At 42.6% G+C, this 72,089-nt stretch overlaps 1 protein-coding gene, 1 non-coding gene and 1 pseudogene across 5 annotated transcripts in view; all 3 read right to left on the bottom strand.

Annotated features, from left to right (window-relative positions):
- Window positions 1-16,994: 16,994 nt before the first annotated feature.
- On the bottom strand, window positions 16,995-17,932 carry LOC138991173 (bisphosphoglycerate mutase pseudogene; annotated as a pseudogene).
- A 9,281-nt stretch (window positions 17,933-27,213) lies between these two features.
- On the bottom strand, window positions 27,214-27,285 carry TRNAC-GCA (transfer RNA cysteine (anticodon GCA)). Its single transcript has one exon. It is a non-coding gene; the product is annotated as a tRNA-Cys (tRNA).
- A 20,331-nt stretch (window positions 27,286-47,616) lies between these two features.
- PROX1 (prospero homeobox 1) overlaps window positions 47,617-72,089 on the bottom strand; it is a 53,781-nt gene continuing 29,308 nt past the window's right edge. For 3 of the 4 annotated variants that reach the window (XM_070384770.1, XM_070384771.1, XM_070384772.1), the window contains exon 5: window positions 47,617-51,797. In XM_070384770.1, coding sequence (XP_070240871.1) covers window positions 51,609-51,797 — 189 coding nt within the window. In that variant the 3' untranslated portion in view covers window positions 47,617-51,608. The remainder of the gene's footprint in view (window positions 51,798-72,089) is intronic. The other variant, XM_070384773.1, reaches the window with a different exon arrangement.

The raw sequence follows: 72,089 nt of genomic DNA, 5'->3' as shown, positions 1-72,089 counted from the left end.
CTGTTCATGCCCTGTTTATAAATCCAGGCTATGGGACCTCAGCCTTCTGAACACAAATCTCTCAGGCAGATGTAGCATGACAGATAAGCGGTGTGACTCTTAGTCATTCTGTACATGAGCACATGGTCTTATTAAGAGGACAGATAAACAAAGTCACTTATGCCTCCACGTGTGCCTTATGCTCAGTCTTGTCTCACTCTTGACTCCACGGACTGTAGCCCACCAGGCTCCTCTGTCCATGGGATTTTCCAGGCAAGAATACTGGAATGGGTTGCCATTTCCTTCTCCAGGGGATCTTCCCCACCCAGGGATTTAACCATGTCTCCTGTGTCTCCTGCATTGCAGGTGGATTCTTTACCCACTGAGCCATCAGGGAAGCCCCAGAAGGGATGCACCTGGGGAGCATTAAACCTCTAGATAGCTTTTTGACTTTACAGTTGGAAAGGGCAGAGGGATCCTTTCTGGAATATTCCCAAGTATTTATTTGAACTTGTGCCCCCTCTTCTTGCACCATTTGCCTCAGTGATCCAGACCTCAGCCTTGATGCTGCAAAGCTCTGCCCATTGGGAGAGCTGGATTCTCAGCGTGGCCCGTCTAGCTCCATCTCACAGTTCTTACTCTCTTTCTCTCTCAAGAACACAGTGCCTAATTTTTTACCTCCGTTGGCACAACTTCCCAATATTCTCTTCCCCCACTGGCTTAGGGCTTGGTCTGGAGCCACTCGACTCACTTTCCACCCCCTTGATTCTCATCTTATTATCAGATTTTCTCCCCTTCTCTTGAACGGGAGGCTTGGGGGAAGGGATTGTTTTGGCTGGAATTTGACAAGGCACAGGTGGTTTTACCAGCTGCAAGTTCTTTAGTTCTTGTTGGCTGCCCACCAACTCTTGGTCTTTTCACAGTTCTTTCAGGGGTGGCGGCGGCGGAGGAGGGGCAGGAAGGGACAGTAGGTCCTTGATGTTGTTGTTCCCCATCAGCAGCTGTCTCAGGTTGGCTTTGAGTCCAGGGCGGTCCTTCAGGAAGAGCTGTTTTGTTTTTCTCCCCCCGGCCCCAGAATTTCCCCCCCCTGGAAATTGGAGAGACCTAAAGGGCACAGCCATAAAAATGGTAGCTCACCCTGCGTCTCGGCTGTGTCCCTGCAGAGGCCGAGGGCCACGAGCTCTCCCTTGCACACGTCCTGGCTGCCGTCGTGCCTGGCTTCCGGGCACAGATCGCTGTCAGTTTCAGCCTCAGAAATCCAGGCTTGGACTCGGTTACTCACATCTCCTCTCCCTGGCTGGTTGGAGTGCAATGACACCAGCATCATCTCCCAAAATAGACGAAAATAACCCTCAGCTCCATTGCTCACATGCCTCTTTTTGAGGAAAGAAAAAAGGAACTTAAAACTTAAAAGCATTTTCCCTTCCTCCTTTTCCTTTCCAAGCATCTTTTTGATAGCGACAATAAAACCCTTGAATGTGCCGGTTGACCTCCGGTGCCACCCCCGTTCACTGTTCTCTTCTCAGCCTTTTTTATTTTGAAAACATTCATTGACCCCTTTCCTTAGTAAGGTTTCAGGCCCCTGCTCACGTTTCCTCAGACTTTCCTTCCCGCGAGCCTCTGCTGCAAAAGCTTGGTTCTGCACTCTCCTTGATGTGTGTGGGCGCTCGCCTCCCCCATTAAGCTGAGCCCCCGTGAAGGGGGACGCTAAAATGGCCCTTTATTGGTTAATTCCTCTCCCTCTTCTTTCCTCTGATCCTTCTGCTTCGTTTCTCCTGCCCTCCTCCTCCTCCTTGATCGCCTCATCCATCAGATAAACACTGCGATCTTCATGTTGGCCCTTGCTGATTCAAACTTAGGACTGCCTCGAAAACCCTCCAGGGATGCGGGGCTGAAGTCCAGTGTGGCCCTGTCAGTACTTCCAGGGTCTCTGGCGTCTCACGCCCCTGCCCCTTCACAGCTGCACAAAGTGCTCATTCCTCTCCCAGCCCCTGACTAAATCACCTGCTCGTCTCCTGGGACTCTGACCCCACCCCTCCTACTCTCACCTCTGTGGTCCCCACGTGCTGTCTTCATCTGTTACCTGATGATTCTGTGTCCTTCCCAGTCCCGACTTGGAAAAGGAAGCTCTGGGAGACATATCCTGCTGTGTGTGTGCACGGAGTCGGGCTCTCCCAGCCTAGCTCACTGGTTCCTGCAGAGTAGAAGCCCATTAGCTGTTTAATAAAGCTTTGTTGATATTCCACCTTTTTCTGTTTGCTTTGCACACAGAGCATTACTTTGAAACCCAAATAGCCTGGAATGAGGTGCGGAAAGATATTAAGGTGGAAGTGTGGGGGTGTGTTTGTGGATGGTGGGGCAAGGTTAGCAAAGCTGAAATATCAGTAGTGGGGAAGGAGGCATGAAGAGGAAAAATGGGGAGTTTTCCTGCTTCCCAGATTTTCCAGGGGGAGGACACAGTGGTATTGCTACGTTGGTACGGAAGGATTCCCAGAACCTCTGCGACACCCATCATCAGATAAGTATAAACACGCATTCTAAAACCCAGTATAAATGAGTTTTAGATTACCCGTTGCTTTGAATTTTCCATACCTCTTTTTTTATCTTCTTCAGCCAGAACAACCAGGAATGGACATTATTTGATTTGGCCAGCACCAGCAATTTTTTTTTTTAAACCATAGCTCTGTTTTATATGTCATTTCAAAGTATCCATCATATAGGAAATGCTGCACACACCTGTCAATTCAACAGAGAAAATATGCTTCTTTCCTATTTGTCTCTCTTTGCTTCAAGGACCAGGCAACACTAATCTTCCGCAATATTCTTTTCCCAATAAGAGCTCACATCCAATCTGAATGCTAAATAATGTTGTCACGAGGTTGCATGGGCACTGGTTAAGATCTATGCCCAAACTATAATGAATCTCTCTTCTACATAACTGTGATTGTGGCCAAAATTGGTGAGCAACCCATCCTCAAGGGAGCAGTGGGAGGAGACCAGAATATTGTGTTGGATTCTGTCCTGGACACATCTTCGGCTAGACTCCTGGAGCAGTTTAAATCAAGGGCTGGGCTGAGCAGGCCTGAATGGCTTGCAAATGACAGATTTATGGAGGGAGGCCTAATTAGATCACGGTAATTTGTAGTACGACAGTATCTTTTGCTCAAGATCTCAAAGCAAATGTCTGCCTTGATAGGTGGGCAAAACAAAGACCCACAAATGTCAAGGGAAAGTCTCAATTTCACAAAATAAATCCTGGGACAGCCCGGGATAAGAGTCGCACATCGCATTTGGAAAACATTTTACGGTTTTGCTCTGCATTCATATAATTTTGCCTCCTTTGAGTGGCCCAAATTCCTGCCGTAAAAGTAGGAGTGGTGGTCGGTGTTTCTCTCGTTTTAGAAAAGGGGAAGATGGAGACACTGACTGGCTGAGTGGCCTGCCCAAGATCAGAGTCAGTAGTGGGGTTGACTTTTGGATTCCCTGTGTGGAGAAATGAAGTGACTTTTAGCAGGAAAAGAAGAAGAAGGTCTTGAGATAATGAGATTCTGTTTCTAACGACTTGGCAGAAAGGAGCATGGTTGAGGAATACAAGTCCCAGCAAAGATTCATTTAGGTCAAAGGCTTAGAATGGATTGCAAACCTGTTTGGGGAGTAGTTGTCCCCTGGTAGCCTTGAAAGATTAGTTCCAGGATCCCTGAGGATACCAAATCTGTGGATGCTCAAAGTCCCTTATGTCAAATGGTGTAGCGCTAGCACACAGCCTAGGCACATGCTTTAAATCATAGTTCAGTTGAGTCGCTCAGTCGTGTCTGACTCTTTGCGACCCCATGAACCACAGCACGCCAGGCCTCCCTGTCCATCACCAACTCCCGAGTCCACCCAAATCCACATCCATTGAGTTGGTGATGCCATCCAACCATCCCATCCTCTGTCGTCTCCTTCTCCTCCTGCCCTCAATCTTTCCTAGCATCAGGATCTTTTCAAATGAGTCAGCTCTTCACATCAGGTGGCCAAAGTATTAGAGTTTCAGCTTCAAAATCAGTCCTTCCCGTGAACACCCAGGACTGATCTCCTTTAGGAACACCTACTATGACGTAAATACTATGTAAATCATTGTAAACACAATGTAAATGATATATAAATAGTTGCCAGCATGGGAAGTTAGGTTTTGCTTTTTGGAAATTTCTGAATTTTTTTTCCAAATATTTTTAACCTTCCAGCTGGTGGAATCTGAAGATGCGGAATCCGCAGATGTGGAGTCCCAACTGTATGCAGAAGACTTGAGTTTGTCCATCATGGTGTTGCCTTGCCCCAAAGTGTTATTTTGTGTATACAGCCCTGAGGGGACTGTGTGTTGGGGGTGGTGGAGGTGGATGTCATTCATTTTATAGCTGCTGACAGAGGGATGCAGGAACTATAGTGGATGGAATTCCTGAGTGTTCTCCCCCTGACCTCCCCTCCATAGGATCACAGAGAGTGACTTGACCTGCCTGATGAGCTTGTCCAGTCCAGGGGACCATTCATTCATCTGAATTCACTGGGGATCCATTTCCTCTTGGTCCCTACCATCTAGGTTAAAGTGATGATGGATTTTGCCTTCAAGGAGTTTATCTTCCAGTGAGAGGGCTAAAACACGTGCCTCTATAATAAGGAGCAAGGGAGAAGGTGATACCTGTAACAAAAAAGGCTTGTCTTGGTCCCTAGTTTCTATGCTGGCTTGTAGTGAGCACCACCTAGGTCTTTCGTAAGGGACGGACTGAGTCTTATCCTTTTTGGTTTCCCCAGTAGAACTTTGCACATGGCCGATGTGTACTGACGTCGGGATGATGGGTTTCTCTTCCCATGTGGTTCTTTAAGATCTTTTACTGAGAATGGTAACTGGCCTACCTCAGTAGTTTTGAGTGTTCATTTTCCTTTCTCATTTCTCTGTCTCTCCATCCTGCCCTCTTTCTCTCTCTGTCTTTGCCTCTCTCACTCACCCTAAATATAAATATTTTGCCATTTGGAGGTGGAGCCAATACCCATCATGACTAAAAGCAAATGGCATAATTTGAAGCCACATGGATGGACTTAGAGATGATCATGTTAAATGAAGTAAGTCAGACAAACATCACATGATATATGGAATCTTAAAAAAATGATATAAATGAGCTTATTTACAAACAGAAATAAACGCAGACATAGAAAACAAAAATGATTATCAGAGGAGCTAGTGGGGTGGGTGATGGAGATAAATTAGGGGTTTGGGATTAACATATACACACACTACTATATATAAAAGAGATAACCACCAAGGACCTACTTTATAGCACAGGGAACTCTATTCAATGTCTTGTGATAACATATAATGGAAAAGAATCTGAAAAAGAATGTATAGACTGAGTCACTTTGCTGTATACCTGAAACAACCACAATGTTGTAAATTAACTGTATTTCAATAAAAAGTGGTTATGCTTTTTTTTAATAAAAGCAAGTGGCAGAATTTTATTTTCTTATATTTGTATCCCCAGCATATTAGGGCAAATTTTAAATATAGTTTTATACATTTTTAGCAAATCCAAATATCTTCATTCCTAGTGGATAATGAGAAGAAAAGAGTGAGCTTCTTATTCTCACCAAGGTCACACCACATGGTGCTCAGCCCAGGCTTACCCTGCTGCCTCCTTGGAATTAAACCTGAGCGGGCAGAGAGAGGGTGGAAGGCAGCTTTGGGGACCTGAAGTATCTTGAGACAGACTCTCCTGACTGTTTCAGCACATGGATTACGACAAAAATCACAAACTGCGGACTTGGCAGATTGTCCCAGAGCAGGAGGGGAAGGTAATAGCCTTTTCCAAAGTCAGAGGAGGGATGGGTATTGAATACATCACAACAAATATGTGATATGTCCTGCGAATGATATGAAAAATTAAATACAAAGAAAAGTGAAGACGGGGCTTCTCAAATGACAGAGCTGTGGAGAGGGGATGGCGGAGGTAGTGGCGGATGGGGGGTGAGGTGGCAGGGGAGATGGGGCAGAGTGCTAAATTAGTGGAAAGAAAAACACTGATGCTATGCATAGTCTGAAAGATGACATGTTTCCCTGGACCAGATGGCAGTTTTTTTAGAGTTTTACTTGCATTTTCTGACTGAACAGACTTTGCTCGGATCCTGTTATTAATGTTAGAACCCAGGGCTGGGGCTCCTGTTTTCTCGCCAAAGCATGCTGACCTTGCTGTTCGGATGCAAGGGGGTTCAGAGGCTCAGAGAGCAGCAGCAGCTTGTGCTTCTGGGAAGTGGAAGGCTGGCTCCCAGGCAGCCCATCCCGCCACTCCATAAAATGGAGGAACCTTGCCTCCCTGTGTGAATTCTCTTTGTGATTAGGAAGACAAATACCTCCACTGAGTTGTCTACGAACAGGTGCTGCAGATGGCTGGACCCCGGTTCTTACAGGCTGTGGTTGGAAGCGAGGGAAGCTATTTTACTCTTGCTCAGCTCTGCTAAGTTGGTAGCCAAGGGTGGGCTCTCAGGAGACAATGAGTTATGTGACATATAAGTAACGCCGACGGCAGGAGGAGGGGTTTGCTGCAGACTGCCATGTTAGGTCTCACTGTGAATCGATAGTGTATTATTTAAAGTTGCTTCTGTGATACAGTCATTGGGCAGCTTCAAAATGGGTCGGGATTCCATTTGCTGGAAGAGAATGGTTGGATACTTTTTCTTAGGGAATCCCAGGCAAGGGGGAATTCCTCAGAATCCTTCCTCATCTTGGTATTTGAATCCAAGGGCTATCTTTCTCAGACCAAAGGACTTTGCTGCATTGTGCTGTGCTTAGTCACTCAGTCATGTCTGACTCTTTGCGACCCTGTGGACTGCAGCCTGCCAGGTTGCATGGGAATTTTCTGTCCATGGCGATTCCCTAGGCAAGAAGACTGGAGTGGGTTGGCATGCCCTCCTCCAGGGGATCTTCCTGACCCAGGGATTCAACCCAGGTCTCTTGCATCGCAGGTGGGTTCTTTACTGTCTGAGCCACCAGGAAAGCCTAGAGAAGCAAAAGAAAGAAGGGGACAAATATTACTTTCCAGATTGTTTTGCTCTTCTTAAGATTTCTAGATAATGATGGATGACCAATGCCTTTGTTCAGAGTTATCAGCCTGTTAAAAAATCAGAGGCAAAGCTCCCTTTTGGTTTTAGCTGTCACTGATATCTATTTATAGTCATGGCCAAATGTGACCTCATCCTCTAGGTTCTGCAAGCTCAGCAAATTGAGGCCAGGTTAGCCTGACCACGGGTCTCTGAGGAGCACCCCAGATGCTGTGGTGTGTCTTGTCAGCAGGGCCAAGGTTTTTCTTTCTGTTACGCCTCAAATGCCTCACAGCTCAGCACGTCAGAGAACAAGGTGATGGGAGGAGCCGTCTTTGAAATCAGAAAGCAAATGGAAGCCCCTGAGTATGTACAAGAGTTCCCGGATTTTCTTTCTTTTCCTTCCCTTCTTTGCTGTCTCCCTTTCTTTTTTCCCTCCATCTTCTGCTTTCCTTTTCCTTTCTTCTTTTCTGTTTTGGAAGAACAGAATAGAGAAAAGAGAAGATGGTGAAACAATAAAAAACTGGGTATGTCCCTGATGGAAGGGTCTTTGTGACCCTGAAGGTTTCCTGGGATTCAAGCAGGACCCTGATTGTTTGTCTTAAGCAGACGGCACACTGGTGAATATGGTGGCTTTCGACTTGGGGGAGCTCTGGTGGGAGTGAGCCCGATCTCATCTCACAGCCCATTTTTTGGGGGCCCCTAGTTCTTCCAACCAATAATCACTACATGCTGCTCCCTCGGATGTCAGTTTCTATTCATTTCCTGGAGTTTTTCATCCTTAGTTTGAGAAAAACCGACTTAGCCATTAAGCCAGAGTTTTATCTTTGAAGACCAACTCCATTTCTATGGCATGGTCTACATCATTGAAGTCATGAACATTTTTCCTTCTCTGAATCCATGAGTCTTCACTAAGCTACTGATGGTTCCAGTGGTCCCTCCTTTCGTATTGCAGTCAATACATACTTTTTATGAATTGTGTGTCTTCCAATCTACAAGGTCATAGAAATTGTAGGATTCGGTTGAGAAATCCAAGTCAGTTGTTAAATATTACTGTTCATTCAAGAGTTACATGTTGATGTGTACAAAGGGGTTACATAATGAGACCTTGTACACAGTGGTTTGCTTAGATGTGGTCCCTGTCCCCCAGTGAATCAACACAGACTAAAATGTAGGGCGCTCAGAGAATCCCATGAAACTTGGGGGAAAACAGCAGAGCAATGGAAAGAGCTTTGCAGTGGCTGAGAGGGAGCTAATGATCTTAGCCCTGGGCAGAGCATACACATGCTGCCCTCACCTTCTAGTAGCGAAAATCATATTTAAACCACATTTTTGCCATCGCAAAGATGTATTCTGTAATGGAAGCGACCTTGATTTTAACAGAAGTGTTTAAACTTTAGTTTTTCTAAGACGAGGATAGCCCCAAATAAATCTGAACAAAATCAAGGACTAAAAAACATGGAGTAAGAAAAGAGCAGCACAGACATTCCTTTTCCACTAAGGTCCTCATCAGCTAAAATCCCAAGCAGCTTCTTTGATTTCATTTTTGGTAATTGCAACAGAAAATTGCATCTGGACTGACAATGTGTATTCCATGCTTCAGCCCAATGTGCTTACAAATTGCCAAGTTATAGCAAAGCCCCAGCAGAAAGGATGGAGAGTTCTCACAGTAATACTGGCAGACCGTTAAGAGCAGTGCCATTTACTGACACTACATCCTAGGAAAAAGAAATGAACTGGAAACTGTACATCAGGGTGATCAGCAATGTCAACTGGGTTCTGATTTTTCTTCTCACCCCCTTCCAAATAATTTGGCTTTCAAAATTGCATCTGCTGCTCTCTCTTTAGCACATACAAAATATATGCAGCATCTCATTGGAATTCTCCTTCTTTCCCCTTCTCCCTGCCTCCTGGAAATGTGTTCCTTTGGAGATGAATCTGGATATTTAACTGAAGCAGTGGAGATAATATTACAGACAAATTGCAATCACCTGTGGGGTGGGGAGGGAAGGATCTACTCTTGTGGGCTGGAATAGAAATATTTTAGGAAATATTGAATTCCATGCTGGTTTCCATGTCCCAGTCAGAACTCTCTTGGTTGTTCCCTCAGGCCGTCAGTAAATACGTATTTAAAACAAAACAAAACAAAACTGATTTCAATATTTACCTGAGTGGAACGTGAATATTCCTTAACCCAATAGAACTGACTTTTGCATATTTTAGTGGGTGGGATTAATAGATTCTATAATTATGAAAGATTTAAAATTAATTGGAGCTAACAGTACGTGTCAGAATGCTCACCATGTCCATTAAGCATCACCTGTGTAAAGAGTTAACATTGCAGAATGCTCGGGTCAGAGCAGGCTCCTCACTCCAAAAAGAGTGGGAAGATGTTCTGAAACACAGAACTTTCAGGGCTTAATCTTGAGCTTTTGCTAACTTCACTTGAAGAATTAGGAGTCTGATCCTCTTCCTGGCAGATATCCAACAGCAGGATAGACACATTCAAAACACTAAACAGCAATAACATGTTTTTGTGTGTATGTGTTTTTGTTTGCTGGTTGGTTGTGTGTATAGGGCCATGTCTATATATCTGAGCCAGCTTGAAGGAAAATACACTGCTTAATCTCAGGCAATATTTGAAACAATTATCAACTAGTTCCTCTGGTGGTTTTTAAAATAGAAGTTGTTTGATGAAAGTACACTTCTATTTCATGCTGTTCCCTACAAGGGGAACAAAGACTGTTTCTCCCTCTATTTCTTGTAATACCTGGCCAAAAATTGTTTTTTACTGAAGAAAATTTCACTTCTTTACATACTGAATATAATTATATTTAATAGTAATAGTTGTCTTCAGTTAATATAGTATTGTTTGTTCTTTTAAAATATTCATGACTACTAGAGTATTAAGTGATCACATAGCAAAAATTCCCACTAAAACAAGAAAAAAATAAACACAGCCTACCAAATGGTAAAGAATCCACCTGCAATGTGAGAGCACTCTGGGTTGGGAAGATCCCCTGGAGGAGGGCACGGCAGCCCACTCCTGTACTCTTGCCTGGAGAATCCCCATGGACAGAGGAGCCTGGTGGGCTACAGCCCATAGGGTCACAAAGAGTTGGACATGACTGAGCAACTAAACAGAGCCCAGTGCTTTTAATGCATTCACCACTGTGGAAGAAGTCAATGTCCAATTCTCTAAACAGTGATCCATCAGCCCCACTGCGCTAAAGTGGGTTTCTATCAATCCCGAGGTCATCTTTGCTCTGCCTCTCCTGACCCTGAGTGGGAAAGGAAGAATCGCCTGGGCACACCTAATAGCTCCTTGCGGTCAGGCAGCCATGGGAAGGGCAAGTGTACTGAAGCAGCAGAATCAATCCCCAGACTCATTAACCCGGCAACCTCCCACCCCTCCCACGAGCTCCCCAGCCTCACAACTTGCCACCACCCTTCCATCTCCCTGATTCAAACTCACCCAAACCACCTTCAAGGGGCTGTGCACCTGCTCACTACACCACACTTCCCTCCTGGCCCCTTGCAAACGGGCAGCTGAAACTTACGCTTTCCCAGAGAAAACTGTCTTGCCTCCTTACATACACACAGGCGCACACACACACACACACACACACACGCATACACAGACACACGCGTGTGCTGATAAGACTCCACCAGGGTCAGTGTTGTGGACAGACACCCCTCTGCTCATGGCTCCAGCCCCTCTTCCCCTCTGTCCTGACTCCCCACACCTTCCTCTGTCCGAGGATGCCCTGCTGCCTGCGCTCTGAGGCCCGATCGGCCGCTGCCTTCCCTCTCTCCTGCTAGAAAGCCATTGCCTCCTATCACGGCTCTGTTTGCCAGCCCTGCACTGTACTTCATTAGGCAGCTCTATTTAATGGCTTCAACAAAAGCCATCATTTTAGCCCAACTGCCTTGACTAAATTAAAATTTCCAATCTCTGTTTTAGTGTTCTGCAACTGATGTATACATAAGCAAAACTGGTCAACATCTGCCAGGGGGTTGGCCAAAAGTTCTGTAAAGATGTACTTCACATTTCTGAAGCATGTGCAAAGTAACAGCGTCCTTATCCTCCCGAGAGCTCTCATGGTTTTACTTCACCATTTGTTCAAACACACTTTAGCCGCGTAGAAGCCATGCAGTTGATTCTCCCCTTGGTTGCCATTTTATCTGTAGTGTCATTTTGAGTAATTGGGGTATGGTAGCTGATCAACTTACAGGTTTCTCATTGGCAGAAAGGGACCATGTTGGCACCAAGAAAGAATACGATGGGTCCTCTTGGTGCAGAAGCAAGTGTCCCCCTCTTGCACTTGGCTACCCAAGACCATTAGGAAATAAGCTTAATAAAGCCTCCAAGTGTATACGTCGTCACTCTGCCCAGGCAGAGGGAAGCACCTATGGATGAAACACCGCACAACCAACGTGGAAAGATGGTCAATATACATATTTAGTCAGTGATCTGTGAAAGTTTTTGAATTAGTTTTTAAAGCTTTGTTAAGACCAGAACGCACAGATGTTGAAAACAAGTTCAGATGTAGCGACAGATGGTATTTGATTATGAAGCAGACTGTTCATATAATACAAAGATGCTACTTCTGCCATACACAAGTAACTGCAGAGAGTGCAGTAGAAATTTTGGAAGGCAGGCGCTTCAAGAGGGTCTTTGTGCAGCAATAACTTTCCCATTTTCCAGCAGTGCTAGAATTGGGATAATTTCCCCCTTTTCTTTTCAATCAGGGCCTCTCTTGGCTCTTCCACGCCCCGCCTCCCTCTCCGGCCTCTTTTACTCCAGCCTTAAAAAGTCCGCTCTCCTTTCGGTGAATTGTCTCACCTCGCCATCACGCCTTTCACAACCTCGGTGTCGTTCAGAGAATGCATGGCCTCATCCAAGGCAGGCTCGTGCCCAAAGTTAGGGGAAACTAGGAAGCAGCTGCCAATGTTCCCATCATCTAAGGAAAAAGATTTCATCGCTCATGCTTCGCAATGAGAACTTGACCTTTAAACAGAAGCCAGGTTACAGCTTCTAACGTGCTGCCACACACGTGCTGAGGTTGCTGCTAGCTCAGCTTGAGACTCGAACTGTCTCTTCTGTACAATGGGGATAACATTGGTCCCTCTGATCTCTCGGAGAAGCTGAGGAGGTCATAGAGGATGCTGGATTGGAAAATTGTCTTGGAAACTAGAAAGCGCTATTGACAGGCATGTGACTGTCATTGTCAAAGCCTGAGAATGGGAGAGTATGGTATCTGAGGTTGGAAAGAGAAATCACCCTGTGCCTTGGGGATTCTCAGTCAGAAATCCACTCTCCTTCCGTGTAGGTTCTAGAAAAATGCCACGATATCAGAAATTGGGCTTATTAAATGATGTGAGGCCAGCAGAAGCCCTGGCTGGAGAAGTGTGCCCTCCAAATGGTTATTTCACTTTTTTAAACCAGGGACTGTGGAGGACCAGTGACGTTGAGCTTGGGGTGCCATCAGATCTGGTCCATGAGAGAACCTTCTTGGCGGAAGTCCTGAGTGTAGGGCCAGGGAACAGATATGCTTGGTAAAGAAGAACGTGGATTCAACAGCCTCCATTCCAGACTCCTTTAGAATCCAAGCTTTTAAGGCTAAGTAAGTTACCAGGCCGTTTCCAAAGCTTTTCCTGAGTCTATTGCTTTCTTTTCTCAACACAGTGATGCCCGGGTCTGTGTTACAGTGTTGGTGTGGTGGGGGAGAGACAGGGAGGTAAGGGCAGTGCAGCCTCATTCCTGCAGGCTTGCAAGCCCACCGCCCATCCCTTGCAATCCAAACCTCTTGTTTTGAAGAGCTCATTATGTGCCAAATAATATTTAATAAACACAGATGAGCCATGGGAGATGAGGGAAAGAACCAGCGTGCCAAAATGAGTTGGAGGAGATTTTGAGGGATGGCAGTATGGTGGAGTGGGTAGAGAGCCACTCTGGAAGGACTCAGGATGGAGGCGGAAGAGGGCATGGAGAGGAGTTGTCAGGTGTCCTCATGGGGTGAAGGGTGCTATGACCGTATGGCACACGATAAGATAGCCTAGGATGCTGTGATATTTTACATATGGCACCTGCAAAAAACCTCTTCCTTTTGGTTAGCTTTATTGGTTAGGTGGTTAAAGAAACAGACATGGTTTTAGTGAAGGTAAAGCTGATCATATATATGTATAACTGACTCACTTTGCTATACACCTAAAACGAACACAGCATTGTTAATCAACTATGCTCCATTACAAAATATTTTTTTTAAATATGCTGGTAAGACATTGAATTATAATAAATGCCTGGGGTTAGATTAGCCAGTTAAAGAAAGGGGTTATATTATCTCTCCAAGTCGCAAATGTATGTTAAAGCCCTCTGCATCTTGACTGCAGATGGGACTGGTGACATAATTTACAGGGCTCTGACCAGAAGGCAAATGTGTGGTCCTTTGTTTTAAAGTGATTAAGAACGTCAGGAGAGTACCAAATGAGCAGTAAAGCAGACACGGTAGTCTCCGGAGTGTGGGACCCTGAGTGACCAGGCGGCTTTCGTGTTTGCGAACCTGGCCCTTCCGCAGAGGAAAGATGCAGAGGAAACCTTCTCTGATCACCTCCATCTAGAATCTCTGCAGTGCTTGGGAGATTTCTGTGGTTTGGGTATCAATTTATTGAACCCCAAGACACTAAGTGATTATCCAGAATATGGAGGAAAATGGAAAGCAGTGGCCACAGACCGCAGCCTGGGCAAGCCTTGAGAAGCCCTGGGTTTGCTCTCAAATCCTATCATTAATCAGATTTATGAACTTACCCATGAGAGAGGAATAACCAGGCCTTCCTGCTCCAGAAGTCTCTCAAGGTTGTGAGCTCCCAGGATGACAATGTGAATGTCAGAGTGTAAAGTACAGTGGCTGGCAAGTAGATGCTCTCGGTTCAGGCCATGTGCACTGTGGGGTAGTTGAGGGGAGGTGACTGACTAGTCAGCTGGTCAGGATTGGCGTGGCATCATTGTGGGGGTTTCCATAGATAACGCAGTCATAATGGAGGGTGCATTGGGACTTCAAGCCCAGCTGGTGGATCCTCTCTCTGAATATGCCAATAAATATTACCCATTCCCCAGGCCCTGCAGGAAGAAGCTTTAAGTAAAACTATGCAAGTTTGTGGACTTCCCAGGTAGGTCAGTTGTAAAGAATCCTGCCAATGCAGGAAACATAGGTTTGATCCCTGGGTCAGGAAGATCCCCTGGAGTAGGAAATGGCAACCCACTCTAGTATTCTTGCCTGGGAAATTCCACAGATAGAGGAGCCTGGTGGACTATAATCTGTGGGGTTGCAAAGAGTCAGACATGCACACAATCATGGGTGTGAGAGTTGGACTGTGAAGAAGGCTGAGAGCCAAAGAATTGATGCTTTTGAACTGTGGTGTTAGAGAAGACGGGAGAAGCAACTGGCACCCCACTCCAGTACTCTTGCCTGGCAAATTGATGGAGGAGCCAGTAGGCTGCAGTCCATGGGGTCCCTAAGAGTCAGACACGACTGAGTGACTTCACTTTCACTTCCCACTTTTATGCATTGGAGAAGGAAATGGCAACCCACTCCAGTGTTCTTGCCTGGAGAATCCCATGGACGGAGAAGCCTGGTAGGATGCAGTCCGTGGGGTTGCACAGAGTCGGACACGACTGAAGCGACTTGGCAGCGGCGGTAGTTGGAGAAGACTCTTGAGAGTCCCTTGGACTGCAAGGAGATCCAACCAGTCCATTCTGAAGGAGATCAGTCCTGGGTGTTCTTTGGAAGGAATGATGCTAAAGCTGAAACTCCAGTACTTTGGCCACCTCATGCGAAGAGTTGACTCATTGGAAAAGACTCTGATGCTGGGAGGTATTGGGGGCAAGAGGAGACGGGGACGACAGAGGATGAGATGGCTGGATGGCATCACTGACCTGATGGACGTGAGTCTCAGTGAACTCCGGGAGTTGGAGGCCTGGCGTGCTGCGATTCATGGGGTCACAAAGAGTCAGACACGACTGAGCGACTGATCTGATCTGCACACAATCAGGTCTTCACCTTCACCCCTTTCCCCTGCAAATCACCATCATTCTACATTTCTGGTCAGAATCTCCAAGGAAAATATTTCTATCACCTTGCCTGGGACTATCTCTGAAGAAAGGAGATGTAAATAATTTTTCCAAGTGGGCCTGAGTTGTGGGTCCTGCTCTTGGGGAAAATTGGCTCCATTAAGGTGATAGCACCCAGCTAGTCCATGCCCAATTTCTGCCCATAGAAACTATGAGATGATGACTCTGTCTTGCTTTAGGCCACAAAATGTGTGGTAATTTGTTCTACAGCCATGGAAAACCAGTATGTGTTGTAATGTTTTATTATTGTATGTAAGAGAAACCACAGAACTGACTCATTGGTAAAGACGCTCAATGGAAGGATTCATTGGAAGGACTGATGCTGAAGTTGAAGCACCAATACTTTGGCCACCTGATGCGAAGAACTGACTCATTGGAAAACACCCTGATGCTGTGAAAGATTGAAGGCAGGAGGAGAAGGGGATGACAGAGGATGAGATGGTTGGATGGTATCACTGACTCAATGGACATGAGTTTGAGCAAGCTCTGGGGTTGGTGATGGACAGGGAGGCCCGGTGTGCTGTGATTCATGGGGTCACAAAGAGTCAGACACAACTGAGCGACTGAACTGAACAGAACTGAACTTACCATCGCTTATCCTAAAATCAGCCTATGCTACTGCTGCTACTAAGTCGCTTCAGTCATGTCTGACTCTGTGTGACCTCATAGACGGCAGCCCACCAGGCTCCCCTATCCCTGGGGTTCTCCAGGCAAGAACACTGGAGTGGGTTGCCATTTCCTTCTCCAATGCATGAAAGTGAAAATTGAAAGAGAAGTTGCTCAGTAGTGTCTGACTCTTAGCGACCCCATGGACTACAGCCCACCAGGCTCCTCCGTCCGTGGGATTTGCCAGGCAAGAGTACTGGAGTGGGGTAGAAGACACTAATTAAACTTTGTGGAACAAATAAATGAATCTAAAAAATACTCATGATGACAATGTCATCAAGATGGTGGAAGCCACAGGCTTTGTTCTTCCGCAGAAACACCAACTTAGCATTACATGGTCTAAAAGCCTTTCAGAAAACTCCAGAAACCACTTAAGAAGTCATAGTTAAACATGTATCCATCTGTTCACCTGAAATTACCGCAACATTGTTAATTGGCTATATCCCAATACAAAATAAAAAGTTGAAAGTTACCCCCCCAAAAAAAATGTGGTTATGGACTGAGATTGTTGAGTTCCCAAATATAATGACCATTAACCAAAGACTTTTAAGGTTTAGTAGAGATCAAACAAAACTTCTAAGAGAAGAGCCTTGTGTATCGTAGATAATAACTGTCCACTAAAGCTGCAAAGCATTTCAAAAACTCAGAAAGACAGGAGATACATATCTGTTACAAAAATTGGCTCATTGGTTCTTTCATTGTTCGTTTCACTCCAATCACTGAAAATCAATCTTCATATATATATTTTTCTTTTTTTTTTTTTTAGAGCATATTATCTAATATCCTTTATTATCATCCCAGAAATTTTCTATAAATACAAACGTCTTATTGAAGTGAAGGTCTGTCAATAGTGACTCAATACTGATTTACTGAATGAGGACGACCTTGAACTTAAGCTTCACTTGTTGCTTTTCCATCTCAGAAACTTAGGACATTGATTAAGCCCCACTGGTGATTAACTTAGTGACTAATTAAAAGGAGGCTGGCAGGGGTTAGCACATAAGGCTATGGGCATTCTAAAGCCTTTAACTGGGCCAACGTTAAGACCTAATTACCTCTACAAACTCTACCCCACAGCCTAGATCTGGAAAAATCAGGTGGGAAGACAGAAAAAAAAAAGGGGGTGGGAGATGAGCACTCATAACACACCGCATGCCATTCCTTCTGCAGCTATTCCTAGCCAGCACGTGGGAAAAACTTTATTTGTCAGCTCGTTTCACTTTTCCTTGATCGTCAACTTTCTTAATGGCTGCTTGGATAGCCTCTTGGTCGCCCAGGAACTGGTGAGGCCCAACAGTATGCAGGTTCTCGTCCAGTTCCAGGAGAATGGGGACCCCAGTAGGAAGAGTAATGTTGATAATTTCTTCATCCGAGATACCTTCCAGATATTTCAGGAGTGCCCGGCAGCTATTTCCATGAGCAGATATCAGAACGGTTTTACCACGCAATACTTCAGGAGCAATCCTCTCATTCCAATAGGGAAGGAGTCTCTCCAGAACATCCTTTAAGCTCTCGGATCGTGGCAGCTGATCCAAAGGCACATCACACACTTTATATTTCCGGTCGTTGTAGATTTCATGGTAGTAAGGATGGGACTCCTCGATGGGAGGAGGGGTCACGTTGTAGCTCCTTCTCCACAGCCTCACCTGCTCCTCGCCATGATTCAATGCCATCTGCTCCCTGTTGAGACTGATCAAGGCTCCGTAGTGACGCTCGTTGAGACGCCAGGAGCTCTCCACAGGAACCCACTCCTGCCCCAGCTCTTCCAGGATCAGCCAGGCTGTGTGGATAGACCGGTTCAGGATGGATGTGAACACGAGATCAAACTCAAAGTTTAGTGCTTTGAGTTGCTTCCCACAGTTCCGCGCTTCCTGCAGTCCATCACTGTTGAGTTTCTGATCCACCCAGCTACAAAAGCGGTTCTCTTTATTCCAGGCACCCTCTCCATGTCTTAACATAATCAGTTTGTACTTGGACATATTGATGGCTGAGCTTCTCTAGGGCCAGTGTTCAGTGACAACAATATATCTGCAAAAAGGCCACCAGTAGCAGCCGCTCCTCGGAAAACCGAACAGCCAGCGTCTCCCAGGGCTCATCTTTTTTTTTTTTTTTTTAATTGGAGGATAATGCCTTTACAATGCTGCTTTAGTTTCTGCTGTACAGCAATATGAATCAGCTATATGTACACATATATCCTCTCCCTCTCGAAACACCCTCCACCCCCCATTCCACTCCTGCATATATATTTTTTAAGGAAGTATCAAAGAGTCTGAAATGTGTCTAGAACTCAAAAAAAAATTGAAGTAATTAGCAACACTAATATAACTGAATGTTACGAAGGCTTTACACTTTAAAAAAAAGTTATAGAAGCCCTGGCAAACTGAAGGCCAAGAACAGTGCATTGTAACAGCTTCATCTCTTGGAAATCAAAAGCGTTAAAGACTTGGAGACTGTAGTAGGGACAGGTAGCAGAATGATCCTCTCCATTGATTTGTGGTCTTTAGAAGACAATCTGCAAATTCAACTGCCCAGAGAAAACCACCGTGACTTGCCATAGTGGAGAAAATGAAAGTGAAAGTCACTCAGTTGTGTCTGACTCTTTGTGACCTCATGGACTATGCAGTCCATTGAATTCTCCAGGCCAGAATATTGGAGTGGGTAGCCTTTCCCTTCTCCAGGGGATCTTCCCAACCCAGGGATCAAACCCAGGTCTCCCTCATTCCAGGCAGATTCTTTACCAGCTCAGCCACAAGGGAAGCCCAAGAATACTGGAGTGGATAGCCTATCCCTTCTCCAGGGGATCTTCCCGACCCAGGAATCAAACTGGGGTCTCCTGCATTGCAGGTGGATTCTTTACCAGCTGAGCCACAAGGGAAGACCCATAGTGGAGAAAGAGAACCTCAAAGAAGCATTGTCAGAACTTCTGGATATGTCATCATTTGAGAATCAAGAAAAGTCAAGTGCATTTGGCAGCCTTAGTGAAATGCATGTCTACTGATAATGTGTATTTTAAGTTTGAAATTGTTTTATGATTTGGGAACTGATTTATTTATAAAGCCTTGTAAATTTATAGATAATAAATCATGTTTAGTTACACACGGTGAAAGTAATTTTCATAGAAAAAATTTGACACAAATGTATCATTTCAGAGTTTTCAGGTGGGACCATTTTCAACTACTAGAGGCTGCCATCCGGTCCTCGCCATGTGGCCCCCTATAATAGACAGTTCATAACATGGCATTTACTTTTACAAAGCAAGCAGAAAAATCTCTTTTAAGAGCTCACCTGATTAGTCCAAGCACAGTCAGGGTAACTCTTTTGATTAACTCATAGTCAACTGCTTAGGGACCATAATTACATCTGCAAAGTACTATCATCTCTGCCATATAATGGAGCCTTACAAGGAGAGTGATAACTCATCATATTCATAAGTTCTGCCCACATACAAAGTCAGGCAACTATACAAGACATGTACACAAGGGACAAGAATCTTAAGGATTGCCCAAATATAGACAAGCACATGGAATATGAAGAGAACGCAGCCATCTCTAAAGAGTAAAGGACTCATAGGAGTTAGGAGGCCGAAGGCATAATTCTTTTTAATTTATTTTATTGAGGGTCAGTAGATTTACAATGTTGTATTAATTTTTAATATACAGCAAAGTGATTCATCTATATATACATATATATATTCTCTTCCATTGTCGTTTACTGCAAATATCGACTGCAGTTCTCTGTGTCATATACCAGGACCCTGCTGTTTATCCATTCTATAGTCTTCATCTGCTAGTCCCAAACTCCCACTCCTTCCATCCCCTGCCTCCCCTCCCCTCTGGAACCACAAGTCTATTCTTACTTGTGAGTCCGTTTCCGTTCTGTGCATATGTTGATTTGTGTCAGATCTCATATTGCACATGCAAGTGATATTACATGGTATTTGTCTTTGTGTGTCTGACTTCATTTAGTATGATAACCTCTAGGTCCATCTGTGTCGCTGAAAATGGCATTATTTCTTTATTTTTCACTCCTGAGCAATACTCCATTGCATATATATAGCACATCTTCTTCATCCATCCATCTGCTGATGGACATTTAGGTTGTTCCCATGTCTTGGTTATTGTAAATAATGTGTTATGGACATAGTTGTATGTCCATGTGTCTTTTTGAATTACAGTATATACCCAGGAGTGGGGTTGTTGAATCATATGGTAGTTCTATTTTTAGTTTTTTGAGGAATTTCTATGCTGTTTTCCATAGCCGCTGTACCAGTTTACATTTCCAGCAGGTGCAGTTTTAATGGTGCTTGAGGGAACTTGCAAGTGGATAATAGTAGCTGCATGTTGCGATCTTCCAAGACAGCATATCCTGGGGTCCTCTAATCCAGAGAAATTCACGACTTCCAGTTTGTATATTCCCATCGTTTTCAGTAATACATTTTCTTCCATGCATTTTATTCTTCCTATTTCTATTGAGGCAAACCTTATTACTATCTCTGGTGTGGGGGAATTTTTATTTTGAGTGTTTTCAATTTTCCTTCTTTCCGCTGATTTCTAACATGGAATAATTATTGCTTGTAGAGGCAACTCTCAGAATCTCCTTTGCTGTGGAAAATCTAGGTGATGAACATATGATATGGGGCATGAAAGAAAGAAATCTGAGGGTTTCATGAACTAGATAATGTAGCAGTTAAGAACACAAGCTCTGGAGCCAGACAGACAAGGTTTAAATCTCAATTTTTCCACTTATTAGCTGAGTGACCTTGGGCAAATCATTTCCTTCTACATCTATGTCTTTATGTATGGGATATAATAATGCTATCTTTCTTTGTTGATTTGAAGATTAAATGAGTCGATGTATGTGAAGTACCTGGATCCATTCCTGGGATGCTGTAATCCTATATGTGCATTTATTATTCCTCACCATTCACAGAGGGAAGCACTGTAAGAGATTGGGGAGGGTGGAAAAATGTTTACACAAGGATCTGAGGAAGTTGGAAGTGAAAAGTAGGAGTTGAGAGTGGGTGGGTTTCAGGGAGCTGATGCTGACATGTGGGAGATTTTAGAAGGAGCAGAGATGGAGAAAAAGAAATTTTCACATGTTTGTTGTACTTTAACGTTGCACTTTGTCTTACAGCATATCACTTAGAAATTGTGTAAAGATTTGAAGTGCTTTTAATTACTTTATTGTTGCAAGAGAGAATTTCTTTAAAGGCACTGCTGGGCTTGGAGAAGGCAATGGCAATCCACTCCAGTACTCTTGCCTGGAAAATCCCATGGACGGACTGGCCTTGTGGGTTGTTGTCCATGGGGTCGCTACGAGTCAGACACGACTGAGCGACTTCCCTTTCATGTTTCACTTTCATGCATTGGAGAAGGAAATGGCAACCTGCTCCAATGTTCTTGCCTGGAGAATCCCAGGGATGGGGGAGCCTGGTGGGCTGCCGTCTATGGGGTCGCACAGAGTCGGACACGACTGAAGCAACTTAGCAGCAGCAGCAGCAGCTGATTAAACTTGAAATTTTTAGCAGATATCTGAGACGAAATGTTAAATAGACAGTTGGATGTAGGAGTCTGAGAGATTATCCAGCTTAAGCCACACATTTGGGAGTTGCCTGTGTATAGATGGTCTTCCAGGCCACGAGGCTGGGTAAGATCATTTAGCTATTTTCATTGAGCTATTGTACATACTGGAGAGAAGTCTGATAATAGCTCTTGGATACCCCTAGTCCTGCTATTGGTTACCTTTATAGCCTTAAATATCATCTTTAAATCTCTAATTCTACTTCTGTCATCATTAGACTGTATTTTTTCACTCCCCAGTTGAGGGCATTAATATTCCTAATTCTTCCCTCTCTTCATCTCCCAACTTTGGCCAGTCACGCCTTTGTTTTCACTTTGCCAACGTTGAAAACCTTTACATTCTTCTCTGTAACCACCTTGTAGTTCACTCTCTTAGGTCCATATACTGATCCTCAGTGGTAACAAACAGTAAACAGCATTTATACTATCAAAGTATGTAAGTGTTGGGCATTGCTAAGCCAGGCTGAGTGTCAAGAGTACATTTTCTTCTTGACTGGTTCAAATTATTCATTAACTAAATAGCCACTGACTCCCTGCCTCATCATAGGCAGTTTTAGTTGTCTGCATTATGCAAGAAAAGTTGCCTGCCCTCATTAAACTTACCTTCTGGCATGGATTCCATGTCACTTGTGGGAGAATGTTTCTAGAGTTCATTCAAAAGTATTCTTTTTTTTAATCCCCTTTTATTTCTTTTATCAGCTTTTTGGTCTGATTTCAATATCACTATGCCAGATTTTTTTAGTTATTGTTGCCATGATATATGTATTTTTAAAATGCATTATCTTCACATAATGTATCAATTGCTTAAAATCACATTTTATTTTCCCTTAATTTCTCTTTCATAAAAATTTTTAAATTTCTTTTTTTGATTCTCTTAGACTTTCCCTTGGTTATTTTCTTTTTTCCTTGTTATGAGATGAAACATAATTTCACTATCATTTCACAAATATTTTTGGTTTCTTACTCATTCTGCCCACCATGCAGAATCTTTCTAACTTTTCTAAAGACATCTTTCTTGCAGCTATTGAGTTCCTGTTCTAATTTAAACTAATTATACTCCAAGCTTGCTGCACAACTATCAACCTATCTTCCATATAACTGTTTTACTTTCTCTTTATTCCACATCTTCATCCTTTTTTTTCTTTTTAGCTTCATTCTGTTGGAATATAGCTCATGTAAATTTTTCAGAAAGACTATATGGAAAATAAGCTTTTGAATCAGTGCATATTGGAATCTTTGTTCTTATGCTTGTTAATAGTTTGGATTAATATTATTCTAGATTTTCATAGGGCTTCCCTTATGGCTCAGCTGGTAAAGAATCTGCTTCCAATGTGGTAGATCTGGGTTCCATTCCTGGGTTGGGAAGATCCCCTGGAGAAGGAAAAGGCTCCCCACTCCAGTTTTCTGGCCTGGAGAATTCCATGAACTGTATAGTCCATAGGGTCACAAAGAGTCAGATACGACTAAGCGACTTTAAAAAAAGTTTTTGTATTCAACATTTGAATAGTGTTTTAGAAAGTAACAAAAAGTTCAAGCCACAAATAAGAAAAAAAAAAAAAAAAACATTTAGGCAGTGGGAACATCTGTACAAATGTACTGAGACATGAAATGACAGTGGGTATATTGGGAACTATAGGAAATTCAATATAGTAGGGACATAAAGGGCAAGAATTAGAGGGAAGGGATTTCCCTGGAAGTCTAGTAGTTAAGAATTCACCTTCCAATACAGGGTCAACCCCGTGAACCACAGCACGCCCTGCTTCAGCGTCCATCACCAACTCCTGGAGTTCACTCAAACTCGTGTCCATTGACTTGGTGATGCCATCCAACCATCTCATCCTCTGTCATCCCCTTCTCCTCCTGCCTTCAATCTTTCCCAGCATCAGGGTCTTTTCAAATGAGTCAGCTCTTCTCATCAGGTGGCCAAAGTATTGGAATTTCAGTCTTTCCAATGAACACCCAGGACTGGTCTCCTTTAGAATGGACTGGTTGGATCTCCTTGCAGTCCAAGGGGCTCTCAAGAGTCTTCTCCAACACCACAGTTCAAAAGCATCAATTCTTTGCTCAGCTTTCTTTATAGTCCAACTCTCACATCCATACATGACTACTGGAAAAACCATAGATTTGACCAGATGGACCTTTGTTGGCAAAGTAATGTCTTTGCTTTTTAACATGCTGTCTAGGTTGGTCATAACTTTTCTTCCAAGGAGCAAGTGTCTTTTAATTCCATGGTTGCAATCACCATCCACAGTGATTTTGGAATCCCCCCAAAATAAAGTCTGACACTGTTTCCACTGTTTCCCCATTTATTTGCCATGAAGTGATGGGATCAGATGCCATGATCTTAGTTTTCTGAATGTTGAGCTTTAAGCCAACTTTTTCACTCTCCTCTTTCACTTTCATTAAGAGGCTCTTTAGTTTCTCTTTGCATTCTGCCATAGGGTAGTGTCATCTGCATATCTGAAGTTATTGATATTTCTCCGGGCCATCTTGATTCCAGCTTCCTCCAGCCCAGCATTTCTCATGATGTACTCTGCATATAAGTTAAATAAGCAGGGTGACAATATAGAGCCTTGACGTACTCCTTTCCCGATTTGGGACCAGTCTGTTGTCCCATGTCCAGCTCTAATTGTTGCTTCCTGACCTGCATACAGATTTCTCAAGAGGCAGGTCAGGTGGTCTGGTATTCCCATCTCTTTCAGAATTTTCCACAGTTTGTGGTGATCCACACAGTTAAAGGCTTTGGCATAGTCAATAAAGCAGAAGTAGATGTTTTTCTGGAACTCTCTTGCTTTTTTGATGATTCAACGGATGTTGGCAATTTGATCTCTGGTTCTTCTGCCTTTTCTAAAATCAGATTGAACATCTGGAAGTTCACGGTTCATGTATTGTGGAAGCCTTGCTTGGAGAATTTTGAGCATTACTTTACAAGCATATGAGATGAGTGCAATTGTGTGGTAGTTTGAGCATTCTTTGGCATTGCCTTTGCAATGCAGGGTATGCAGGTTCAATCCCTGCTCAGGGAACTAAGATCCCACATGTAGCAGAGCAACTAAGCTGGTGTGCTGTAACTAAGATCTGACATAGCTAAAAATAAATAAATATTGGGAAAAAAGAAGAATTAGAGGGAAGGGAGGAAGCAGTGGGAAATACAGCAAAAGGAAAAGGTAGGGGTGATATCCTAAGGGGTCTTATCTGCCAAGCTAAGAGGATTGGCTATAATCCTGAAGTGAAAGGGAGCCCCAGATTAGTGATAATCTGGGAAATATCAGTGATGTGATATAGAAAGATTGATTGCTTACAACAGTAGTTTGGAGGATTGCCATGAGATTGGAAAAGGGGGACCAGCACAGAAGAAGCTTTCATGATAGCAGGAGTGGAGAGCTAGGGAAGGAACCAGGGACAGATCATAAGGGGTGTGAAGAGCCACACTAAAAAATCTGAACTCTATTCTGGAGCAATGGTAAAACTCTAGATGTTGAATAGAGGGGCAGATGAATGCTTCCGAAAAATCACTCTGCACACAGTACAGGAGAATGAATTCATGTTGGGGTGGAAACATCCTGTATAAAAATGCCACTCCTGATATTGTGTACTTCTTGCCATTGTAGAACCAGAGATCAGAGTTGATGGGGACCTGAGTTAAGAATTGTGTCTAGAGGGACTTCCCTGGTGATCCAGTGGTTAAGAATCCACCTTCCAATGCAGGGGATGTGGGTTCAATCCCTGGTCATTCCACATGCCTCAGGGCAACTGATCCCATGTGCCACAAGCACAGAGCTTGCGTGCTCTGGGGTCCACGTGCCACAACTAGAAAGAAGTCCATGTGCTGCAAGTAAGACTCGATGCAGTCAAAAAGCAAAGTATTAAAGAAAGAGCTGCACCTAGGGAGAAGTGAAGGGATTTGAGTGGTATAAGGAATGTGAATGGACGGCCATATAACGGTTGATGAGATGTGGGACTAGAGAGAAGAAAGACAGAAGACTTCTGGGTTCTTGGCTTGGGCCAGTAGATGAGTTCAGTTCAGTTTAATTTAGTTCAGTTGCTCAGTCGTGTCTGACTCTGCGACCCCATGAATTGCAGCACGCCAGGCCTCCCTGTCCATCACCAACTCCCGGAGTTCACTCAAACTCACGTCCGTCGAGTCGGTGATGCCATCCAGCCATCTCATCCTCTGTCGTCCCCTTCTCCTCCTGCCTCCAGTCCCTCCCAGCATCAGAGTCTTTTCTAATGAGTCAACTCTTCGCATGAGGTGGCCAAAGTACTGGAGTTTCAGCTTTAGCATCAGTCCATCCAATGAATATTCAGGAGTGATTTCCTTTAGGATGGACTGGTTGGATTTCCTTGCAGTCCAAGGGACTCTCAAGAGTCTTCTCCAACACCACAGTTCAAAAGCATCAATTCTTCGGCGCTCAGCCTTCTTCACAGTCCAACTCTCACATCCATACATGACCACAGGAAAAACCATAGCCTTGATTAGACGGACCTTTGTTGGCAAAGTAATATCTCTGCTTTTGAATATGCTATCTAGGTTGGACATAACTTTCCTTCCAAGGAGTAAGCATCTTTTAATTTCATGGCTGCAGTCACCATCTGCAGTGATTTTGAAGCCCAAAAAAATAAAGTCTGACACTGTTTTCACTGTTTTCCCATCTATTTCCCATGAAGTGATGGGAGCAGACGAGTGGATGATACCATTTACTGAATAAAAGACATTTTTGGGGAAGGATGTTTTAATCAGGGATAGAGCAGATCAGCCAAGAGTGACACTTCTCTTCTGTCGTGTGTGCCTGCTAAATTGCTTCAGTCATGTCTGTCTCTGTGCAATCCTATGGATTATAGCCATCAGACTCCTCTGTCCATGGGATTCTCCAGGCAAGAATACTGGAGTGGATTGCCATGCCCTCATCCAGGGGATCTTCCCCACCCTTGCCTGTTACATCTCTCCTGCATTGGCATGTAGGTTCTTTCCCACTAGCACCATCTGGGAAGCTGTCAGGTGAAGAAAATAATAACAGCTGCATGTTTTGCCTCCCCCAGTGTAATAGAGTATCCTCACCATCACAACCTCCTCTTCTGGAAATGTCCTCCCTCTGGCTCCCTGGCTCCAGGGCCACAGCCTTCTCTGCTGTCAAATGCTACCTGGTTCCTCCAAACTCAGGGCCTGCCTGTCTTCGACCTAGAGTACAGCCTCCTCTAGGATAAGAACCACGCCTACTTTACTCATCATTGTTTCCACGAAGCCCAGAACAAATGTTTGTTGAAGGAATGAAAGAGAAGAACGCCTGAAGATCATTTGGCTGTGACCTCAGAGATGCTCTGCCCCCGACAACTCTCAGCAGCTGTTTGAGAAGTTGTGGAGCTAATTCCCAGACAGCAGCTTACCACAGGCCATGTGGGGGCCACGGCACATAGTTCAGGCAAAACTAAAGCCTCAAGGCCTCTGGGATGCACCAATTCAAGTTCTGAGTTGGGGAAGCCACAGTTACTGCTGGCTCACTCTGGGTACAACCAGCAAGAGGCTTGCAATTTTGTCTAGAGATGAAGGGGCCCACCCAACTGAAGTGCTTTCTTCAGGCATGTTTGCATTTTGTAGACTGTGAGCGCCTGGTCTTATTCATGCCTTCCCTGAACCGAGCTGAGTGTTGGGCATATAGAAAGTGAAAGTGAAGTCATTCAGTTGTGTCCGACTCTTTATGACCCCATGGACTGTAGCTTACCAGGCTCCTCCGTCCATGAGATTTTCCAGGCAAGAGTACTGTAGTGGGTTGCCATTTCCTTCTCCAGGGGATCTTCCCAACCCAGGGATCGAACCCGGGTCTCCTGCATTGCAGGCAGATGCTTTACCATCTGAGCCACCAGGGAAGTCTGTTGGGCGTATAAGGTGCACTCAATACATATAAGTTAAATAAGCAAATGTATACATTAAGACAGAGATACTGATTTGCACTTTATCATGTTTTTTAAGAAAAATTTCTTTTGAAATCTTTTAAAATTTTGAAGGCAATAAAGCTGTAAAAATTTCAAATAATAATATGCAATAAAAATGAAAGATATCCTGCATTTTTCTCTTGAATTCCAAGTATCTCTTATCTATCATTTATCTGTATCTATTATGTCTATTTTCTATCAATCAAGTATCTATCATATCTATCATCTTCTATCTATCAATCATCTATGTATCTCTCTATCTAGCTATCATCTTTTTATACTGTTTATGGGGTTCTGAAGGCAAGAATGCTGAAGTGGTTTGCCATTCCCTTCTCCAGTGGACCACGTTTTATACTTTGGCCACCTGATGTGAAGAGCCAACTCGTTAGAAAAGCCCCAGATGCTGGGAAAGATTGAAGGCAGGAGGAGAAGGGGACGTCAGAGGATGAGATGGTTGGATGGCATCACCGACCCAATGGACGTGAGTTCAAGCAAGCTCCAGGAGTTGGTGATGAACAGGGAAGCCTGGTGTGCTGCAGTGCTTGGGTTTGCTAAGAGTCGGACTGAGTGACTGAACAGCAACAAAGTCTATGATCTGTCTATCTATTTTCTATCTAATCTGTCTCTCTCTGGTACAGATTGGTCCAGAACATTCAGAATCTAGCAGTAATAAGACATTTTCTTTTATAACCTGCCCCAGCACCCGTCCAGCAGAGCTGGCTGGACATTTAAACTTGATTACCTGAGGGGACTCTCTCTCTCCCTTGAGGTTGATCAAGGGCTTATCCAGTAAGATTGAGGATAGACCTTAGGTCTTCAGTCGCTTCTGCTTCTGTACTCAGCGCTTCTTGCTTATAACACCAGTGGCTCCTAAGGCAGGTGGGTCTCCTGGGGCATCTCTGCTGCTGTGACAAGCATGGTTGCAGACATGTTGGCTTCTGTCTTCAGCACTGTATGCTTAGCACTCTGTCCTCCACAGGCAGCCATGTAGCAATTCTATCCATCCTTTCACTTCAGGGAAGCGACTTTCTCATCTCATCCCAACCCTAAGTTCACATCTCCTCTGAGTCATCAGGGCATGGAGTTGGTCTACATCCCTTGCTTCCCCTTATGACAGAAAAGCCTCCATCCTTTTTTTGGGAGGTGGGGATAGTGCTATCAAACCCTAGATTTGATGGTTAAAAGCATGTAAAGTCCCCTGGGATAACTGAACCAAGTTCAAGAATATAAAGACCTGATTGCCCTTAAAGGGAAAGGAAGAAAATTCGCTTCCTTCTTCTTTTCCTCTTCCCTCTTCATTTCCCTTTAGGATCAGTACACCAGAAAGGCATCAGTGAAGTTTTTAATTACTCATTCTATTAGATACATAGATAAATGTAATTTTAAATACAAGTGGGACTATATGATTTAAGGAGTTTGTCAAGGAGTTCGTATATTGTCACCCTGTTTATTTAACTTATATGCAGAGTACATCATGAGAAATGCTGGACTGGAAGAAACACAAGCTGGAATCAAGATTGCCGGGAGAAATATCAATAACCTCAGATATGCAGATGACACCATGTTTATGGCAGAAAGTGAAGAGGAACTAAAAAGCCTCTTGATGAAAGTGAAAGAGGAGAGTGAAAAAGTTGGCTTAAAGCTCAACATTCAGAAAACGAAGATCATGGCATCCGGGCCCACCACTTCATGGGAAATAGATGGGGAAACAGTGGAAACAGTGTCAGACTTTATTTTTGGGGGCTCCAGAATCACTACAGATGGTGACTGCAGCCATGAAATTAAAAGATGCTTACTCCTTGGAAGGAAAGTTATGACCAACCTAGATAGCATAATCAAAAGCAGAGATGTTACTTTGCCAACAAAGGTCCGGCTAGTCAAGGCTATGGTTTTTCCTGTGGTCATGTATGGATGTGAGAGTTGGACTGTGAAGAAGGCTGAGCGCCAAAGAATTGATGGTTTTGAACTGTGGTGTTGGAGAAGACTCTTGAGAGTCCCTTGGACTGCAAGGAGATCCAACCAGTCCATTCTGAAGGAGATCAGCCCTGGGATTTCTTTGGAAGGAATGATGCTAAAGCTGAAACTCCAGTACTTTGGCCACCTCATGCGAAGAGTTGACTCACTGGAAAAGACTCTGATGCTGGGAGGGATTGGGGGCAGGAGGAGAAGGGGATGACAGAGGATGAGATGGCTGGATGGCATCACTGACTCAATGGACGTGAGTCTGAGTGAACTCCGGGAGTTGGTGATGGATAGGGAGGCCTGGTGTGCTACGATCCATGGGGTTGCAAAGAGTCGGACACGACTGAGCGATTGATCTGATCTGATATGATATGATTTACTGTATTTCATCAAGTCTAAGAGGCATCAATTTTAAGACATGCCATCATTTTATGTTTTACTGAGAAGGAAAAAATGCTACCTATTATAATTATTAGACATGCGGTTGTATGATGCCTCACAATGTCAGAAGTGTTGAAATGTGAATGAAATGATTTTAGAATTAACAGAATATAGTACTACATTACTCTGCTCCTACACTTTTTAGTTAGTAATTTGCCTTGGAGAATTTTCAGTGTTAATATATAAAGATTTATCTCATTTAAAAAAGCACAAATAGTATCCCATTTAAGGATATAAAGTAATTTACTTTTAAAAACATAAAACAATTTGTTTGATCATTCATATACTAAGAGGTTTTATTTTGGGCATTTCAATATAATACTTTAATGAAGATTCTTATACCTTTAATATATTTTGTGAACATTTTTCGTTGTTAGATGTAGAATATTAGATTATGTTAAATTTTGACAATTACTGTCAATTTATCCTCTTAAAAAGAACTATCTTTAATCCTGCAATAATGTTTGAGAGTATCCATTTTCCCATGTACTTGTCAAAACTGGATGATATTAATATTTTTCTAATCTAATTGACAAAAATGGTACTATTTTTACATTTGTATTTCTCTGATTTCCAGTGAAGTTAAGCATATTTTGACTACACTAAAGCCTTTGACTGTGTGGATCACAACAAACTGTGGAAAATTCTGAAAGAGATGGGAATACAAGACCACTTCACCTGCCTCCTGAGAAATCTGTATGCAGGTCAAGAAACAACAGTTAGAACTGGACATGGAACAAAAGACTGGTTCCAAATCAGGAAAGGAGTACGTCAAGACTCTATATTGACCCCTTTCCTATTTAACGTCTATGCAGAGTACATCATGTGAAATGCTGGACTGGATGAAGCACAAGCTGAAATCAAGATTACCAGAAGAAATATCAATAGCCTCAGATATGCAGATGACACCACCCTTATGGCAGAAAGCAAAGAGGAACTAATGAGCCTCTTGATGAAAGTGAAAGAGGAGAGTGAAAAAAGCTGGCTTTAAGCTCAACATTCAAAAACATAAGATCATGGCATCCAGTCCCATCACTTCATGGCAAATAGATGAGGAAACGATGGAAACAGTGACAGACTATTTTCTTGGGCTCCAAAATCACTACAGATGGTGACTGCAGCCATGAAATTAATAAAAGATGCTTGCTTCTTGGAAGAAAAGGTATGACCAATCTAGACAGCATGTTGAAAAGGAGAGACATTATTTTGCCAGCAAAGATCTATCTAGTCAAAGCTATGGTTTTTCCAGTAGTCATGTATGGATGAGAGAGTTGGACTTTAAAGAAAGTGGAGCACCAAAGAATTGATGCCTTTGAACTGTGGTGTTGGAGAAGACTCTTGAGAGTCCTATGGACTGCAAGGAGATCCACAGTCCATCCTAAAGGAAATCAGCCCTGAAGGAATATTCATTGGAAGGACTGATCCTGAAGCTCAAACTTTAATACTTTGGCCACCTGATGCAGAGAGCTGACTCCTTGGAAAAGACCCTGATGCTGGGAAAGATTGAAGGCAGGAGGATAAGGGGACAACAGAGGACAAGATGGTTGAACGGCATCACAAACTCAATGGACATGAGTTTGAGCAAGCTCCAGGAGTTGGTGATGGACAGGGAAGCTTGCTGTGCTGCAGTCCATGGGGTTGCAAAGAGCTGGACATGACTGAGCCACTGAACTGATACCGATTAGCATATTTTCAGATATTCATTAGCCACTTTCATTTCTTCTCTGGTATTTTGACAATTCATGATCTTTGATCATTTTACCAAGAGTGGTACAATTTATTAATGCATTTATAGATGTTTTTTATATAGTAAGGCTAATAGTCTATATGTATATGTCTGTATTTTATCTTTTCCCATGCTTTTTTGGTTATTATTTCTGAAACATAATTTTTAAACTTTTTTATTTAATGAAAGTGCCTTTAAGTCCTACAGTGCCTTACAACTTCAAAAGTTTTGCACACGATTCCATATAATCCCATAATTCCTCTTTAATCCCCTACTCCTTTACTGTCCCTCCCCCTTCCTCTCACCTCTGGTAACCACTAGTTCTCTGTATCTGTGAGTCACCTTTTTTTTTGTTATATTTACTAGTTTGTCATGTTTTTTAGATTCTGTATACAATATTTGTCTTTCTCTGTCTGACTTATTTCAATTAGCATAATCCATTCCAAATCCTTCCAAGTTACTACAAATGGCAAAATTCCATTTTTTTTTTTTTATGGCTGCAATGGCACCCCATTCCAGCACTCTTGCCTGGAAAATCCCATGGACAGAGGAGCCTGGGGGGGCTGCAGTCCATGGGGTTGCGAAGAGTCAGACACGACTGAGCGACTTCACTTTCACTTTTCATTTTCATGCATTGGAGAAGGAAATGGCAACCCACTCCAGTGTTCTTGCCCGAAGAATCCCAGGGACTTGGGAGTCTGGTGGGCTGCCGTCTATGGGGTAGCACAGAGTCGGACACGACTGAAGCGACTTAGCAGCAGCATCAATACACACACACACACACACACACACACACACACACCATCTTCTTTATCTATTCTTTATCCATTTATGAGATGTAATTTTATCTAGCCACATCTTTTATTTTACTTATTTATGGCTTCTGGGTTTTGCGTTGCTTAAAATATCTTCCAAACAGTAAGATGGTAAAATTGTTTTCCCAGAATGTTCATGTGTGTGTTACGTGTGTGTGCACACACGTATTTGTGCATATTGCATTTGGGTGAATATGTTTTCAAACTTTTATCTATCAGTATTTTATTTTTGCCTGTGTTATAAGATGGGACTCTAACCGATTTTTCCATTTCATTAGCAAATTTTCCCAATGCTATTTGTTGAATCATTTATCATTTCCTCTTGATTTGAAATTGATCTTTATTATAGACCAAATTCCTATGCTCTTATATGTCTGTTCCTGGATTTTCTAATTTGCTTTCTTGAACTATTTTTTTCAATCCTTGTGTTAATAGCATAGTATTTAATTACTGTAAACTTTGATTTTTGTATCTGTGTCTATTGGTGCAAGCCGCAGAAACAATAAATAGAAATATACTTTAATTTTCAAAATATTTATTGAGTGTCCTCTATGTCCCTGTCTCTGTGGTAAGTCCTTGAGTGCATCTAACAACTGTACTACACCTTAATATAATTTTAATAGTTTTTAAAATTGATATTTCTTTGTTTTTGAATACTTTCTCAGCTTTCTTTTTTACTAGCATTTCCTTTTTCAGGTGAACTTTAGAATTGTTTAATAAGTTCCATTAACAATCATCTAAATTTGATTGAGATGGCATTAGTTTATAGAGTAAATTGACTGCATTAATTTACAAAGTTGTTGAGCAAATTAGAAAAAATAAAAAATAAGAATTTGGATCTTTCTGTTCAAAATGTTATCTTATCTTTATGTTCCCTCAGTTTTCTTTTTTTATAAATAAGGATAATAATGCAAACACCTCTTAAACTTTCTGACATTGAAGAAATCATTTAGATAATTCATCTCACATTATAAGAAGTTAGTAAATGTTAGTTACATTATTATCATTATTATTTTTATCATTATTGTCTGACTCAATTTTTTAAGGTCTTCTTTAAATCTTCTTTAAGCTTTTATGATGCCTTCCCTAGTAGCTCGGTTGGTAAAGAATCTGCCTGCAATGCAAGAGACCTGGGTTTGATTCCTGGGTTGGGAAGATCACCTGGAGAAGGAAATGGGGTGGGGGAGGGGAGGCTGCAACCGACTCCAGTACTTTTGCCTGGAGAGTCCATGGACAGAGGAACCTGGAGCAGTCCATGGGATCGCAAAGAATCAGACATGACTCTGCGACTAACTTTCTTTATTATGTCTCTATAGTACCATTTTTAGCCTTATCCCTAATATTTTATAAGTTTAGTGTTACTTTATTTCCATTTTTTGTTCTAGTTGTTTATTGTTTACAAATAGAAAAATAATTGAAATATGTGTTAATTGGCCACATATTTACTGAGTGTCCTCTGTAGTCACTTCCCATTCCTTTCTCAAATCCAGCTCTGGTGATACTGGGAATTACCAAGAGTGGAGAAACAGAGGTCAGATACAGGGGTTACTGTGTGACTTCCTCTCAAAGCTGATGGGTTTTCACTCCAAAATCAAACATAATTATGCTTTCAATGCTCAGTTGTTGTTATCAGTCTTCCCTCTGCCCAGATCATGTACATTGGAAAATTGACTGTATTGCATATGGAAGTCATTATTGCTATCTGAACTGTTGAAGACTGGTGTACACAAAATACACATTTGACCATCTATTCTGCATATAGCGATTTATCTAAAGGTTAGGAAGCAAGTTTATTCTGAGACACCTGGGAGAACTCAGGATACCCACCAGGGCGATACAGTTTGGTGGATTCCAGCCATTCCCAGAATGCTAAGAGAGGAAGTGGCTAAGGGTTACATAATCTACTACAATTTTTAGATGCGATATTTTCAAACAAGAGATAGTGTTGGAACTCTAGGTAGAACATAGCAGCTGAGGCTATATGAGTCTGAAAGAATATCACCCCTTCAAACAAGAGATAGTGTTGGAACTCTAGGTAGAACATAGCAGCTGAGGCTATATGAGTCTGAAAGAATATCACCCCTCCTCAGAGCAAACTAACCAGAAGATTTATCAGTTAGTTTACTGGGTAACCAAGTTACATCATTAATACCAACGGAAGAATACAATGGCTTCTGTGTCGTGTAGGTTAAAGATCTCCCCAAACAAAGGTCTCCACGTGGAAATTCCTTGTTGGCAGTATCCAGGTTTAGAAAGCAGTCACACAACTGCAGATTTACTTATACGTCTGCATTCTTTCAAATGTCAGTGGAGCTCACTCAGTTTATACTCAGATCATTTAGAAGTGAATATCGCTGTTCGGAACATTGTTTAACCTTTTCTTCTCTCTATTCATTCTGACGGGGATGGTATCCCTTCCAGTGTCATTGGCTTGATGCCATTATGTCAAATGTATGCAGCAGAGAAAGGGGATACACCAGCAGCTGGAGTTGCCGAGCGGAAGGAAGGAGACTAAAATGTATTAATCCCATTTTAAGCAACAGGCACTGTGTTAAATGCTTTCAGATACAATACCACACTTAATCCTCATGGCTGTCTTGCAAGGAGAGCATTGTTATGATTATTTTCACATAGGAAGAAACTGAGGCCCAGACAAATTAAGCTTTGAGCCAGGGTCTATTTAACTCCAAAATCCATGGGTCAGAAGTACTAGTTCATTCTCAGTTCCAGTTAGAACTGTTAGACTTAGGCCAGGTCTTCAGGAATTCTTAAGATTTGTGTAATGTTGAAGCCAGAGATGAGTCTAAATGAGTTGGAGCTTGCCATTTAGCAGTGTGTTTCTTTATTGGCAAAATATTCTATCAAACTCTCCCCTGATGGGCAAGTCAGACGTTTTCCAACCGAATGAAGACCTAAAGGTATCATGGGAATGCTGCTCTCTTGTTCTTTCAGCTTCAAAAATCTACTCCTTGGAACCAGGTTGTGGACTTGTAGGACTTCCATCTACAAGTTTGCTTAGTGAGTTCAGTGCAGATGAACAGGGCTGAGGAAGCTGTAGGCAGACAGAATTAGTGATAATTCTTTCCCATAATACTGCACTCCATTCTTCTAACATACCTCAAGTGCATGCCCTCGGCCAAAACAGATCTGGCAAGAGGGAGATTAACAATGATGACAAAAATAGTCCCTGACTTGATAAAACAAATATCAACTGGGGCAGGGGACAAGACCTGCCCATAACCAACCTTGGGATCTGATATGCTCTTCATGAGGACAGGATTGCACCATCTTAAGTATTTCACCTCATGCTAACTCTGAAGTTAGACCTTCTATCGCTGCCCTTGAACTCAGTCAATATTTGCAAACTGTAGGGGGTGGGGGAAGAGGATACAGATCAGCAAGAGGGGTAAAAGTGAAATATTCTGAAATAACTTTTTTGGTTTTCTATAAGCTCACAATTCCCCATTCGTTGATCTTTTGGAACTGAACTTCAGAAGTGGGGTTACTAGGGTAGATGTGTCATGAGATGCAGTGTGCGTTGTAGAGTGGGAGGTGGCGGGGCGAGGGGTGGCGGGTGGTGGCAGTAAATTTTCATTTAATAAAATGTGGCTTTGTCTGGGTCTGGGCTCCATAATTTCCTCTCAAGATAAAGATGAGCTCATTTGAACCTATCCGCCTTTAGATCAGTAAACACTCTGCATGGGTCAGATTCCAGCCCCAGACCCTGGGCTCCTGCACTTCGGGAGCCCATTGATTTTCCCTTTCCTGAGTCTTTAGGGTGAGAGGTCAAGGCAGGTGGGGGTAGGGGTGGCCTAGATTTCCTTTGCCTTCCAGCTCTGCCTCTAAATATGCTCTGCTCAAGTTTCCAATTCCCGGAAGTGGGAGCATCACATCTCCCTAAATCCAGGGGAAGTTTCGACAACTGAATGTACATTGTTTACCATCCTCTTTGTTCCTCTATTTTGCCCTCTACTCAGACTTATAGGATGATTTAGTGCCATCTGTTTTTCTTTTTCTTTTGGCCTCTTCACATGGCATGTAGGATCTTAGTTCCCTGATCAGCTATTGCACCCCACGCCCCTCCCCTGCCGCCCCACCCTTGTCCTGGAAGCATAGAGTCTTAACCACTGAGCCACCGGGAAAGCCCTGTGTCATCTATTTCATGAGTTAATTTCTGATCACTCACCCTCAACTCTGATCTTCCTAAATAAAGTTCCCCTGTCTTTCTTGCTTCCTTCTCATACGTGGTAGGGAACTGCAAACCCACTATCACACTGACCCAAGGAAAGCACAGCATGTGCTTTGTGTGTATTTGACGCCTCCCTCCCATCTATAGCACCCACACCCACGTACCACCTGGAGCAGGCCCCTTTTGAGGATGGGTGCAGAGCTCACTCCGTGTGTGTACCCTGCTTGCTTCCTTTTCCAGATACTCAATTGGGGTGGATTTGGGCTGCTAAGTTGAAGGAAAAAAAGAAAAAGGAATAAGGCACCAATGGTGCATTTAAATGTATCAATAACCACCCTGTGGGGACACTCATGGCTCCCACTCCCCAAGGTTAGCTATATATCTTCCATTCTGACTTCCTCCTCCTCTTCTTGTTTATGGAGCACCTTCTATACCAGGCACTTCATACAACACATCTCATTTACTCCTCCATTTGAGAGGTAGGTGTTATTTTATGAAAGAACTAATGATGATTCAAAAAGACTAAAAACCTGACAAGTTATGGATTAGACTTCAAACGCAGGCCTGTCCGGCCCTGTGTCTGTGCCTTCTTCAGGAGTCCGAGACAGCTGAGGCGAGCTAGGCAGTGCAGGCTGCCCGCTGGACAGCAAAACAAGACGGAATCGGGGGAGGGTGAGGCAGCGTGCACTGATCCAGGGCAGGACCTCTGTTCCCCTCTGAAGTGAAGCTCTCGCATTCCCTCTGTGCTTTTGTCTTGGAACACATGAATCTTACAAACAGAAGTTGTATTTGCTCACTGAAAAAAACTCCAACACTACAGAAGTGTATGAAGTAAATATGACAGTTAAGCCCTCACTTTAAGGCTTGTTTGCCCATTTCTAATCCTGGAGAGTAACATTTACTATGGTGGTGTGTGCACGTGTGTGTGTGCACACATGTGTGAGCATGTGCCCATATGAACTTTGTAGATAAAGATACATCAACTGAAAAAATAAACCAAAATGGAGTTATGTTACATGTCATCTTCCTATATTTATTTATGAACCCCAGTAACATAGTGTGGATAACTTTCCATTCACTACAAAGCTATTCCTCATCCTTAAACTTTTAGTGGCTGTGTAATATTCTATAGACATGAAATCAATCTTACAACTGAAAGCACAAACAAAACTTTGGGAAAACAGAATAGTTTTTGTACAATTGCGGTGATGTATTCAGTTCAGTACAATTTCTCAGTCATGTCCAACTCTTTGTGACCCCATGGACTGCAGCATGAAAGGCTTCCCTGTCTATCACCAACTCTCGGAGCTTGCTCAAACTCATGTCCATTGAATCGGTGATGCCATCCAATCACCTCATCCTCTGCCATGCCCTTCTCCTCCTGCCTTCAACCTTTCCCAGCATCAGGGTCTTCTCAAATGAGTCAGTTCTTCGCATCAGGTGGCCAAGTATTGGAGTTGCAGCTTCAGCATCAGTCCTTCCAATGAATATTCAGGACTGATTTCCTTTGGGATTGATGGGTTTGATCTCCTTGCAGTCCAGGGAATTCTCAAGAGTCTTCTCCAACACCACAGTTCAAAAGCATCAATTCTTTAGCACTCAGCTTTCTTTATGGCCCCAAATTTCACATCCATACATGACTACAGAAAAACCATAGCCTTGACTATATGTACCTTTGTTGGCAAAGTAATGTCTTTACTTTTTAATATGCTGTCTAGATTGGTCATAGCTTTTCTTCCAAGGAGCTAGAGCACATTAGGTAACATATTAGGGAAATAGTTATTCCTGGGGTCAGTTCAACTCAAGTTAAGTTACACTGACAGAGACATAAAGTAACAATTTATTTTAACGGTTCACCTTATGATCAATATTTAATTTGTCTACCTTTTTCTATTATGACATACGAATGTGCAGTGCATATTCCTGAACATGTCACATAAAATTTAGACATATTAACTGAAGTTTTCCCAGCTGCACATAAGTATCTGTGAGTCGCCCTTATTCAGTCACCCACGAGCACTGCTTCTAGAAGGGATTCATGGGGCAAACACAGAGAACAAAGAATCAAGGTTTTAGAATTTTAAAATAGGTTCTTAAAACTCAGCATTGACATGATAGTCTTGAAAGTTAAGGCTTTTAATTTTCCAGATCCTGACTTTTTGTGATAGAAAAGAGTTTTCAGTCTCAAAAGTTAGCCAAAGGAATCAAGGCATAAAGCCTCATCCTCAACAAAGAACAGACTAATCACAGATGAGGAGCCAGCTGGGCCCACCGTCCCTGTTGGAAGACATTTTCCTGGTCCAGAGGACAAAATTGCTAGAGAAGAAGGACTAAATCAGACCTTCCCTACAATGGGGCCCTGCACTTTCTATCTTGGGCTGAGCTTGTGATTTGGGTGGAGGTGACAGAACAGTCAAATACGTTTGGAGTGTAGAAGAGAGGATTTGTATCTGTGCGCTGTCTGGCACCTAGAATATAGTAGCCTTGCATTTAGAATACAGTAGCCATGCAGAAATTCCTGGGCCAACATGGCATGACTGCTGGAGGGTTCAGACTTCTTGAGCTCCAGGGACAGAGAGCATAGACCTCCGACTGGCTCGAGGAGAGACTCCAACATTCCTGTGTCCAGACCACTGGAGAAAATGCATGGGGAGGAAAGTGAGGCAGTGAAGGCCTGAGGATGCCTTAGTGTAAACTGGTATGAACGCTGGAGGATAGAAGCCTAATGCAGTAATGGCCATGTTAGCAAACAAAGCATGATGCCCTGATGGCACCTTGCCATCCGATTCGCAGGACTCCTTGCTCGAGCGTCAGAGGACCTGGCACTATTAGACATCAACCAAGAGCCAGAAGACTCCTTGTTAACACCCAAGAGCTTAGATGCCACCCTATGAGGAAAGGAGCAGAAACGGATGAAACTTCATCCGAAAAGGTTGAGTACACCTGAAAGTGATTAGGTTATTTTCTACCATTAGGGAAAAAAAAAAGGAGCTTGAGGAAGAGATTAAGTCGAGTCATAGGAAAAACAAAAAAACACCCAGGGCTTCCCTGGTGGCTCAGACAGAATCTGCCTTCAATGAGCAATCTGTCTTTAATGGAGACCTGGGTTTGATTCCTGGGTTGGGAAGATCCCCTGGAGAAGAGAATGGTTACCCATTCCAGTATTCTTGCCGGAGAATTTTTAACAGACAGAGGAACCTGGCGGGCTACAGTCCATCGGGTCCCAAAGAGTTGGACACAACTGAATGACTCATACTACAATAGAGAGAAAAAAAAATCACACATTTTAACTTCACTGAATATGTGCCTTTGTGATCCCTGTCTGCTTATATGTTCAATTATTTCCATAAGGTTGATTGCTAGATGTGGAATTGATGAGGCAAAAGCATACACATTTTAAAAAAGTAAGGATATTGCCAAATCTCTCTCCAAGTTCTAAGCAATGGCAATTCTCATGAGCTTCACCAGATGGCCTTGGGTCAGTGCTGGCCAAGTCAGTACTTCCTTAGAGCCTGGTATCTTATCCTTTCCTCTTACAGTATAAACAAACAAGCTCTAATTTTAAGTCAATTTTCTAGAAAATGAAAAAGTCATGATTCCTTTTAGGTGGAAGAAAGAGCCTATCTTTAATTAGCATTACTTTTTTGGATTTCTTTTCCATTTTAAGTTCTTTTTAAAAAATTATTGAGGGAAATTTTTAAAGCTCTACTAGATAAATTTGACTTTTTCTAAAGACTTGGAATTCAAAAAGGCATATTAAAATGAGACATGGTCTCTGAATTAGGCAACCTGGTAAGCAAAAATTGCTGAAGGAGCAAAGGCTATTTGGCCCTAGTAAAAGAAAAACTTAGCTGACACCCCAATAAGATATATTTGTTTTCATTGTCACTAGAAGGTAGAAAAAACAAATCAACACATCAGTAAACTTTTTTCTGCTTTTCACCCAGAAAATCAGTAAGTCTGGGTCTTCCTTCATCTCAGTTTGTTACAAGCCCCACTTGTTTATAGTATAGTATTTTTTTCTATATCGGTGGATTAGAATTGTTTATATTTTTACTTAGGGTTTTTGCATTTGTATTAATAAATGTGTGGAATTCATAAAAAATTGGGATGTATATGTGTATATATAGGTATCTGAACTGTTGATCTAATATTTTAGATATTTGATAGAATTCACCCATAAACCTACAATGCTGGGAGCCTTTGGAGGAGAGGAGATTGCATTTGTTTTTATTTTGTTTTTTGAGCAGGTGTTTCCATTTCTTTTAGGATCTCAGTTCTATTAGATTTTTTCCTACTTCTAGTATAAACTTTGATACTTTCTTTTTGTTTAGAAATGCATCCACTTCATGAAGATTTCTCATATATGTAATCATAATGTCGATTCTACAAATTCTTGGATATCGAGTGGAGAAAAGAGATAAATAATATTCAGTTGATAACAGATATATTATTCACAGTTTTTTTCTAGAATGCACAGGTGTTTTTTCTAGAATACCTGTACTCAGATGCACGTGTCCATACCATGCTTGAGTGCATGCTCATTTACCTTCCTCTGTGTCAGACTTCAAGACTCTCTTGCTCACTTTCAGTTGCTGAGTGCTGAACAGGTATTTAAAGAAAACGTTTCTTCTGGTTACCAAGAGCTTTCATGTTGTGAATAATTGGAAATTGGACCATTGATTTTTGAAATTATTTCCCAACAGGTCAAGGGTAACGACAATGACAAGAAATCCATGCCTCCCATTTTCGTGGTCTAGAGCTACTCACACCAAGGAATGTCCAATACCGGCAAAGCACAGAGTACTATTTGCACAAGCACTGGGGAAAACCCAGCGCTTTCTCCACCGGCAGATTTATTTGCAGAGACACAGGCATTTTTTCCAGGGTGGCTGCCAAACTATCTCCTGAGCCCGTCTAGCTAGCACCTGGGCCACTCAGCAGGGGGCTTTGCAAATAATACCCTCCCCTTTGCCAGGGTAGAGAGAGCCTAAGTGATTGTTTCAGCCTGTTATGGCACCTTAATCTTTCTAAGCTGCTCCACTCCTATTCTGGGGCGTACCCAAGCATGGCTGGCTGGAGGTGGGGCCACAGTGGCTAGAGGCCTGAGGCTGAGGGCAAGGGCCCCAGGAAATAGTAGGCATGGGAAGAAACCTTTAGTTCCTGGAGAACTTCTGTGTTCTTCAAAATTTGAATGTCCTGGGAAGCTGCCATGGGTCAGGGTATAGTTCTCAGATCACAATTTAAAACAGTATGGCAGGATGACAAAAGCCACTGGCTAGCAGAGAAGAAAGGGAACTAAATGCATGTGCCCGGCAGGCCCTGTGCTGTTTCTTTGGTATAAAAATAATCTCTATTTTTGAAGGTTTGCTAAAACTCACATAAAGCTACTATTTTTTAATGTTCACCTAATCATTCATCCTTAAAGATCTCTTACTTTACTTGATGAGTATTATGTTGTTGTTTAGCAGAGAACTCCTTTATTTTTTTTAACCTTTTTAAAAAGATGTTTACTATTATATTGTAAAATATGCATAAAATATAATTTACCTTTTTAGCCATTCTTAAGTGTAAAATCAGTGACAACTGATTTTGGTTCTGCAAAAAACAGAACAAACAGCACCAAACAGACAAGTTACACGGTTCTGCAACTATCGTCTCCATCCACTTCTGGAGCTCTTTTGTCTTCCCCATCTGAAACCTGATCCCCATTAAACAATAGCTCTATGGCAAGCACCATCCTACTTTCCCTTTGAATTTGATTACTTGTAGAACCTCATACAAGTAGAATCACACAGCCTTTGTGTTTTTGTAACTGGCTTATTGTACTTAGCATGATGTCTTCAAGATGTTTCCATGTTACAGCTTGTATCAGAGTTGTCTTCCTTTTTAAGGCTGAGTAATATTCCATTGTATGTAGATACCACATTTTTAAATCAATTTATCTAAAAGAGGACAATTAGTTTGATTACACCTTTATGATTATTTTTGTTTTTTCATTGACTTTATCAATAAACACATATTTTAAAAATCTTTATATTGTAGTTCATTAGCAGTGTTGTGTTAGTTTCCTGTGTATAGCAAAGTGATTTGGTTATACATATTCATGTATCTATTCTATTTCAAATTCTTTTTCCATTTCAATACAGAATATTGAGCTACATTCACTGTGCCATACAGTAGATCCTTGTTGGTTATCTATTTTAAATATAGCAGTGTGTACATGTCAGTCCCAAACTCCCGATCTATCCCTCACTCACCTTCCTCCAGCAACCACAAGTTCACGGAACTCTTCTTTTTTTTTTAATGAAAGTTTGACAGAACTTATTGAATTTAATACTCATGTTCATACTTAGAGACTTATCCTATCATATCTGATGAGATCTTTGTTGCTTGAAACAGAGAACACCTTTTAAAAAAGTGAACAGTTTATTGCACCCCAGTATAAAGATAAAAATTCTTTGGTTAAAAGAGATCTCGATTTGGTGGCCCCTGAGGTAGTACCACATTACCCTAGAGATCTTGGGAATAAAAGTCACTGAGTTAGATTCTCTTTAAAATCTCTTTAGCACTAGTTAATTTCCTCTCTAACTAGAAAAATAAACCAATGTCCAGTGGAGAAGGGTCCTTTCTTCTGAATGATTTTGGAGACACTTGAAAGGACTCAGTGACCACAGGCAGGAAAGTGGTCAAAGGACTCAATGACCATAAGTCCTGGAAAGAGAAGCAGGATGCCCTGACAGATGATATTGCATTCAGGCAAGGTGTAGCCATGAGTGACATTGTTCAAAGATGTGGCCTTGTGTTTGGTGGCGAAGACCTCCAACCCTTAATCGCCGGGGTGTTCTCGGCCCCAAAATGAAAATGTAAAGTGTATTCCTGTGCACCATGTATCTTTTAATACCTATACCACTGGAAGAGAAACACACCAAGTTGGTGATTTCTTCATGTTACCTGTAGTAGATGCCTCCGTCCCCTTAACACAGGAAGGGCTGGGGCCATGCGAGAGCATCACATACTTGACAAGTGCTGAGACACTTACTGAAGGGCAAGTGATCATGAACAGAGGGAAAAAGATCCAGCCGCCCTTGACCAACTTCAGAATTTTGCTCTTGCCTTGCCCTGTAACTTAATTTCCCTTTCTTTTTTATAAAATAATTTTGTAAAGTTTATTTTTTGGCAGTGGTGGTCGCTGTTGCTGTGTCCAGGCTTTCTCTAGTTGTGGTGAGCAGGGGCTACTCTTCATTTTGGTGCACCGACTTCTCATTGCCCTCAGTTCCCTTGTTGCGGAGCACAGGCTCTAGGCATGTGGGCTTCAGTGGTTGTGGCTCCTGGGCTCTAGAGCACAAGCTCAATAGTTGTGGACAACAGGCTTAGCTGCTCCGCAACATGTGGGATCTTCATGGACCAGGGATCCAACCAGTGTCCCGTACGTTACAAGGTGGATACTTAACCATTGGGCCACAAGGGAAGCCCCCTAAATTCCCTTTCTTGAAGGACAGGGAAGCCTGGTGTGCCGCAGTCCATGGAGTTGCAAAGAGTCAGACATGACTGAGCAACTGACCAACAACAGCATGACTACTGTTGCCATGTTGTCATATTGTTGTCATGTTGTTGACAACAAGCAAAACATTTTAGCAAACTGTTTTTTTTGGTATGTAGAAATCCTTTGGAGAAAGTCAACATGGTAGCTACATGGACTCTAAGAATCCTTTGGCCTTCTAGACACCAAAGAAAAAGGTTACCCTTTAGGCTTTTTTACCCTAGAGACTTGACCCTCCCTCCAAAGGGTTATTGCTTGTGGAGGGCAGTGAGTGTGTGGCACCATTTACTTTTTTTAGTAATCTTTCACAACTTTGTATGGATATCATACCAGCTGTTTTCCTTTATATATCCTTCTCTTGTATTTTATGCCTTCAGGAGCGTTCATAGATCTCAGAGCTTGGCAACACACAGCAAATATTTGATGTTTTCCTATGACCTTGTATTCAGAGACATCTGTCTCTCACTTTAGCATGTGTGAATAAATTGTAAAAATGTGAGGATTTTTTGCTGTCAGTCTTTAAGAAAAACTTATCATTTATGATAATGAATGGAGATACCAATGAATAAAATCTACCTTTTATTTACTATTACTTGGTGAAACCTAAACCTCTAAGTATACCAAGGGTACTGGCAGGCATTGAGACAGACATATGGAAAAAGTTCTGTGAACAGGGTTCAGATCAAAGTTAAGAATAGTGGTATCAATGCATATTATTCTGGGTCAGCGCCATCGGATGGCTTCACAAAAGCAATAAGTTGAAGCTACAGTTTACATGAACCTCCTATCAGAAAACATTATCACCTACTGTAACTTCTTAGTGATTCAGTCACTACCTGGATTATCCAATCTGATTTAAAGAAGATTGGTGTTAAGTAAGGACCAGAGACGGAAGTCATTTCATTATATTACCGCAAATGCCTTCTCCCTTTCAAGAGCAGTTAGAAGGGAGCTGAGGGTGAGAGGTGGGGTGGGGGGAGCGGGGAGTGAAGGGAAGCGTGCCTTTCTTTCTCCAATCAGGGAATAAATATTTTGGCACAGAGCATGCTCTTTCGCACAATTTAATTAGGAAGGCTGGAATTTAAATTTGTGCCATTGATAGAAAAAAGAGCTGAAAATGGAAAATACCATTACCATTTAATAGCTTTTCAGTTGGCACTGATTTAAGCACTTCTCATGACAAGAGAGTCAAAATATAAAGTTTTTGTCACTGAGGGGAAGAGCAAAAGGAGACATCTTAGAGATGGATAAGACTCAGTGTACAGTAATACGGCGGGTAGAAAGGGAGGTGCCGCTGTGAGTGACATTTAATAGGGTCACTGTCAAGTGGCCAAATGAGTTCTGATGATTCCTCAGGTTTTTGATTTGAAGATAAAGGAGACATGATTTTAAACTAAAGCAAAAGAGAGAAAGAAAGTTTTCCAAAGCCATACAACCAATGTTCTTAGTATGAATCATGCTGCCATTCCTGTCCAAAGGAACATTTCAGAAAGGTTTTAAATTTACATTAGGATGTAGTTCTGAGTTCAGTCAGAGTAGAAACAATACAAGCTCTCACTCCCCATATTTCAGATAACATATTTGCCATTTTGTGATTTGGGGAACATCTTTCTTTGTTCTTCAAATCATGAGACATTAACAACTGAACTGCATTTATTAGCTCACAATATTGTTTGGATCCAAAACCTTCATTGTTTATAAATTCTGAGGGTTAAATTTAAATCTGTGAGAAGAGGTTTCAGACAGAAATCTAGCCATTTACTACAAATGTCTGAAGTAAAAAAAGACCATTTCTATGAGTTGTGTGTAACGATCCTAGGTTTGTATGCTTAAGAATTGTAATAAAAGGAAAACTCCAGGGAATTCCCTGGCAGTTTAGTAGTTAGGACTTCTCACTTTGGGTACCGAGGGCACAGGTTCAATCCCTGGTCAGGGAACTAATATCTTGCAAGTACATGACCAAAAATAACAAACAAAAAAATAAATTGCCAAACTGGCAGGAGGAGGAAAACTCCAGAATTGATATTACAGTCACAACTAGCCTGCTGTCCTACAATTGGACACAGGTCCAAAAACTAAATGTCACATGTGATGTGTTTAAATGTTTAAAAGAAGTCAAATGGCACTGAGCTTGTAATGTATATTTTATTTTGCACAAGCTTGCATATATACTGCACATACATTCAGTTTAAGAGAAGATGGAAGGCACACAAGGCAATTGGACTACTGTATCCTTTAAGTGGTACAAAGCAAAAGGTAAAAGTTTGCAGAGTATACAAAAGCTTAAACACACAAAGTAAAACCCCCTTCCCACCCTCCCCCCAACAAATCGTTTTTCCTGTTTTAAAATTTAGTAGCTGCCAAACTAATTTTTTTTTTACTTTTACTTTAAAATCAATTGTCTACTGCACCTTTTTATTTACTTTTTAATATGGACAGGGAGTCTCATTGTTTTTTTTATCATATCAATTAATATTACAGTACATCCTTGGTAATACAAAATTGTACACCTTCATCAAATAAATTAGGATAAATTAAACCAATAAATTATGCAAAGTCTTCAGAACAATAGACAACAACAAAAATCCACAATTGAAATTGCCTCTAGCTAAAAAAAAAAATCAAAAATTGACTTTATCAGTTCAGTTATTGTACTATATTCAAATCAAAGGGTCTTTATTACAAAAAAAAAGAGCTTAATAATGCTATTTACAACATATTGCTAAATAATATAAAGGCAGTGTTTTGTCACGGTTTATACTATATACATATGAGAAATGGCTGGGACAATATTGGGGGAAGCCAGGACCTTTGATTCTTCTGGGTATTGCTGAGACCAACCCCAAATACATTTGCTTTTCGAATTTTAATTTTGAAGTGGTAATATACAATTTTAAAATGCTTTTCCCCCCTACGGAGAGGATTCAAATATTTTAAAAAACAAAGAATGGATCCATTTTCACAAAAAAGGGCCACTCTGTTTGCCCTTTCTGCTCATGCTCATGTTTGTGCATTTTCGGGGGTGTCAGTTTTGAGAGAGGGCTCAGTTGAAAAGACTCAAAGTCCAGTTGCTCCCAGATTCTGTTATGTTTCTAGAAGGATACTTATAAGAAGATGCAAAGGTTAAATACCAGTTTTGATCCCAGCTCTGAAAATGAGCATTTTAGCTTTAGTCTTATAGGTGGTTTACAACCAACAGATCTACAGAAAACAAAACTGCATTTCCTTCAACATCACATGTAAGTGCAATACAGTAACTGCTTACTCATAGAAACCAGTTACGTTCTTTTAAGGGGAGCTTTTTGAAAACAATGCTTCTTGTAATTTGCAAACACGGAGTCTGTACCAGAACGAAACATTTGTACTATTCACACCAATAAAGAGTCTATAATATACATGGCAAAGAGATTCTGCTCTGTCCTCACACGCACACGGCTTCTCTCGGGGGATTCTGTAAACCACTTTTTCTTTGATGAATTTATGATTGCTTCTGGGGAACATCCTGATTTGAAAGCCCCCAACTCTTTAGCTTTACGACTTAATATTAACCTGTATGTGTATGCATGTATGTGTGTGGGGGGGGGAGGGGGGATTACATACTAAGTGTCTTCATGTACACAGAAAAAAAATTTCATAAATTTACAGAAACTGCATTACCCTTGCCCTTGACATCTGATGAAAGAGACTCTTATCTTTTAAAAGTAGAGAGCAGGATTTTCAAGAATGCTTTCAACTGTCTATACAGTCACCGAAGTGTTCCTAATAAATTCAACAGATGTTGTGAGAATGTAGTTATTTATTAAAATCTCATGTCTTACGTAACAATAGCCATGAGGTTAAATATTTACATTGCTTTATAAAAGTTCCCCTCTTGCTTTAGTGTTTTTGTTTTGCTTTTTTTTTTTTTTTCGTTTTTAACATTTTTAAAAATGATATTCACCCACATCCCTAGCACAGCAACAAAGAGTCGGCAAACATAAAACACTTTAATGGAATAATACTTGGAGGCACAAAGCAAACTTTGGGAATATGTGGGTGAACATTTCCTTAAATAATGACTACATTCTACCATCTTCCACGTTGTTTTACCAGTTAAAGTGAAATGTCCTCATTAAACAGCCAGAGATACAGTAAGAATTAAATGTTTTGTTGTTGCAAATAGAACATTCTTTTGACAAAACATAACAAGCCTAAAATAGGTCCTTAAATCTAGGTAGGAAAAGGTAAGCTTTCCACTTCACACGCATATATATATGTCTATTTTTACATGTGTGTATATGTGTGTATGTGTTTACGTTCACACATCTGCACACACATATATAGCACATGGTATGAAATATTGCTTCTATACTACTTTTCGTTAGGCTAAGAAAACACAAGATTTGCACCACAGTTACAAAAAATTGGCTTCTACAAGAATTTTCAAAACTCGAATGCTGCTCAAACAATTGAGGAAAAAATAATTTGCGGTATCAAACTGTTCTAAAAATTCTCTTCTCAAAAACGTATTCTCCCGCTTTGTTTTTAAAAAGACACAAAATATGCATAGCTATCAACGTTATGTCAAACAGCCAGAAAAAAAATCTAGTGTTTATTGCAGCTGTAGTAATTGGAAATAAAGTCAAAAAGATGAAATCGAAAGCCACAGAAGGCACAAGAACAATTGTACTTGTGGGAAAAAAGTGGGATTTTGAAGGATTTTTAAAAATCCCCCCGCTGGTGCATTTAGGTCTAGGCACAGACTATAACCTCAAGTGTAGATGCAAAAATAATTTGGGGTTAGCAGAAAATAAGTGGAAATGTGGTATTTCAACATGGACTTTAGACTTTGTTTCCCTTTGTAAACTGTCCCTAGTCCTTCACCCTCCCACCAGAGAAAGTGAACTTTCTCCCAAGTCGCCAATTTTTACATGGTGAGAGTTGAACGAAGATTGGAAAGATGGTGATTTTAAAAAACCTGTTAAATAGGCGTTTTGAGAGACAGGCTTTTGTCATTTTCCAATGCACTGGGAGGCACAAGATTTTATGGTGGTGAAAGAAAAGGAATCACCTAAAAGCAAAATGATCAAGTTCTGTTTCCAGGACAATGAGGTGAGTTTCTACTCACACTGCAATTTCTACTCTGAAACAATTTCTATGCCTCAGTGAACATTGAGAGGATATTACTGTGGATAAGCACATCAACATTTGGTTGTGAATACACACTTTTGCTTAATTTGTCTATTTAAATTAGAAAGGCAGGGGAGAATAATACTAAAAATCTAAATATGTCTGGAATCAATACTAAATTTGCCCCAGATCAGGAAGATACTAGCAATCTGTCTTGATAGGTGAATATATTACGGTTTTGCCTTTTGCCTTGCAAATGGCAACACAATGGTGATGTGAATTCCATGGAACAGCAAAAAGAGCCAGTTGTATACTGATGTGAACAACGAATGTCATACTCTTGGGCGTGAAGCAAGGCGAAAGAGTGTGACCACAAGTTGAGATTGCTTCTCTACTTTGTGCTGATTGGATTTTTTTTTTTTTTTTTTGGGTTTGCATTATATTCCAATGTGATGATTATCTGAACATTTTTTTTTTCCCCTAAACAAGCCAGAACAAGAACACATTGGCTCAGATGGGCCTGTGTGCGCTGTGTAGGAGCCTGCGAGCTGGGGGATGGGTTCGGTTGTGCAGGGAGGCTGGGGCGTCCCAGGCCTAGGCTGCTGCACTCCATCCACACCGTGAGAGGCTGTGTCTCCTGAATGACGCAGGCATCACAGGACCACGCCGTTTAATTTAAAGTCAGCAGGTTTTAAAGCTTTGTGCTGACAATAATTGCCTTCATACATTCCTGTCCATCAGCAGAATTTATAAATGATGTTAAATTACAGCGATTGGGTCAGCTAGTCTCATGGGTCAACCGACAGTCTCCAAAGTCAAATGTCATTTTTATAAAAATCAAGGAAAAATGGTATTTATGTTGTACATAATCTACATACCAGGATTTTCTTTTTTTTTTTTTTTTTTTACTGTGTCATTTTAGAAGATGTAGATCAAATTACTGAAGGGAGGGAGGGTTCTGGAAAACACTATTAGAATAAAAAAGGAATTCTTACTGCCTCTGCACACAAAACCCATCCAAGAAACAAGTGTGAATGCCATACGGCTTTTTAAAAGCAAGTATGGAAACGTTATACACCTTTGAAAAACTGGAAAAAGAAAAGAGAAAGAAAAAAAGAGGAGAACCATTGAAGAAAGCATGAAATAGCAGCTAGCTTTCTCTTGTGTGCTGAAATTGTGTCTTTTGGGTTAACTCCCAAACTCTCCTACTCTATACACTCTTCTCATGTTTTGGTCAATTACTAGCTTCTGAGTGAGAAGAGACTTTATCAATTGCTTTAAAACACTGTACCTAAAATGAAAACACTTTAAATTAGACTGTCACCACTTTGAATATCCATCAGGGTAGGTAGTGTGGAAATGTATAGGAAAATAGGTCATTCTCAAATGTACTCCTCTCAGGAGGGGAAGATCCAGTCAGCTAGCAGCTGTCAACAAACTTCTAGTATAGGCAGGAATTATATGGTCAAGTTAGGATGTCCTTTATTCCTTACCATAGAAAGGAATTCAGAAAATAGTGTTTTTTGAAAAAAAAAATTGTTAAATATTAAACAGACATGATAATTCTCCTAAAGCATATAAACAAAGTTTTGCAAAGAATAAATTGGAAACGTATGTGCCTTTTTATATCTTAAGCAAGATACACAGAAAATAATAACACATTATAGGGGTTTTCCTGTATGAAGAACGATAGGTACTCACTTACTACCAAGAAGAACCTATTGCAAAATTCCGAGAGGTGACTAGAAACCACATGAATCTCCAGTCTCACCTTGACTAGTCAGTTTTGTATAAAATTGCTCTGCCTCCAAAAGAAACTAGTTTGGGGTGTTTGCCATTTCTCTGAGGAAAGACTTGACAGTTAGTGATTATGTTTTCTTTTTAAAATGTGGCCTTTTGGGGTACTTTTGAAAAGTGAGCTGTTGATCTGCCACCGGCATTATTTTCAAACGTGTGATAAAAAGCTACTTACTGAGTTCAAACCAAGCAAAATATTTAAGTTTATCAAGTGGTTTCACCCAGTTTTCTGACCTTCTCAGCAGTAAACACAAGAGACACATCACTGACTGCGGAGTCGGGCTGTGTCACGGGTCTCCCTCCGCCAACCGCCATTTGCAACAAACCATGAATCCAGCAGACGCATTTTAAACAAATGCCCGTCCTTGCTAATATAGACTTTACACACGTCAACATTCTTTTTTTCCCTGATAATTAAGCCTATTTTAAGTCTCCAAATGTTAAGGGCCTTGGGCAAAAGTAAACTAAAGGCGGCAGGAAAAGAACCATCCCCGTTGCAATTGAAAACAGAAGAAGATGAGAGAAAGATGATGGAGGAGGAATTACCAGCTGATTTCATAACATATCCATGCCTCCCATACACACATATATGAAATCAAAATCTAGACACGGATAACGTGGACATCCAAAGGGGACTGCTACTATTCATACATTCGAAAAGAGTTGTTGAAATTTCTACTCATGAAGCAGCTCTTGTAGGCAGTTTGGGGATTTGAAAATCTCAGGGACTTCACTATCCAGCTTGCAGATGACCTTGTATATGGCCTTCTTCCAGGAAGGATCAACATCTTTGCCTGCGATAATGGCATTGAAAAACTCCCGTAATGTGATCTGCGCAACTTCCAGGAATCTCTCTGGAACCTGCTGATACAAGGAGACAATGGCATTAATAAAGTTTTCAGTTTCAAGTCTCCCGTTCTTCAAAGGAAATTGAGCTAAGGTCTTTCTTTCAGATAGGGGCTTACAGGGCACCTGCATTTTCTAAAAATGGCCGACCCCTGTTCTCTTATGTAAAGTTGTTATATATAGTAGCATTGTAATGTGGGGTTGACAGCTTTGTAGAGTTTTAGAAAAAGACTTATGCAAAGGATACATGCAGACCTATTGAAGAACTTGGATTCCATTGTGAATATTTGAGTAGAAAAATGCAGACATACCGTTGGGACTCCTCGCTTCATTAAAGAGGTATATTCCAGAATCAGTTCTCTACCTTATCTTTCAGAATTTGAATCATATTTCCATTAGGAAAACAAAATGTCTTCTCAAAAGTAGACTAATAATTGGCCTTTGATATAAACTAAACCCACGCTACAAATGAAGAAAATTAAAACTTTAGTGATCTGCTTGTATTAGAGGACTGTTGACTCTGTTGCTAAATTGTATACCAAAATATTCCGCGCTATAAGGCATACCTCCTTTCACTGCACTTTGTTTTGCTTTGTTATAGTTCATAGATGGTGCGTCTTTTATGAATTGCAGGTTTGTGGCAACCCTGTGTGAAGCAAGCCTACTGGCACCATTTTTCCAATGATAACTGCTCACGTCATGTGTCTGTGTCACACTTTGGTAATTCTCAAAATATTTCGAACTTTTTGCTCTCGTTATCTGTGATCAGTGATTTTTGATGTTACTACTGCAAAAAGACTACAACTCAAGGCTCAGATGATGGCTAGCATTGTTAGCAATTAAGTATATTTAATTAAGGTATGTACTTTTTTTAGACATAATGCTGTTGCACACTTAATAGAGTACAATATGGTATAAATATAACTTTTAAATACACTGGAAAATTAAAGAAAACATCATGTGACTCTTTGTATTGCAACATTTGGTAGTCTGGAATGGAACCTGCAATATCTCTGAGGTATGCCTCTACACTATGTACCAAAAAAGAGTAAGATAATGATATTAATACTGAGTCCCAAAATACAAAAGTGTTAGTTGCTCACTCGTGTCTGACTCTGTGACTCCATAGACTGTAGCCTACCAGGTTCCTCTGTCCATGGAATTCTCCAGACAAGAATACTGGAGTAGGTTGCCATTCCCTTCTGCAGGGGATCTTCCTGACCCAGGGATCGAAGAACCTAGGTCTCCTGCACTGCAGGCAGATTCTACCATGTGAGCCATCAGGGAAGCCCCAAATACAAAATGTGTACCACATACTAAAATCCTACATCAGAAAATATTTTACCTTGAGATGAGAATTTCTCCATTAGAGAGTTATTTATGCAGTTGACAGTAATAATACTCCACATTTTTGGACTGCTTATTATGTGTCAGGTACTGTGTTATATACTGAATGTGAACTGTATCATTCACTTCCCCCAACATCTCTGTGGTTATTAACCCCATTTTACAGTGAGAAAATGGAGGCTCAGAGAGAATAAGGGAATTGTTCAAAGTCACTGTAGTTCAAGATGAACATTCTCCAAATATACTTTTCAGAAAATCTATTCGTTAATTCTTTTCTACCACAGCAATGAATATGTGTGTGTGTGTGTTCTGTGCATGTGCTTATGAATTGTTTATTAGTAGTTGTTTAATAATCTGACCTCTTGTCTAGGGAAAGGAATAGCTACTCATGTACTTATTTAGCAATCTCTGTAAGTTACATGGTAAAGCAGGACCTATCACTCCCACAATGAAACAAAGGATTCACAGAATCATTCCAGATACTCATAATTTTCCAAGTACACACTGACACTTTATAGTTTTCCTTTAGTGGGGGAACTTACACATGAATAATGTTTTACTTTTATAGTAAGTGCAGACATTTGAGGAAGTAAAAGCCCTGCAGCTGCATGTGTAGACGGATCTGTCTACACATAGACAAGAGGTGAAAGATTTTTATCTTGGCTCAGACCTGCTGCTCACCAAAGTAACAGAGAGGGGTTGTCATTTTGAACATATTTGATCCCATTCTCCCCACCTTTTCTCGCTTTGTGCAGTGGACCTTTTTATAATGATAGTAACTGTTAAAGAAAATGAAAATGATACCAGACAAACCTGTCTGAGACATTTGGAGTTGGACAAAGAAGTTCAGTGCTTCCTATGGCAAGTCACTTATCCTTTGAAAGAAACCTAATGATGCTCCAGAAGAAAAAGAGCCCCAATCTGGGGCCGACTGGACTCTAGAAAAAGTGAAAATGTTGAGAAGCTTCTCCATATATATATATAGAGAGAGAGAGAGAGAGGCGCTAGTTTCTCAGGACACAGTTCCAACCACTGCCTGGGGAATAATGGAAATACCACCTTGCTCCCCAGGGCTTTTCTAATGGCTCAAGAGGTAAAGAATCTGCCTCTAATGCAAGAGAAGCTGGTTCGATCTCTGGGTCGGGAAGATCCCCTGGAAGAGGAATGGCAACCTAATGTAGTGTTGGCAACTCACTGCAGTACTCGGGCCTGGAGAATCCCATGGACAGAGGAGCCTGGCAGGCTACCGTTCATGGGGTCACAAAGAGTCAGATACCACTGAGCATGCACGTAGCACCTTGCCCTCCATAAATGTGCAAACCCATATACTCCAAAGGCCATTCCCTGATGAGAAATCAACTGAACTCTGATGACCTTCTCCCCAGTCTCCTGCACATACACGTGTATTTGTGGGATGAGGAGGGTATGGAGTGGCAATCAGCCCTCCCACTCACCTTCCACCAAATAAAAAGTCATTAAGCAGCCTTTCTGAGTAGGTTCCTGTCTTTCCCAAAGATGATCCTTCAGATTGTGTCAAATGGGCGTTACCGAGAGAGGGATTATGGCTGGAGACCAGTTACACAGTGCAACCACCCACTCTAACTATGGGGTTTGGGAGCTGTTAGACAAATGCTACAGAAACATAATCAGAGGCATTTATTAAAAGAAACATTTCAAAAAGTGTGGTTTCCCTGGCCGTCAGCAACAGACCCACGATGAGGATCTATGGTCCTTGAACACTCGAGGATGCAGCCTACCCTGGCGGAGAGCTCTGGGGACAGAGGTATGGCAGGGGCGCCAGATGAAGCCTACCCACTCCCAGGACCCCCAGGAGATCTGGAAACCAGGGCCAAAGGAACAGGGATGACGTTTAAGACAGTAAGAGGAGGGGGATGCATCTGGAAAAGCATCAGCCTTGGAGGAGGGAAGAAGTGCAGTTCTGGGGGTTTGCCTGAGAACAGATCAAAGAAATTTCTTTGGGGGGTGTGCACAGCCTCCACTCTGTTATTTTCTTTTTTTTTAATGTTTAAAAATGTATTATTTTTATTTCTTGGCCACGCCACACGGCATGTGGGATGTCAGTTCCCTGAGCAGGGATCGAACCCACCCCCTTGCATTGGAAGGTAGATTCTTAACCACTGGACCACTGGGGAAGCCCCAGTTATTTCTTATCATCGGCCATGCTGGTTACTGATTTTTACTGGGTTTTATCCTTTTTTAAGGACTTCCCAGGTGGTGCTAGTGGTAAAGAACCCACCTGTGCCAAGGCAGGAGAAGTAAGAGAGTAAGAGATGCTGGTTTGATCCCTGGGTCAGGAAGATCCCCTGGAGGAGGGCATGGCAACCACTCCGGTATTCTTGCCTGGAGAATCCCATGGACAGAGAAGCCTGGTGGGCTACAGTCCATAGGGTGGCAAAGAGTCCGACGTGACTGAAGCAACTTGGCACACACGCACGCATCCTGTTTCAAACATTCATTTCTTTTGGCAATACTCTTGAGCTGTCCTTTAACAATTTGTGCATTTGTGTCTTGAGGTCATTTAGCTTTTCACCTACTTATATCCAGTTGTAGTGAATTTATCATTAGATGTCTTTTGAGCACTCTCCTGGCTTCTATTCTGTGTTTTCCTTACAATGCTACACAGGGTTTTGTTGCATCGTCTTTGATAAACAGCTCAAACCGAGACCCTGCCTTCTGCTTTGCCCCACATCGCTCTAGAATCACACCTTACCTTCCACCTAAATACTTAAAAAAAGGAATTTTAAAATAATGATAAAAAATAGAATTTAAAGACTTGAAATAGATCTCAGAGCTCATTTTATAGATGAAGAAAGTATGAGATTCTATGGGATGAAGAAATTATGAGATGAAGAGACTCATGTGAAATAACTGATCCAGGTGTATTGCCATTAAACCCTGCTGGCTCCTTTTAAATGCATTTTCAGTAATTCCTACTTATATGAGGCATCAAAACCTTGACAAGCTGTGGATTTGTGGTTTAGAAAAACCACAGAAGAGCTAGTAACTTCAAAATAAGTGGGAATGACACAAAAGATTCCCAAGAGGAGACTCAGGTTATTGGTTTATGTTTGAGAAGGGATGAATTCTTTGAGAACAAATGAAATGGTTTGCTAATTTTGTGCTTAATTTGAGGCAATACTCATGCAATGGATTGGGCTAGATAAAAGAAAGTTATAATGAGATCCTCTACTGCTAGAGCAATTAATCTATTTTTTTGGTGGCTCCACAGAGGTAAATTGATGGGTAGCAACTGATCTGAGAGAGTGCCAAGGAATTCCATCCACAGGTAGAAATATTGCCCATGAAAGAGAGACCCTTACCTCTCTGCCAGAAAAGTCTCCCCAACTCCATTTAACAGAGTAAGGGGGTGGGGGGGAGTCCTTTCTGATGTTCTGAGGGAGCGTCTTAAGAATTCAGGGTTATGAGACTGGTCTTGTCCGTGTTTTTTCAGTACCTCTTCACACCTAATGGATTTCCAATCACTAATAAACATCTGCAGAAAATCCCTTAGTGACAAGTAATCCCTTATCTAGGTTTCTTTTAATAGAACCCAACAATCTGCAGAATGAACCCTAGAGTATCTCTTCAGCATCAGGTGGCAACAGTCAATCAAGTCCCTGGAATGCAAGACAATGCCGGCCGCTGGGAGGGGGAGGGAGGGCCATGCCTTTGGACATGCCACAGGGGAAAAACAAAAGGCTTCCAAAGTCTCTGGCCGGGACTCTGAGGCTATTGTGGGAGCTGCGGTGCTGAGTGTTCTTCAGGAGAGGCGAGTGGAAACTTTGCTTTGATAAAAGGCATCCCAATATAGGAACCTCACCCCAAATGGTCTTGCCTCTCCTTGCCTTGATATCTGGAGGAGAATAGAATTGTGAGGAGGTACTTGACCAACTCATACATTTCAAAGGGGCTAACTCTCAGCATCCACCTATTTCATCACCACTGTTTGTTCGTGAGTCTCCTCAGAGCAAACGAGGGCCTTGTGGGCTTAGGTGAAATGGGAGAAATGGGAGGATATTTTCAAGTCTGCTCAGGGGTGCCTGGGTTGTCACACACTCACACACACACACACACACACACACACACGGTGCATTGGGTGGGTGCTTATTTTGCTGTTCTTTTTTTTTTTTTATCAGAATGAGTGGCAAAGACACATTTCCCCCCCGTCTTCCTCCTCCTCTTCCCAGTTGCTTTACCTTCAAGGATGATTTGTTTTATTAAACTGGCTGTCCCTAGCCTCTGCAGCACATAATAAAAGCCTGACATAGCAGGCTGCCTGCCTTCTGCGTCCTGCAGACACTCATCATAAGTGTCAGGACATACCAAGGTTAGCGGTCACTGCAAGTGTGCTCGCTGGCCCAAGCCTTGCCAAACGCTCTTGGCAGCTGAATGAATGTCAGAGAGAATAGAAGGGGAATTACAAAGGTTAAAAAGAAGACAGCCTCTCCTATTTTCTGGAGACAGGGTAGCTGATTTTTCACACCTCTGAAACGGCCAGAGGCTCATCCATCGGCCTCTTTCTGGGGATCTAAACCTTGCCCCTTGCACAGCTCCCTGTGGCTCTCTTACAATCCTCCATCCCCTTTAAAACCTGGTTCACTGGCTTCATTTCATCAGTGGAATGATGTTTGCCGAAATGGACAAAAAATAAACCAGGCACAGACCTCGCTCCCTAGCTCCTCTCTCCAGTAACCAAAGGCTCACATGGCTTCTCCAGCTTATTAATCAAGAGATGATCTTATCAAGATGGATCATCTTTTCAGTTCATCCTTGAAACTTTTTTTTCAAACTTCAGTGAAGAAATGGTAAAGGAAATCTACGTACGGGCAGAAGTGGCTAACTGCTGAGAAAGTAAAACCTTGGTTTACTATTTTGGTGAATTAGTTCTGTGTCTGGGTTTACTTTCTTCTTGCTCCTCCATTTAAAAAATACTATAAAAGGGCAATAAAGTGCTGACTGTAAGAAGACAATGTCAAGGAGAAAAGGGTACTGGTATTTTGGATACTCTTCACTGCTCGCCTTGGAGAGAGAGTTATTCTTGTCACAAACCCTTTTGTCTGCGTCTGCTGACGGCTCGCCTGTAGCCAGCAGCATACTTTAACTGTTTTGTCACCTCCTAACATCACATGCATCAGCTGTTGGGCTTTTGTTACGGGTATTGTAGAACTAATCCGCTGTGGCTGGTCTACTGTGCAGTAAATAAAACAGAAACGGGCTTCTCAGACAATTCTGCATGAATATTTCAGATGGCTTTTACAACTCCGATTCACAAAATCAAATAAATAAATAACTCCCACGGTTTCCCCCTCAGCCTCTCCCCACACACAGAAACAAAACCCCTCAAACTAGACCCAGGTGCCTCCAAGTCAACTGCATTGAGGGCCCTGACTTGAGCCTTCAAGCAATTGTTTGAGTGAAGTTGAAAGAGTAGAGCTCTCTCAACTTCAACACCAGGGTGTTCATATTTATTATTAGACTTAAACACATCTGATTCCGAAAACTGGCTAAGTGGCTTTGAAAATCTCAAGAGCTCCTTCTCTCCTTGGGATTTCTTTAAAAAAGAAATGTCATGCCATCAGAAATATATAGTTAGAGTTGCCCTATCAAACTGCTTGTATTGTTTCCATCTGCATTTTCCTCCCTTCCACTCATGTGAAAAGGGTCAAGGGAAGATGCTCGTGCCTCTAATTCATCCTAAGAGCCTTTCCAAAATGTTTAACCTCTATAGGAACACAAAGGAGAAGCAAACTTTGGGCTGGAGTTTTTTGAAACTGAATTGATATTGCGAGTTCTCTTATGGGATAAATAATGTACTAATCATACACAGCGAGGCATTTTTCTGAACGACTCGTGTCTTTGGAGAAGTTAAAAGGGGCATTTGTATGGGGCTGTATGTGCATGCTCATGTGGGCACGCACGCGTACACACACACACACACACACACCCCTAGATCCTAGGAAAGGAGACAAAGTTGAGGTACTTTCCCGAGCATTCATTCACCCTGGTGTGCACGTGATGCCTCTAAACAAACTCTCTCATCCCTGCTATTTGTTAAGTAAATATTGATCAAGGAGAGACATAGTTCCTGACAGCAGTGGCACAAGCTGGGGACTTAGACTGTAGACAGAGTGGACTCAAATGGATAAACTCTGATGCTTTACTAACTCCTTATTGAGATTATCCAATGAAAAGGCAAGAATAGATACGTTATTGCTGCTCCTCTCCTCCGTCTCACTCTCACTTAATTTTCCTGCCTGAGGCAGAAGAGGGGAATCTCAGAGCTATGAAAGATGGTGACAAGATACTGTGACTAGGGGTCTCCCTTCACAGTCACACACACGCTTATTTTGTGTGTACTAGCCAGGAACTAGCTGGCTCTTCAGAAGGGCAGAAAGGATGCTTTCCAGAGGGAACCATGGGACTGTGTCCTAAAGCCCTCTCATCAGGGGGGATGGATCCAGTGGGAAAACAAGCATGAATGTGCTTTGGAAAGTGTAAAGCAGTTTCCAAAAGTAAGGCGGTGGTTTGAACCTTAAGGACAAGCCCACTTTCTGGGAGACAGTTCACTGCGATTAATACACGTGTGCAAACCAGTGTTCTGAGAGATGCTCTGAGGAGGTTCACGTGGGAGATTTTATCAACTGAGTCAACACGCTGAGAAAAGTTGCTGTGTGTCTCCTAAGTTTTATTTCCATCACGTCATGATTCTGATGCGAATCTTGTCAGGGGCTGAATAGCCAAATACACTCCCCTGGGAAAGCTGGTTTTAAAGTCACATCTAGAGGCTAGGTTTTGTGTCTTAGGGACAGAGCACCCCAATCAAAGAGCAGGGTGTTTTGAAGAGTTCCTGGAGAGAGTGACACAGTAGCACATACACTACAATATGTAGAACAGATAGCCAATGGGGATTTGCTGTATGACTCAGGGAGCTCACACTAGTGCTCTGTCACAACCTAGAGGGGTGGGACGGGGTGAGAGGTGGGAGGGAGGTTCAAGAGAGAGGCGACACGGGTATACCGATGGCCCACTCATATTCATGTACAGCAGAGGCCAACACAATATTGTGAAGCAATTATCCTTTAATTAAAAGTAAATAAATTTACTAAAAAAAAGAGCTTCCACCAAATGGTGACTGGGCCGTTTTCACAGGCTGCCCGCACCTCTGTTGGGAAGGACGGATTTTTCAGGGAGCAGTGGCTACAGAACTGCTTGCCCACACGACACCGAATGAGGCCGAGGAAGACTCTAGCCACAGCTGAGCTTTGGACGAAAGTCTGACTCTGATGCTCCAGGTAGATTCAGCCTTCAGGGGCCTTACAGGATCAGGTTAGTGTGATACCCACGAAGTGGCTCAGCCGGTAAAGAATCTGCCTGCGATGCAGGACAGCTGGGTTCAATCCTTGAATAGGGAAGATCCCCTGGAGAAGGGAATGGAAACCCACTCCAGTATTCTTGCCCAGAGAATCCCATGGACAGAGGAGTCTGGAGGGTTACAGTCCATAGGGTCTCAAAGAGTCAGACACGACTGAGCGACTGACACTTTCACTTTCTTTCACAGGATTAGGTTAGTGTGATGCCCACGAAATTTTAGGCATATGAGTGGGCTCACCTCCCTCCTACTCACGTGTTTTGCTACTTGAATATGTGAAGACTAAATGCTTATAGGAAGTGGCTAGAGTTCAAGGCTGTCCTTAAAACAAAACAACCAAAAAAACCTCCCCCTACCATGTTTCCTTGGTCTAAGCAAAAGAACACATGGCAGTAACAGTCTGTATCATTTTTTTTATAAACCTTCAAAAGAACAATGTTCTCTTGAGCAAAATTCAGTAGCATTCTGTAAACATTAATTTAAGGAAATCAATAGACTCAGTGAGCTAAAGCCATATTGCAAGATAAACTGGCCAGAGTGCCACTTTGTCAAATAGATTTTCGTTTTCTCGGCCTGATAAAGACAGTTTCAAAACGGGGCAAACGTGTTGCAACCAAGGTTTGAAAAGTATGTGGCCTTCAAACAGTCTGCTCGTTTCTTTCTCCTACAAAGCTGGATAAACAGACTTTAAAAATGATAAGATGGTTCAGAATTGATCTGGCTCTCAAATTTTACATGGGGTAGATTTTTTTGGTTGTCTCACAGGAAAAGAGAAAAACAAAATATCACACGTGCGGTCAGAATAGAAAATACAAGTAGTTGGGAGAGAAGGGGTTAAACTGTCTCAAGAAAAAGAGCTCTGGGGGCAGTGTCCATTGATTCTTGTCTTTAAAAAAAAAAAAACATAAAGGAAGAAAGAAATCTTTATTGATGCTGACCTGATAGGCAAACAGACCTTCTTGCCAAAATCTCAAAGCCAAAATCTCTAGTGGGTATGGAATCAGAGGTTTGAGCTGTTGGAAGCTATTTCTTCTGCGAGTACCAACCAATGTCAAGTTAATGTGCCAGGGAGAAGCTGGGGGGCAACCCCTGAGAGAGGGCTGGGGAAGGACCCTGAGACAGCAAGATCCATGCCGCAGCCTCAAGCGTCCTCCCGGCCAGCCTGCAGGAGGTGCAGGGAAAATCAGGAAAAGGGGTGAAAAGGAAAGCCTGTCTCTCGTCTGCCGCTGTGGCAGGGACCTGCACTGAGCTTGTGGGAATACACTTCCAAGTGAACCTGCCGGCCAACCCGCGATGCCCGACCAGTCCTTATAAATGCTGACAGAGTGGTGTCCGGATAGAATATGGTTGACATGGTCCATTGGCGGAAATGTAATAAAAAGGACGTAATAGTCCCACGGAAGCTGCAAGGTGGGAGGCTGAGGATTTACCTTGACTGGCCAGTGGAATGCCACAGGAAAGGATGTCAAGCAGGGGACTCTGGTCTTTGGTGTGGGCGGCGTGGGCCTGGCCATCACCCCTCACGTGGACTTTCCTCAGCAGCCCAAAGGAAGTGCTGAGGCTGCCCTGAGGGGTCTCTTTGTTTCCTCATCTGAATTTGAATCATTTACCTTTGAAGGGGCTTCCCTGGTGGCTCAGATGGTAAAGAATCTGCCTGCAGTGCAGGAGACCCGGGGTTCAATCCCTGGGTTGGGAAGATCCCCTGGAGAAGGAAATGGCAACCCACTCCAGTATTCTTGCTTGCCTGGAAAGAGTGGATATTTGGAAAATAGAACTGTATTTGGAATATTCAGAGAAGCAAATTCCTACACCTTTCAGATGCTGATAATTATAAAATGTGCTGGAATCTAGCATTTTGAGTAATTGTGACTTTCACAGTAATAGAAAAGACTGTCTTCACTTCCATGCTACCTGTTAATAATTTGTGTATATACTTTAAGCTATGTAAACATTCCACTGGCTACTTTGCCTATCAAGATAAATAAAACCATCTCTCCCACAGCCCCAGAAAAGGAAGTTCTAGCTTGCTAGGAACAGAAGGACACATGCTTTTGTAATAAACTCTATGAGGCTGTCAAAACTATTTTGTAGGCCTGAAATCTGGTTCACCAAATGTGCCTAAAGTGGCCAGTGTATTTGCTCATGCTTGGAGGTCTTGGCGTTGTATGTATTAAGAAATATAATAATTGTCATGTTACTTGCTGTAATGAGTTTAATTTTTCATCTCTCCCAAACTCTACACGTCTCAAAGAGTGACTCCAAGTTTAAATAAGCATTAATCAAAACAAAAACAAAATCAGAGGAAAAAAATCATCAAAAACTAAAGTCTAGTATTTTCTCCCATCCCTCCATCCCCAAGAAACTATGAAAATACTCTCCCATCTTAAAAAACAAGGGCAAGCTCTCTGCTGGAATTACTCATCTGGTAGGTTGTTCGGTAAGATTTGGACCGAGACTTTGCATCAAAGAATCATAGTTCTGGAACTTCAGAAGGAGAAAGGATCTGAGAGTTCATGTTCTACCAAAGACAGAAAAAGCCTCAGGCAGGGGTCGGCAAACTCCTTCTGCAAAGGGTCGGACAGTAAACGCACAGGCTTTGTGGGCTGGGTTTGGTCTCTGTCGCATATTGTCCTTCTTTTTCACAACCTTTACGAATATAAAAACCATTCTTAGCAAGGGCCATAAAAAAACAGACTCAGTGCCAGATTGGGCCTGCGAGCCAGTGTGCCAACCCCTGCTCTCAGCCAAACTTAAGAGCTAGCCACTTTTCTGAAGGCCTTAAGCTCTTTCATTCTCCTCTAATCCCGTGTCCCTCACTGGGTCAGCGCACTAGTTGTTCCTGGGAGGGTAGCTGGGATTGACTACCCCAGATTCAACCTGCATTGTCACACCACTCCTCAGATGTGGGTAAGGCTGCACGTGTCTACGGGAATAGTTCATGGGCCACACACAGAGATGCTAAGGACCAGGTGGCCCTCCATCTTGCCCTGCTTTGACAAGGAGCTTTTCATTAGGCACTTCCCTGCCAGCAAATATTCAAATGCACTAAATGGAGGACTCCATCTCTCCTTCTTGATGCAGGTAATGAATCAACTTCGATGGAAAAATAAGCACTAGATAGCCACGTCGCAGCCTTCACTAACTTCAAGTCACCCCATGAATGGTTGTGCCAACTGTGTCAGAGTTCGAGACAGGCTGAAGTTTAACTTTTTGCTACCATTACTGGGTGAGGTGGTGGAATGAATAGGGCCAAGCCTGGTGCCCTTCTTGGATGGGAGATTATTCAAAAACAACAGGGCATCAGCTCTTCAATATTACACAGAGGGAAGCTGGGGCACAGATAATCCGCAGTTACTCCTGTTTCGTTGGAGAATGCATTACGTGATTGTTTTCTGCAGAGATTTACCTCCATAATTAAGCTGTGCCCAGGCGAACATGAAAACCAGTCTGTGTGCCCTTTATTTGTGGGGATGGAGTAACAAGAGTGAGAAGCCTGAGGAGAAATGGGGTTGAGGAGGTGGGGTTGAGGCAGGACAAAGAACAGCACGGAGCAGAATGAGCAGGAGAGAAGGCGCGGGCAGATGCAGATGCTACGTGAGCTGATGCTACGTGAACAGAGCTCCGGAGAACACCGGGTTCCGGGAGCCTCCGCCTCTCTGCTGACAACTGCTGATGTGTCCCCAGTAACATCTAGGCTGTTTGGGGCAAGGACTGGCGTGAAAGGCACAAAAGTCAGGACAATTCTGCTTTGTAGTCTAGGGAATTCTATGGGTTTCTCCTCCACGATTATCCTTTGTATTCACAAAATTAAGCCAGCTAAGAGTTCGTGAAGGGCTCTGACATTCCTTTTTCAAGAAAGGTAAACAGCTCAGAAAGACAGAAAAGTCAATTTCAGAAGGACACCCACTGGGAGACTTTTGGAAGTCCTCTGGTAAAGTACCCAAACCTCATGAGTCTTTAGGTAATGTTTGTGGTGGGAAGACTTAGGATGCTGCTGAGGGAAGCTCAGGACTCTACAGACAGATTCTTTTGTATACTTTCAGGTCACTTAAGCTGATAGATCTCTGGGAATTCCCTGGTGGTCCAGCGGTTAGGACTCCACCTTTTCACTGCCAAGGACGCAGGTTCAATCCTTGGCCAGGGAACTAAGATCCAGCAAGCCAAGTAGTGCAGCCAAAAAAAAAAAAAAACACATAAATCTTTGAAAAATACACTATATTGAAGGAAACGCAGTGGCCTTGAAACTATAGCCTGCTTCTGCTTCTGATCATCCCTCTGCCTACATCCCTACTCAAACTCCCACACATCTGTTCCCAGTTATTACCTTCTACTTTTCATTTTTAGGACCAGATTTTACTTTCGACTGTTAAAGTAACCTTAAAAAAAAAAAAACAACAACAGAGGCTTAGTATAATTACCGTAAGAAAGATGGAAAAAACAAATCCAAAAGACCAGTGTGAGGATTTGATACTCTTAACCACAAACTTGGGCTTCCCTGGTGGCTCAGCTGGTAAAGAATCTGCCTGCAATGTGGGAGACCTGGGTTCGATCCCTAGGTTGGGAAGATCCCCTGGAGAAGGGAAAGGCTCCCCACTCCAGTATTCTATGGACTATATAGTCCATGGGGCCACAAAGAGTTGAACACGACTGAGCAACTTTCACTTCACTCACAACCACAAATTCAGACATACAGAATTCCAGTGGAAAAGACTTTTATGATTGATTTACGATCATCTGGGACATGCTTAAAGGAAAGGGTGATGTTGCTTTTGCAAAAACTACCAACCAAGCCTCAGAGTGAAGGTAGTTATGCCATCTAAAACAATCAACTCTGTCCTGAAAGAGGGGAGATGTTGTATATGCTACAAAAATTAACACATATTACACAGGCTGGCTGTTTGGGTTGAATTGTGGCCTTGATGGAATGTGTGTGGGGACAGGTATACAGGCTCTCTGTTCATTTGTTCAGGTCCGTGTCATCTCCTAAAAAACCCACAGGCATGAGGGCTTTGCAGATGAATGTCCTCACTGTTTGGCTGCCCTAGCCAACACAACAAAGTGAGCAGCACATATAATGACAATAAATTGTCTATGAATTTGAAAAATTCATCGCTGTAATCCCAGCAAGGGAGTTGCCATGTCTCCAAGGACACTGTTGAAAGATCTGCAAAGAGGTCCTTGGGAGAACACTAAACTGGGCACCCTGGAGAGTTTTACTGAGATAATGAAGCTGCAGCAGGGCCCCAGGGGTGGAAGTGGCTCCACGTGGACACCATCTGTATTCCCAGGGGCTCCATAGTCACTGCTTAAAGCTTTGCATCATGCACAGGACTTGTGTAGAGAAAACAGAATGTCTTCTATTCTAGAACTGCAGAATTTCAGAGCTAGAACAAAGCTCTGTCTTTAATCTTATCACTTTACAGGTGACCAAAGTGGAGCCCAATGAGGCAGGTGCTGCCAGGGGCAGACCCCCAATCCGGGGTCCCTTCCACCTTAGCCTCTCATCTCATTAGTGCCCTTCTCATCTGGAACCCATGACTCCAGATCCCCAGAGCTCCTGCAGGCTGCTGTCACCTTTAAGGCCAACCTTGGGGCAGAAGGAATCCCTTTCTCTTTTCAAAACCAGTTTTGCACTGACTCTCTGTCCCAATTCTAAGGACAATTCCCTGTTTGCTCTTCTGCTTTGTTTGTTTTCCTGTTTAGGATCGGTAGGAAACGATGCAGTAGCTGGGTTACTGATCGTGGCGGCAAGGTAACTTTTCTTTGGCTTGCTAATGAATGAAAGCAAGTGCTTATATAGCACTTACTTTCTGCTAATATATTCGTGGACATTCATTTAATTCTCACACCAACTCTGTGAGGTAGGCACTATCATTTCCCCTGTTTTATAGATGAGGACACAGGCACAGAGAGCGTAAGACACTTGCCAAGGTTTCACTGCTAAAAAGAGTCAGTGCTGCGGTTTGATCCCAGGGACTGGTTCCAAGACTCTAGGCTCTTAAGTTCCACTATTATGAGTCCAGGACCTCTGACATTGAGGGCTTCCCTGGTGGCTTAGATGGTAAAGGACCCACCTACAATGCAGGACACCCAGGTCCAATCCCTGGGTTGGGAAGATCCCCTAGAGGAGGGTATGGCAACCCACTCCAGTATTCTTGCCTGGGAAATCCCATAGACAGAGAAGGCTGGTGGACTACAGTCCATGGGTTCCCAAAGAAACATGACTGAGCAACTAACACTTACACTTTCAAAGACATTGAAAAGACTTCCCCAAAGGAATTCCCTTTTAAGATCTCAAGGTGATGCTTTTATAAATAAAAGTACACCTTCTTGTAAGGGAACATTTTGTTTCCTGCTTAAGCATAATATAGAGACCAGAGCTTTCTTGCCTTAGTGGTCATTTTTAGACACTATGCTCAAGGCTAAGGCTGTGTTTTCATGATGTCAAACACTCCAGTACCTATCAAAACACCGAAAACATCAGCACAGCAAGATGGATCTGTGCATTTTTTATGTGCTGGATACGTTTCGTAGACACAATCAGATTTGCTGGAATACTTGCCAACAGTCTCATAAAAAGGTCTCATGGGGTCATTTTAACCAGAAAATGCTACCGAGATGCTACTCAAGAAATCCAACTTCTGAGGATGAACTTTTGGGACAATCAAAAAAGTCTCATTGGAGGTGAGGGATAAAGCCATGATGTGGCTGCCCCCTCCAACTCTCCCTTATTGTCCGGGAATTGTAACTGTACCTCCGAAACATGGTCCTGCCGGAAGAGCATTATAGAAATGATGGGGGCAGCCCACATACTGTATGAGATTAGACTTTTAAAAAGGATTAGTGTTCCTTAATCTGGAGAGATGAAGATTAAGAGGGAGTAATGATCAAAGTCTATAAAATCAGAAAGGAAATGGAGAATATGGACCCAGTCCTGTTCGTAAATCCCAGGATATTCTAACCAGGGCTACCCCTTTGGAGTTCCAGGGAAATCACTTTAACAGCCATAAAAAGAAGATACAATTTTCACAGCAGGTAATACATTTAGAGAATTATTATCTTGAGGAGTGGTGTACTCTGAGAATGAAGTTAGATTTTATAAAAGGTTTAAATAAACCCAAGGGTGATAAAACCATAATGATCTAATAATGGGAGGTTAAGAATGTTCTGGGGACATCCTGAATCTTTTGAAAATGATGCAATCAATGACAGGTACCCACCTCTCCTGACATGCTCCCTGCCCAGGGCTGGTGGCCTAATGACCTGCCCACCTCTCTCCTCCCTTTGTGACCTAGCTTTGTTCCTAATATTCAGACCAGGGCTCAGTGACTAGAAAAGCTTGGAAACCTACTAGAAACGGCAACTCATTCCTTGAAGGGGGTTTTCTTCGATTCTTACCAGGGTCTTTGTCCTAGGATTCTGAATAAATTTATGAACTTATTTTTTCCTTTTGTATATATACCTTAAAATTAAAATCTAAATTTTACTCAAACATAGAGACATTGGAAACGTCTTATGTTGCAGTGGTGCGGGGATAAAATTGGTTAAACTCTCTACTGAAGAGGCTCCTCATAATACGCTAACACAGATCAATTAATTCACATTTAAGAGGAAATTAAACATCCCGATTATGTAGTACCCATCACAGCCCAAGATATTAAGCTCTAAAATTTACTGCAGTTAATGTAGAAATCAGCACACCTTAACAAAAGCTGTGGCTCCATCCCATGCATAGAGGAAAACTTGAGAGAAATGTTTTAGTTCCTTTCCAAAACAGCCATGCATTCGTCACTTTCAATATCTAATAATAGGTCGTTGCTGGGGGCTGGGAGGGTATGACAGCAGATAGAGGCAGGGGGAGGGGATTTGGGGACCGGGTAGAGTGGAGATCAAGATTCCATGCAGAGAAAAGGAACCTTTCGGATGACTCGGCAAGGCATGAAGAATATTTTCTGTACTCACACTTTAGACTGCTTACTGAAAAATTGGTAAAATGTGGCAATGCACAGAAGGGAATAAAAAGAGCCAAGGGGAGGGAAGGGGTTGGGAGAGGTGGGGCTAGAGAAGAAAGGTATCCATCTTGAAGCCATATCTAATAATGCTTCATTCTAACCCTAAGGAACACCATAAGCTGGGAGCAATCCCTGGGTATCTTTTCAAAGGGCAAGTTTGAAAACGTCAGTCCTCACCCTGGGGGTGCTATGCGGAGTCACATGGATTCCTTTGGGAAAGGGCAGACCAGGAAGGTGGGAAGGGGTGGGGTCAGGTTCAAGGGTGCAGAGTCACCGTGTTTCGCGTGGTACACTTTTGAAGGCTCTGGGCAAGCATGCCGGGACATCTGGAGTTCAGAAGTCGAGGAAAAGGGGGGAAGAACCAGGAAGATGAATACTCGATCATCAGCGACACAAAAGAACGGAGCAAAAAGAAGCCTGGATTTGGGCACTGGCGTCTGGCAAGGAGGCCGCCAGCAGGGCTAATGAAGCATTTGTGGTGCAGGACGATTGCCAACGCAACAAAGAAGATGTGCTTGGGCTCTGCAGATGTGCCAGGGCCCCCAGAGCAAAATAATGACATAATCACCATCAGTGTCACAGACCAGACTGTACACAAGGTGACAGGGGAGGGGGGGCTGTAATACACACATGAGGAGGACCCGCCGGGGCCCACTGCGGCTGCGCCCTGAGGCCCGGGATGCGGGCACGACCGCGTGCCCACCTCTCTCTAGCGGAGTCTCACTTCCTAAGGTGAGGCTTGTCCCCATCACCCATCACCGGTGGCTTTCTTTTTTTTCTTCCAGTCCTAGCTACTCCTGATAAAGCCACAGAAATCGGAAAAGCTTAGGGGAGGTTTGGACTGGCTGGAAAAGGCTGGGAAAAAGAGAGAAACGGAAGAAACAGAAGGGAGAGAGTTTTGAGTCAGACTCCCTCTGATGCTGCTAAGCTCTGTGCTCTAACTTCCATGACCCTAGCCACCAAGCCTGAGGGATAAACATGAGCATGGGGTGTCGTGAAGGTTTCCCGCTGCAAAGAAAATGCAAGACATATTTTGGGGAGCCTGGGAGTGAGGGCCACACAGTAGCAATAAAGAGTCCAGCTCAAAGAGCCCCACACCGACACGAAGGCAGGAGGGGGCTGCCCCTGCCCGTTTTAAACAAGGTCGCCCAGCCGGCCTCGTCACCTGGCCTGGCTCCTGCTCCACAAGGTGGGTGTGTTAGTACAGCTGTCTGGCTTTTAAGTGACTTTTGTCAGTTTGAAAGTGAAAGTCTGTTTGAGGAGCTGAAAGAACAATAGCCCAGAGGCCGGAAGAAGGGCTGGCAACACAAAGGACCTAGACTACACTACTGTCCCTTTTCATGGCTTCTACTGAAAGATTCATAAGAATAACTTTAATTTTTTATGAACCCCCCTCCCCCGTTTTTGGTATGACTGTATTAGTTGTGTCAACTTCCCGATCCAGGGTTCTCTCTAAAAAGCAAAGGGTCTGTTGTGAAAGCATCTTCAAAGAGCGGTGGGGACAGAATTGCTTCTGGGCATCCTGCAGGTCCCTTTCTCCAGAAGACACAGCTCTGAGGGACACGGAGATGCTCTTTCAATACGGGTCCCTTCCACCTCGAGGTCCCCACGAACACTCCTGCCCCGTGATCTTAAACCTCTCTAATGTGCTGGTTCAACTGCTCCTAGGAAGAAGGATTCTATTTGTTTTCTTGGCTTCCCTCTGTTTCACAGGAACAGTAGTATAATAATCACTCAAGGCTCTCTTTTCCCTTTACTTTTCAAATAGCTGTCTCCACGGCGTGTCTTTATTTGGCGTCTCAGCTGAAAGGGCAGGGGTGGGTGGGTGGGGGGAGGGGCGATGCGGAACAGCTTTTATTTGTTTTATGTCATGTTACCAAATAATTGGCTTGAGGCAATCGCTGAAGGTGAAACAATATTTTAAAACTGGGATAATCTACTTTCAAGAACCAAAGTCCGACGCTTCATCAAAAAGTGTGTTTGCCCAAACACTTATTCTGGCAAATGTACACCGAAGCAGTTAAGAGAAGTGAGTGAATGGTCATTCCATTTTCTGCCCTATGGCTGAAAAAGAACCAAGCAATTACAGTGCAGTCAAATCCTGGGGGCAGGGTTAGGGTGGGGTGAGGAAAATTTGATTGAAAATGTTATCTGCTACGTGAAAAGGGATCACCAACTTCTGAACAAGCTTGGGGTTCGCTAAATGAGTCTGTTTAACCTCGGCGAAACAAACAGGCTGCTTTTCAAAAGGCGGTTAGAACCTCTACAGACATTTAATCCAGGATGGGCGGAACACAGTGATACTAACCCCCTGAAAGCTCCAACCACCACCAGCAGCACTCAGCGGAGAACCGGCTCCCTTTCTCCTATTGATAACCCTTTGTGGGGAGCAGAGAAAGAGGCGAGGCAAGGAGAACTGAATGTCAGACAATGGCCATCATGCCACACAGTCTCTGAACTTTCCTCATCTCTGAAGGACAATTAATTATGAAGGCCTTAGGGGTAGGTCGAAGCAAGGGAAAAGCCCACTGCCATCCCAGCACCGCGGCTGCCCCCTCTGTGTTTGCTAAATGGCTTTGCCTGTTGGGGTACAGCCACCAATAGATAGATCACTGGGTAGGGTGGGGGCGTGGGGGGAGGTGGGGGAGGAAAGCAAAAGATTTTTTTGTGTGTGCGCCTGCCCTTGTATAATTCTATTCTCACTGTGAACTCATCCATACACAAAACACAAGGACAATTTTTTTTTTTTTAAAGAGAGAAAAGCCACAGGGTAGGTTGCAGCAGAAACGGCCTCTCAGTGGTGTGTTAAAAAGGATGGTCTTTTTCACCAAATCATTTCACAGAGGCAAAACAGACAAACACAAAGAGTTGAGACTTTTTCTCCGACATTAAATGGAGTAACTGATAAGGTCAGACATATGATACCTAAAGACATGAATCTGTGAACTCTTGAAGTCAAAGGGCCTCTCTGTGCCGAGGAACAATCTTTCAAAGGAAATAGATCATAGAACTCCACTGAATCCGCTTTAAACTTTATGAAGCAGGAGGAGAAAAAGCTCTAAGTAGGGAAGCTTGACAGAAGAGCCTTGAACTATTTTCTGAAGGAAAGATGAGACCCTCCCTAGGCTGCCACAAAACATCTTTTTTTTTTTCTAAAGGCTCCTCTGAACTTCGATATGTGCCAAGACACTGCCATTGAAAGCCGTATAATTATGTGCTATAGCCACTGTAGAAAATGCTTTGTTCCCCCCAACAAAGGACAATAAGCAAAGTAAAGCGACATTACACTGTATCTTTTTCTTTAAGAATGTTGAGAAAGGTCATGGAATGCTATAACTAATAAAGCTGTTGAGTAAGGAGGTTTGAACGTTGATCTTACTGTGCTTGAATGTAACCTGATGACAAAAAAGACACAGGGCACTAAAAATGCAACGACATGACCAAATAGATGATAAACCGATGGGCCCGCTTCATTATACCGATCAACACCTTGAATCCCAAAAGGATGGAGGTGCAGAAATGAAGCTTGGGGTCCACACGTCGCCCTGCGCCCTCCCCCGC

This window comes from Bos mutus, chromosome 16 (genome assembly GCF_027580195.1).
Source record: "Bos mutus isolate GX-2022 chromosome 16, NWIPB_WYAK_1.1, whole genome shotgun sequence".
Taxonomy (NCBI): domain Eukaryota; kingdom Metazoa; phylum Chordata; class Mammalia; order Artiodactyla; family Bovidae; genus Bos; species Bos mutus.
This window is presented reverse-complemented; position numbering and strand designations above follow the sequence as displayed.